Here is a 72,089-nt window from a genome sequence, read left to right on the forward strand (position 1 = left end):
CTCGTAAGATTAAAAACCATTTTGATCAGATCAAATTTTGGAACTTTTATTATGTGAAACAAAACTCTAAGTATATTAAACATCATTACTGTTTCTTGAGAGTCAGAGCAGTTCTTAAGTATGGCTAGGATAAGTGCCTTGGAAGGAGACTCTAGCTCTGTAAACCTGACATCTGGTATTCTGATTTACAATTTCTCTTCACTTTTCCTTAGTATGTTTCTCTAAACAAATGGAATTTTTGGCTAGCCTAGGCCAGAAGGGAAAATCTCACTGTGAAACATTTCTTATCCATCAAATACTCAACTGTACTGATTTTTCCATCTACAATGATTCCCTAATTAGGGTGTATTGAGCGCTATCTGCAAAAGAAGTAAATAATTGAATCGTACTAATTTTACAGGTCACATCAGTTCTAGTGAGCTCCATTGCTTTACACATTCCTCGCCTCCTGATGGCCTTTCGAAGCACGTAGGACATGGGAGGGAGTGTTCACTCTTGTTCTGAGTCTCCTACCTGACTGACAGTACTTTGGTAGATAGTCCTTAAAAGTACATTAGGTGATCTGAGACCAAGATGAGCACATATTTCTAAGTCTCTATAATTTACAAAGTAAGTTATAAAAGTACATTTGTCTTTCTAATTATTACTATCTTCAGAAGTAGATGTTGTTATTAGTGTCCTCACTTATCTATAAACATGATATATTTAAAAGAAAATCTAGTTCCAGTTTGTTTAGTCCTTTAAGTTCTGGCCAATAGGTTGTAGCTTAATGGATTCTGTTTATCAGGATGATCCGTTTACCTAATCTACCCCTACTTTGCATATCCACATACATTTCTCCACTAATCTCTAGCTTGCACATGATCTGTGGTTTAAACTCTGTCACCTGAGAAATTCTTAATTTAATCCCATTAGATTCAATGAGATAGCTAAAGGAAGAACCAGGTGGAAGTAGAAAACCCAAACCAGTGTGCTCCTAGATTCAATGGAAAAACTGTATTATTTATCATACCCATTTAAAGGCATCAGGCCGTAGTTCTCATGCTTAAACCATGTGTTCATCTTCTTGACATATAACCAGTCAGAGACAAAAGACGGAAGGATATTCCGGAGGAAGGATGCGAATCGGGTAACATATACCATATCCCAAGGATACCCATCATTCCAAACCCGACTCATGACCCAGGAACCGCTTCTGGTGCTGATGATGACCTGGTGGAGAGAGGCAATACAGACCTCAGCATTCTTCTGTGACAAGCAAGGGAACACGACACAGTTCTTTAGAGGCATATCTATATGTTCCCTTCAGTATCCATTTAGGAACACTTTCTAAGAAATGAGTCTAGATGAACATGCCACATTTGCATCTAAGGGGAGGCAAGAGTCCTCTCTCAGGACTCCAAAAGACTGGTGTAGAACTGTTCAAAGACTTATAAGCACAACACTTGGCTTAAGAAGCCTCTATAGCCAACTGTGGTTATTTTAATTTTTATGTGCTCATAGAGTAAGTTGGCCAGTTAGGTAGAGACTAGTCAACTCAGTTAGCTCTAGCAGCACTGGATGGTGGAAGAGGTTGGGCTGAATTGGGGAAATGGTGGCAAATAGGTAGCTGGTATTAAATTGAAGGGATGTCACAGATTTAATGCTGGTCTCTGTCCCTCCTCCCCTTTTCTAGTCTTCCCTGCACATGTGCACAGGACATCTGTTCATTCCAAGCCACGGGAGCCATCTCAACCTGCCAGGTCAATTGTTGGTATGTTATTATCTTTCTGATAACATAGATCTAGTCATATCTATATATCTATATCTATCTATACACACATGTACACACACACATACACACACATACATATATATCCCAACAACCAAAGCTTTCTTTATGTTTACTTAGGAGTTAGCTCACTTAGTATCTGCTTGCTTAAAAACATGCTGAGCTTCTTCAGGATCTACTAGTCGCAGCAACTACTAGTCCTGTGGAAATTTTCCTTGACTTTGCTCAGGTTAAGTCAGAACTCAGTGCCTGGAGGTGTTGCTGCAACACCTAATTCCTCGGGGAGACTCAGCAGTTCCTTGGTAGATGGCTTCTGCACCTGATGCCTCACCCCCACCCACTGATTATTCATTAAGGTCACGATCTAGTCTAACCCATATCTGTAATTTTAGCTTAATAGAGATCTGACACACAATAGTGCCAGGCATTTGCTGAGTCAGTGCTTTCGAATGAGCGAGTGAATGGATGATGGCAAAAGCCAGAGCATGTGGTGCTCCAGAGCTGTAATGGTAAGTAAATCTCTTTTCCTAGGATGTAGGTAGGGTCTTTCACATGTAGGTGGGAAGAAATGTTGTTAAATAAATGAAGATGGTGGCTGACTGAGGACTGAAATGATTAGAATATACAGTTAGGATAAAAATTAAATGTTTATGCACTCACTTCTACACTCACTCAGACATTTGCCTTCATTTTATCAGAGCAAACTCCTTCATAGCAAGGGAGATGCTGTTTTCTCTCTTTGGGCAAATGGCTCACTCAACTTCTCATCATTGAAAGGTCTCATAAAACAGGCAGTAGCCTGGAGACCCAAGCCTCCAGTGCTGACCCAATGGCACATTTCTAGCCTAGTTCTACCTCTTATACCCCGTATGTCACATACCTGTGTAGCCAGACGACTGAGCTCAACAGCAATGTCGGATGCTGAGTTTCCCAGGCCAATCACAAGGACTTTCTTCCCCTGGAAGGCTCCTGGGCCCTTGTAGTCCCGGCTGTGTAGGCACTTGCCTTGAAAGTGCTCTAGACCTAAGTCAAATTTCAAAAATTTGAAGACTCAGTTTTTCACACATTAAAAAAATATTCCCATAATTGAAATGCACTTATCCACTTAGGGAGTGTTGCCAATAAAACCCCCAAATAATTATTTCTGAGGATCTTAAAAATTTTAAAATGTTATGATTTCCATTTTAATAATACACAATAACAACAACAATAAGAGTAATAATTTATTAAATACTACCTAGTGGCTGTTGCATTGGTTAAGTGCTTAGTCTGTTTAACAATTTACTCACAATGACAAATTGCTATGTGTGTTCGCCATGTAAGAAAAGTGCTAACCTTGCAAGCATGGGGACCTATGTTGATCCCAAGAATCCATGTTTTAAAAAAAGAAGAAAAAAGAAATTTGGACAAAGAACGTAAGGGCAATAAGGAGTTTGGTCTGGCCATACACAGCCATAAAACATGCTGCCTATTAGCATTTTAACCTAGTCTTCATGAACTACTATCGCTTTGGCAAAAAAGGAAGGAAGGAAGAAAGGAGACAGGGAGGAATGGAAGAATAATGGAGCAAAGAAAGGAAAAAAATGGGATAGAGGGCAGTAAGATTTGTGTGTATTTATTTTCTTTGATCTTTGTCATTCTTGGATGGCAACTGTTATGGTTAGGTTAGGTTTGTTTCTCTCCTCCTCCTCCTCCTCTTCCTCCTCCTCTTCCTCCTCCTCTTCCTCCTCCTCCTCCTCCTCCTCCTCCTCCTCCTTCTTTTGTGAACTTAATTCCAGCTAGGATCATATGGGAAGAGTGAGTTTCAGTTGAAAAAAAAATGCCTCCACCAGATTGGACTGTAGGCAAGCTCGTGGAACATCTTCTTGATTAATGATTGATGTGCAAGGGCCCAGCCCACAATTGGCAGGGAAACCTCAAGGCAAGTGGTTCACAGTTGTATAGAAAAAGCAAGCTGAGTGAGCTATGGGGAACAAGCCAATAAACAGTATTCCTCCATGTTTTAGTCCCCGCCTCCAGGTTCCTGCCTTGAGTTTCTGCCTTCATCTCACGCCACAGAGGAGTATAAACTGTATACTGAAGTAAACCATTTACTTCTTGAGATGGTTTTGGTCAATGGTTTATCATAGCAATAGAAAATTGAACTAAGTCAGCAACTGAATGTGCTGCTGCTGCTGCTGCTACAACCACAACCACAAACACTACAACAATTACTACTCACACACACACACACACACACATGCACACAATACACATTCATGTACATACATTATTTCATGTACTCACAACACTGAGATTCTTAAAATTCACTTGTAAATTGTAAATGAAGATGGAATAAGAATTGTACTTTATTTGTCTGGCAGAATCCCACATTTTTGGATATGAGTGTTCAGAGACCCTATGTGTGTTAGGACTTATGTTTGCATGACCCAGTGACATAAGAACTGTGTAAAGTCTTTGAACTTCAGGGATTAGGGAATAAGTTATTGTATTTTTTATATCATCATACATAAACATATTTACTTTTGGCTTTTCTGGTAATTCAAACATAATTATTGTGCAAAGATATGCTTCAACACTAGGTATTTGCCCATACATCCCCCTATTATTATATATTTTAAGCTTACCGGGAAAAGAGTCAGTTGGCATGTTGGGGTACACATGATGTCCTGAACAGATCATCACAGCATCAAAGAGCACAGATTCTTGCTTGCCTTCCTTTTCAGTAACAACTACCCACTGGCCAGTGGTCAAGAAGCTAGAACATTTCTTTATACTGGAAACCAGGGTCTGGAAAAAATGAGAAAAATAAAAGAATTCCTTCTATTTGTGGAATTCTTCCTTTCTGTCTTGCAGTATTTTCCTATGGAGGAAATAATGATATAAGATGACACAGTCATGAAAAATATATAAAAAGGCACCAATATGAGGGTCAGAGTACATCCTCAGGGAATCTTCAAGTCTTGCACAGAAAACTACTCCTGAGAGTTGACTTAGTGTTGAACATCTGGTAAGTTGATGTGGAATAAATAATGCTTGGGCATTTTTATGAGTATAGCAAATTTATGTCATTTGTTTATGTCTGCTCTAAAGTGACCCTGCTTTCTCCTCCTCTGACCTTATCTTCTACCCACTCAGTAAATACTGGAATTAAGGGTGGTTTTAAGCTGATTGATACAGCGGTGGAAATAGAAGTGAGGTCTTCTATAAGAGTACTGGGCCATCCCTTCAGCCCCTACCTACTTCCCTCTCTCCTTCCCTCCATCCCTCCCTCCTTTTCTCCCCTTCCTTTCTTCCTTCCTTCCTTCCTTCCTTCCTTCCTTCCTTCCTTCCTTCCTTCCTTCCTTCCTTCCTTCCTCCCTCCCTCTCCCTCCCTCCTTCCCCATTCTTTCCATGTAACAATAGCATGATATAAGCATGTATCAGGAGCTTGATTAATGTTGGTAGGTATTACTGCCATAAATCAAGCCAATCTATGGCATTTGTAGTTCCACAAATGAATGAATGGAATGAGTAGATAAATGTAATAAAAGAACATCTGAGGCAACTCCATTGTGAGTCCTCTCCAGCTTCAGGAAGCTGTTTCTGTGCTTCCCAATAAATCTTGCTCATTTTCCCATTAAAAAGTTTCAAAAATGTTAGCTGGAAAATGCAATTTTAACTATATATTTGAAACTACTTGAAGGAAATTACAGTCTCAAGTCATAATTTTATTGAATGTTTCCTTCATTATGTGCATGCGTGAACCTTTTATTTAATACTAATTAAGACAAGGTTATCAAATATAGAACATTACTGCCAGTTACAGAAGTAATGACTGTACTTCATAAAACTTCTAAGACTCCTTAAGAAGCAAAGTAATGGCTTAAGTGGGTGAAGGACAGGGGTCATGTAAGATGCTTTTCATAATGTCTTAATTTCTAACTGTAGTGAGAATTTTAGTTTCTTAAAAAACCCAGTTATGTTATGTGCATATGTTTTTGTTTTATTCCCAGGTGTGGGATGGGGACGTGGGGCTGCTTCTGATGGTCTACAGCTGCTATCTATGATTGGCTTGTGTTCTAGGACGGGGTGTGATTTTTTGCCAGCTGGAGATAGTTTACGAGGACAGACAGTGTATAAATGTGAGATCCCCGAGAGGGCCTGGGGAGGCTGCTATTTCCCTGGCTGCTTCCCTCGCTGACCCTGGCTGTTGTTGTTGCAGTTTGTCAAGAGGTCATAAGCAAAGAGAGGGGAGAGTAAATTGGATATCCTGACCAAGAAGACTGGGCTTGCCCCAAGGAACTCAGTGCTCCTAATCATCAGGAAGTAGACGAAGGAGATCTACCTCCCCTTCCCCTCCAAGCTTCTGTCCCACCTACCTAGTGTTGTAGGGCAGGAGGGATTGGGGTGGATAAGGGAGGTCAAGCTATAAGGACCCAATACAGTAGACCACAAAGTATGCCAAGATCTAACAAATGCTACCTTTACTTGGACAATGTATAACTCATAGATATTGAACTCACAGGAGTCTAAATATAGACTAGAGAACTTCGGATTATTTTCCAAGCTTGAGACAAGGAGGGTGGGAATTTGGCTGTGATAGGTTATCTGTCTCCAGCATCTTCTAAAACAGTGGTTCTCAACCCCCTCCGGGGGAATCACATATCAGACATCCTGCAAGTCAGATATTTACATTATAATTCATACCAGTAGCAAAATTACAGCCATGAAGTAGCAGCAAACATACTTTCATGACTGGGGATCACCACAACATGAGGAACTATATTAAAGGGTTACAGCATTGGGAAGGTTGAGAACCAATGGACCTAAGAACCTTAGCATCTAATGTATTTAAAAGATTTCAGAGAATTGCAGGGGGTGGTGCTGTGAGTGATAAATGCTTTATAGTCTAACAGAACTACTGACTGGTGAGGCTCAAAACTCTTGGTACACCCTGCTCGGCGTTCTGTCCTTCCATCTTCTCTGACACTCATATAGAATACTAGTGGTTCTGGGTGCAGTTCTTACCTCAAACTGTATGTATCTCAGAAGGCCCTTCTTCTGAGCGAACGATGTGATGTATTCCTGGAGTTTGCTGTGGTGCATGTAGTTCGGGAAATCATCGGGATAGGGGAAGTCTGGAAAGCACATCATTTCTTTGGAAGAGTTGGTGAAGACCGACTGGTAAATGCTCGCCCTTCCTTCCTCTGCGTGGCTCTAGGAAGAATAACAAAACTGTAAAAACAAGCCAAGAGTGGTGCTCTTTTCTGAGAATATTCAAATCTTGGTTGATCAAAACTCTTTTAATACTTTTAATATTCAAAATTAAGGGTTCTTATTTACTACTTTTCTTCAATGGCATCTCATTGGGTATACTAAGCATAATATTCCTCATGACAACTAGTAGATAGCCAACACAAAAAACTCAATGTTTTTTTTTTTTTTTTTTTTGTAGACGAATCAATCCGTCTGTCTGTCTGTCTCCCTACCTTCCTTTCTGGTCTTTTGCCTGTATTATGGTTTCTAATTTTGTGTTTTTATGCATTTTGTTTGTGTTTATGTGTTTGCTTCTTTTTTTAACCTGATATTTTTTGCCAGTTTTTTTTTTAAGGAGAAAGAAAGAACAAAAGAACAAAAGAAAGAAAGCAAGGAAGGAAGAAAGAAAGATAGAAAGAGGTTGCAAAGGATTTGAGAGGAGTTAGGGGGAAGGAAATCATAATCAGAATGTACTTTCTGATTTTTTTCAATAAAAATGTATGAAAAGCATAGTTCTTTTTTTCAGATATGGAATAGGGAGCCCTTTACATAGGACTGCATAGAACTGATCCATTTTTACAGTAACCATCCTCACCCAGTTAATCTATTGTTAGCTCTTCTGTAGTCTCTCAGCATTCTCCTTTTTTTCTTGTGTTGTCACTGGTTCGGATATCATGCTCACCTTAAAAAGCCAAAAAGGATTTGAAAGTCCAAGTGTGGCTTTTCTCTCACATGGCTCCTACATGGATGTCAGCACCCTTTCCACTGGGGACAAAGCTCATGCTTTTATCCAAAGTGGTTTACCCACTTTGATACAATCTGGATCACCAGAAATCCCCACCCCCCAGCTGGAGAATTCAGTTCATTTCCAAAATCGTGGATTCCTGCCTTGGTGCATGGTCTGAGAATTTGCATTTCTAAGAATTTGCAGAGGGATCTAGTGTGGCTGATTTCAGTTTGGGAAACTCTGCTCTGCTGTAAATGAACTATGTGCTTGAGGGGTCTTTAACTCATCAACTGTGGGGGATTCACTCTACACCCACACTACACAAACACACATCACACATACAAGCTCTGTACACATCCACAAACATACCACACACATATCACACACACATCCACACATCCACACACACATCCATACATACATATCATACACACACCATACACACTTCCACACACATACCACACACACACACTAATACATATACCCCCACACACACACTCACACACAAACATACCACACATCACTCACTCACCGACCCCCAAACCCCCACCCAGGAAAACCACAGGACTTAGAACATGTGTCACTTCTTGGCATTCAATTTTAAAGCCACTGTGTAACTGAAAAGTGGCTTTCTTGGTGAGAAGCAGTCGGAAGCTAAATTGAAAATAAACATTTCCTCTCTTGTGTGGACAGGATAAAAGTGTGCACAGGATGCTGCCTTGAAAATAGATTTCAAAGCTGGCAGCCTGTATGTTCCCGAGGCTTGAAGGAAGGAACTCTTATGTAACAAGGAGAGGGACACAGTGTCATGTTGCTGGATTTAAGATACCCACCTCTCTCTCTCTCTCTCCCTGGCTAGCCTCTGGAAGACAAAGATGGAAAGATCTAGAAAGAATCTTGAGGTCTGTATCTCTGGGAGGGAAGTTCAGCCTGAGGCCTCAGTGTCTCCTTTCAAGTTGAGAACGTTCCTTTTCTTTACCCATGGTTGCCACAGTTCTCATAAATTTAGAGGTTCAACATTTTTAAAATTTTTTCAAAAGACTTGCTTGTAAATATTTGTGGAGGTCAGAGAAAGGGTGAAGGTTCCTGTCTGACAGGCTCTGGGGTCCAAGCCCCTGCTGTTCACTCAGAGTGCTTCCAGCTGTGAGGTGAGGGGGGAAGGAGATTTCTCAGTTGCCCATTGAGTGGAGGGAGGGCTTAGTGGTGGACCAGGGCCTGCTTAAAAATTTAAGACTCTGCTCTGGAAAGAGGTGATATGGCCTGGGATTATTTTCAGATTGAATAAATCCATGTGTTCTCCCACGCCCACCTCTTGATTCTAGCTAACTCAAACATGAAAACTTGGAATTGTCTTCAGGCTGTTCTTCAGATAAAGGGAAATATGTAACAACAGACAGCTGCTTCCAAAAGCATGCCGTTTCATTATTTCAATATGGGAGGTGGTTTGAACCTGTCAGGAGGGAATTAGGCTCCAATGCTGCCTCAGCGTGAGGGATCATGTCCTAGAACTAGGGACCAAGGGCCGTGGGTGCATTATCAACACATTGCTGTTCTATCTAGAGCTTCAACTTCTCTCCTCTTTTGTTTTAGATCCTAAGTGTCTTAAGGACAAGGCCAGAGGCACATTCCAGAATGTAATTTGTGTTTCTATTAGTCTGCCTTTATTGCCTCTCGTATTTCATCTTTGCTTATCTTGAATGTCTGTTGGTGTAAATCAATTCTTCAACTCCAGTTCCAAAATTGCTCCCTAAACTTGCTTTCTCTTTCTTCCTATCACCAACTGTCTGTCACCCTTGAATCCACAACTTCTGTTGTCCTTATTGCCCTCAGTATATAGTTGCTTACATCATAGTTATTTTAATTTCTATGGCCACTGGTAGAGAATGTCCTCACACTATTGTATGTGTTCTAACAGGGCCCCAGTCCTTAGTAGGTCCCAAGACCTCAGCGAAACTGACTCCATGATGGAAGAACCATTCAGATTGTAAAACTTAGCAAGTAGACAGCACCATCTCTCAAAACTAAAACAAAGACCAAATCCACTGAAATTCATATAGATCTGGAAACATCTCAAAATGTCCTAACCTTGTATTTTAGCTTCTGTAGTTCTGCTTCTATCTAACTGTTTTTTTTTTTTTTTTTTTTTTTTTTTTGTTATCTGAGGTGTGTCAACCCAAAACATGGTTTTGTGCTTAAAAGCTCGTCCTGAGAAAGGCTTAGGGCTACACTGGCATCTCAAACTCCCAGTGTAGCCAAAGGCTGGCTGGCTGACATTCTATTGCCTTAAACCCATGTCCGAGCAGTCTTCTCTGGTGAATACCCTACCAACAGTATGGGCAGTGCTAATGGCTTAGTAGGTTACTTTTCTAAAAAGGCATGAACTGGGAACGGGATATAGGGGTGCTGGAGGAGGGAAATGGGAAGTAGATATGACCATATTTTGTTATATACAAGTATGGACGTCTTAAAAATAAAGAAAAAATTAAAACACTGGTTTCCTAGTGTACTTATTAGTTGGCATTACGTCTAACGCAGTACTCTGTACATGCAGGAAGTGTCTGTTGAATAGATGAGTGCATGAGTGAGTGAAAAAATGAGATCAGATTATTCTGACCTTATTATTATTATTTCTTTTTTCAGCCAAAATGATGCTAATCTACTGCTTGCTTGTTGAGAAAAATTGCATTGCTGTGTATGACCATGTTACCAAACTTGGGGCTATAATTTGTACCCTCAAAAGTCAAGTTCAGCCACCTGATCTCAAGAAGCCAATTGAAACAGTCAAATTCACAGTAAAAGGCAGAAAGAGAAGATTTAGTCAATGTGGCCATTGGGAAGAAGGACAATGAGAGCCAGCGACTTCCTCCAGTCCATCTTACAAGTCCTGAAGGGAGATTAAAGTTTAAATAGAGGACCAGGGATATGCAAATCTAAACAGTCCAGGAGAAAGTGGGGTCCTGCCCACCAATGACCCATCATTGTCTGGGCCTCAGTTTCATCATGTAAGGGGCCTAGCAAGTGTTAGAAGCAGTCGGTACTATTAATTCTCTTTTTAGAGAGACAAAATCTTCCAGTATTTTCCTTCTTGAAGCATGAGATTTCTGGGAGAAACTTCCATTTTGGATGTCTATTGTCTATAGTCCTATAGACTGAGGATACAAATTTCTCTATAGAACATCTTCATCTTCACCAGGCCAGATGTAGCTGTACCACCCTGATTGCACCAAAGTTCAAGGGTCAATCCTGGTTAGTACTTAGATGGGAGAAATTTCTTATCATCAAATTAACCAAATCTTTTGAGGACGTGATGTCCTGTCTGAGTGTGTGAAACTCAAAGCTCACTCACATTTAGTCTGCTAGTCTTTAAATCCCGTTTGGTTTCCATTTCTTAGAAAATGCACACAGTGAAAAGTTCAGAGTGATCAGGTTTCTGTCTTCCGCCACACCTTCCACCCAGCAGGGACACACAAGATGAAATCTTATATAACACAATTTTCCAAAATTCCTGTCTGAGCACACATCATGCAAAAGCAACTTTTCTTAGAAAAGATAGAAGGATTGGGGATGAGTGGAAGAAGCTAAAGTTTCAAGTATTTGAATGTGTTACCCCCCTCCCCTTGGGGTGTTCTGGATAGAATTTTGCTTATATACATAACCTGAGGGAAAAGAGACATTCTATCTGGTGGATAACCAGAGTCTATCACATTTTGCTTCCTTACATAAACTTCCTGAGGAGGTGATGATGGCTAATGGCGCAGATTCTTTCTTGGATGCAGAAGACCCAGTACCTCCTGTGGACCTTTTGTGGATTGCTGATTATTTTTATGATGCTGGTATTGGCTCACTGCCAGGACATCTACATGATACTGGGCACCATTCACAGTCCATGAAGCGAACAGTACTCTGGAACTGCATTATATAAAGATCTACTTCCTTTGAGGACATCTTGCAGGATTTTCTCCTGACTTATGAAGATTTCAGTAGCTTTTATCCACTGAGTTGACAAGAATCAAAGGCTATCTTATTAACAGCTTTTAGTTTGAGATACTTAGGGCTGCATCCTTTATAAATATCTACAGTATTGAGTTATTACCCATAGTCTCCTAGTGAGTTCTGGGGTAGCTACTTATAATCAAACATGATAAAAATTTCTTCAGGATAGAATAAAAGTGGGAGTTAGCCATAGGACAAGTTGGCTTATGTTTTTGATTTCACCGTTACTTGACTGTCACAGTTTGTGTCCCAAAAAGCCAGGTTTTGTTTATTCATCCTCAGTAAGTCACTTAGGACAGTCAAATTAATAGCAAAAATCATAAAAGGAGAATTTATTTAATGTAACCATTGGGAAAATGAACTAAGAGATCCAGTTTCCCCTCCACTCCAGTTCATCTCCAGGGTCCTAAAATGAGAGTGATGTTTAAATAGAGGCCTGAGGACACACACATTTAAGGAGTCCAGGTCAAGGCATGGTCCCACCCACCACTGACATCATTTCTGTAAGGCTGTAAATCTCTTTCTTCTAGAGAAGAGCTTTCTCCCTGAATGGCCAAGGCATTTCTCCTCTTAATCCTGCAGAAATCTCAGTTCGTTGAGGTTCACTGTTTTAATAGTTTGATAAATAAAGTGCCTTTTAGAATATACCCAGTTTCTCCAGACTGGTTTTATCATGGTCAGACTACTCTCATCATTATCTCATGAAAGGTTTTGCTACCAAATGAGTTCTTGCTCATTTGATATCAAGGGATTGTAGACTTAAGTTATGACACCCTTCATCAGTAGACTAGAAGCCACTAGTATGCAATGATTATGTCATCCTACTTGCTAGCAAAAACCAGACACATTCAATGTTCATGTAGCATTCAACTCTTATTGATGAGGTTGTAGACAGTTATATTATGATTTAATTTAAGCTGGTAATACTTGTCTGGGGAAATATAAAGAAAATGGAATTCTTTAAAAACTCATTTCTAGAGTTGAAGATAAAATCCATGACTATATATTTCATTTAATGGGACCAAAAAACTACAGAAAAATCTCGTGAGATGAATACAGAGCCATCCTAAATTAGTACTAAATTCCCTATCAGGATTTTTTTTTCAGGTGGGCAAAAACTGAGATCAAGATAGAAGATGATGGTTATTAGACGAGTGTCACAGATATATTATCTTTGATCCAAAAAATAAATACTACTTACATGGAATCACATTGGAAAATTCAAGACAGGAAAGCTGGAAGTGCTCCCAAAACTGGCTTTGGAAACTTAAATATTATATTTATAACAAACATTGCATGACTATAGTGTTTCTTAAAACTTGATAGCAAAGATTATAATTTTTCTGTTCAGATTTAGAATTGACAATCTAATAACCACACATTGTTATTAGATGATTTATAATAACTTATAACTGCCCAGAGAGACAAAGTTAGTCATTAAATTATATCCTTTTTCATTGCAAGGCACGTGAGAGGCAACCTAATTTCCAATCTCTCTATTTGACAGATGAGTTCTTGAGCTCGAGTGTGGTAGTCAGCTGCCTGAGCTCTATCTGCCTAGAAAACCTGAGTTGGAAACTGAGCTCAGAATTCAATTCTAGTTCAGGCATTTTAAAATGGTTTTGTTGGTATTTAAGGGGAATAAATGACCGAGTCTCTGCAAGCATCCTTGCAAGAAGGTGGCTACGTATTATTTTTAGCTGATTACTGACATTAGCTCTCCATCAGCTTGGAGAATAGGACTCCACCAGACAGGTCATGGATGGGCTAGAGACTAGGACCACATCACAAACTTATTGGCTTTCTTTGAGGACATCCTTTAAGGTTCACTACGTTCAGCTCTGTTGGTATGAAGTAGCTTTGAGTTAACCAATATTGTGTGTTAGTAATATTAATAAAATGATAGTGTGAAAGGAGAAATAAGACTTACCTTTCCGTACCTGGGGCTTTTGCAATATGGCTTTCAGGTGCGAAAGAGAATCGATCTGGTGTGATTTGCAATAGAAACCGTCTTTCTACCTCTCCTGTCCTAGAGATGTACCACTTACCGAGAATTTCCATAGGCCTCCAACATCGTTGCTCCTTTCAAAGCAGATGGGGTCCAGCCCTTCCTCCAGACAACACCGTATTGCAGCTAAGCCACTTACTCCAGCTCCCACGATGGCCACTTTCTTGCCCATGATAGATGGTATGAAAAAAGTCTTCCAAAGAATGTCCTTTGATGCTTAGGGTTTTTCAGTTGAAATTATTAACTGAGTTTTATGTGTCAGGATCCTCACCTAAACACAAGACACAAGTACACATTAACAGTTTGTGTTTATTATGTACAACTCTGGCATAATAAGACACTAAACTTGACCTTCTCTGATTACTCCATTTTCTAAGAAATTGTCGGGGACCACCATGGCAGGCAGCACCCTGAAGATCACCGGATGAATGCTCAAAATTTCAAAAGCTCCTCCTACGTGGACCCCCTGGCATCAGATCTCTTCTGTGAACACCGAATACCTGATGCTCAGGGACTTTACCTCGTGACTACCCACCTTTGTTCCCCTTTCCAGAGAACCAGCAGTTCTCCAAATGTAGAAGAGAATGGCTTTTAATGTCTTTTGATGTAAAAATGGAGAAAGGGGGTGGGGCTATTTTTCTTAAAGCAAAAATTTCCCTTTCCTTTGTACTTTTCATGGTGTCGAGCTCCGCTAAAACCTGGAAGAGAAGGATTGCATGTGGTGGGAATAAGAGAAGGACAAGAGGGCATGAAGGAACAAGTAAGAAAGGGGTGGAGGAAGGACCTGAATGGGGGCCCTGGCCTTTGGCTCTGAAAAAATTCAATGGTGACTGATACGGTCACTGGGTAAAGTGAAACTCTGGGAGATTAAATGACCAATAATTCTTTCCTTTGTTCTTGCTTTGAAATTACAGAAAATGTAAACAAAACCTAACCACCTGGACTATAAGAAAAGAGTTTGTTGGGCCAACAGTGGATAAGAAAAAAAAGATAAGCTCAAATTTCTCAAGACTTTAGACAGCTAGATTTGGGTTGCTGATCTAATTTCTGTAGTTTGTGAAACTGACCCATGTAAAGAGCAGACTGTGGATCCAGGAGTCTGTGCTCTGACCCTCCCCTACTCCCCTGCCTCCCCCACCTCCAACCCCTGCTCCCGCTCCCATCTTCAGGAAGAGTCCAGAGTGGAAGCTATTAGCTTGCCTGCCCTTTGCTTACCCAAGTGCTAACTGTACTAATGTGTTCCACAGTGTTCTCCATCCCTGTTTAACTTGCCTCATCTCGACACCCAGAGCGAATGCTTCTTCATCTCAGAGACCCCTTCACATTCAATCTCTAATTGCTTCTGCCTGAAGCTAGCTAAGCAAATGGCAGGGATTCAAGTACATTTTAATTTAAGTAGCTGTTTAGGAATTTAGGGATTTTTTTTTAACAGTACTTTGAAATTATTGAGCTCCAGCTTTTATTAGGATGTTAGAGAACTGTAAAATCTCCAAGCCTCCTCTGGGGAGGCGATTAGGAGTTCAAGTTCGCATGGGAAGTGAGACCGCAGAAACTACCTGGTGGGTCTCGGAGTTTTTAAATAGATTTTCCCTCTCCACTTTTCAAGTTCCAGAGGTGGCTTGCAGTGTGACGGTCACACAGAGGAGGGCTGGGTGAACATTCTGTTCTCTGGCCTGCAGATTAGGACTTTTTAGGGAGACCATGGAATTAAAGTATGGAAAGAGCTGGTGTTTGCCAGACGAGCTGACTACTGCAGAATTTGTGAGAGTTTAGGGAGATTCTCCGAATGGTTTTACATTATGTAATTCTTTCTTATTTTTGTATTTTGATGGACCGAAGGGAACCATAGCTAGAGGCCTTGATTTATTGTGACTTCATGTCTCTGGGCTTTACTCCCTGTCTCTTGGACTGCTCACATTGCATAAGCCCTCCTCCCTAGATGGGCTGTGCCTGGCTGCCTCTGTTTTAGCTCAGGCATAGAGGAGAGGCAGGGAAGACAATTTAGCCTTATCTTTCCGGGAAGTTCCCTTCAGTTAGCAGACATCTAATATGTTACCTTTTAGTGACACCTTCACTTAGGGGAGAGGAGATCCTGGACCAAACTGCCCCATCAGGAAGTGAAGGGCAGAACAGTAGAGTCCTCTTTCCTTTCTTCCACCCTGTGGTCTTGGTACCGCCCTACCCCAGCAGATGAACTTTGGCTCAACTCTTTGATTTCTATGGAGCTGCTTTGTCTTTGGCAGTAAATTTCCATCTTTCTGTCCTCAGGATCTATGTATCATTTGGAAGCGCCAATGGCTTCAGGAAATTAATTCTCTTAAATGATAAATTTTATGGTGTTCCTCCCTAGAGATTAGGGCACACACACAATCTTCCCTGCTTCCTCATCTCCCCACTTCTTGGCATGTACCCCTCTACCATGATATTCAGTACTACCTGTCATCAACCACATTCTTTCTCATCTCCCCACAAGAGATCAGGCTCCCCCTTGACACAGGCCTCTAAAGTGGCTCTTGGGGGACTCTCTCATGTTCATTTAAGATGTACAAAGTTCACTCTTCAGTAGAAAGTTTCTTTCTTTTTTCTTTCTTTCTTTCTTTCTTTCTTTCTTTCTTTCTTTCTTTCTTTCTTTCTTTCTTTTTTAAAGAGGATGTACATGTTTTAATTCAGGAAAATGTTCATAACTTACTTGATTATCTTCTCTATCCATTGCATCTATTTGCTTTTCTTTAAAACTTGAACTGCATGCGTTTCTTATCTCTCCCATATAACTGCCACCACTTTTTTTTTTCAGTAGAAAGTTTTTTTCTCATTGACTTGTTTCATTCCTAAATTTCCATAGACCAAAGGCTATGTCTCACACTACCTAATGGCTGTATGTTTTCAGAAAGTTTTGTTAATTGGCTCATAGGTGTAGATCATGATCCTGGTGGGCAGATTTCCCATTGCTGGTCAGACACCTATGTGTTAGCTCTTTTATAAAACCTTCCTCAGCGCCAAGTTGAGAGCCGAATATTCAGTAGAGGCTCAGTAGATACATGCTGATTTAACTTAGTGCTTTTCAAACGTTTTGTTGAGATTTTTGTTAAGAAGATTTTTTTTTTGTTATTAAATAGATGGGTGCAAGAATTAAGGCTTTTGTTTTTTGAGGCATTATATTATCAATTATAGTATATATATATCATATATATATTACATCAATTATATACATAAATTAAATATATCAAATAGTGTACATATATCAGTCAATTATATTATCCATTTCTTACTGAGATATAAGTGATAAATAAAATGTGTATTTTAAGATATATAACATAATCTTTTGCTACAAAATGTAACACAAAATGGAAACAGGAAGGCTAATCAATACATTTATCACTTCACATGACAATCCTTGTTTTTCTATAGTTGGGAACATTTAACATCTCTCGCCTTAGAAAATTTAAGTGTGCAATAGTTAAGTATAGTTAGCACGCTGTATATTACATCTTCAAGCCCGTTTCTGCTCCTCAATGAGACTTTCCCTGTGATCAACATCACCTCTGCTTTCCCTCTTCCCAGGTCCTGGCAACCATCGTCCTGCTGTTTGCTGCTGCTGGGATTCAGATTCCACATAATCTGAGGGCCAGGAGTGTTTGCTCATCTGCTCTTGACTGATTTTACAGACAATAATGTGCTTCTGATTCATCTGTGCAATGCAGTGGACAATATCCTGTTGCAGACACACCCCACATTTTCTTGATGTGTCCATTGATGGATATTTTGGCTGATTGTGTATCCTGTCTGTTGTGAACGAAGCAGTAATGACTATAACAATGCAGCTATCTCTGCAGTGTTTTATTTCAGTTCATTTGGGTATATACCCATAAGTGGGATCAGTGTGTGAGATTCTTAATTTCTTTGAGGAATATTCACTCATCCCATAATGGTTTTGCATTTCACTGGACAATGTATCAGGGTTTCTCTTTTTCCTTCCACAACATTTCCAAGTCTTTTGATTTATTTTGTCATTTGGAAACATCAGTGGTAACTGAGATGAGGTAACATCACATTTGGTTTTGATTTGTAGTTTCCTGATGACTAGGATGATTATTAAACTTAATTTTCCTTTATTTTTGAGAAGTCATACATGTATACAATGATGTCTAACCCCCAATTCTCCATGCAACACTCCCCACTCTCTCCCATCATGCTCCCTCCCAACTTCATCTCTTTTTTTGATAACGCACTAAGTCCAGTCAGTGACACCCAGATGTGCATGAGTGTGGGGCCACCTGCTGGAGCGCAGAAAATCTGTCAACTGTCATACACTTAAAAAAGAAAGATGCTCTTGAATTTTTGGTTGTGAGCCTAGCCTAACAGCTGAGCCATCTCTCCATCCCATGGGGAAGAAGCAATCCCTGGCCCTATTAATGATACTCTGCTGTGCTTGCAGACAGGCGCCTAGCATAACTGTCCTCTGAGAGGCTCCACCAGGCAGTCAACCAAAACAGATGCAGAGACCTACAGCCAAACATTAGATGGAACTTATGGAGTCTTGTGGAAGAGTTGGAAGAAGGATTGAGGGACCTGGATGGGATAGGGACGCCACAAGAAGACCAACAGAGTCAGTTAACCTGGACCCTTTGTGGGGCTCCCAGAGACTGAACCACCAACCAAAGACCATACATGTGCTAGACCTAGGCCCCTTCCATATATGTAACAGATGTACAACTTGGTCTTCATGCGGGTCTCCCAACATCTGGAGTGGGTGCCAGGGCTATCCCTAACTCTGTTGCTTGCCCATGGATCCTGTTCCCCTAACGGGGCTGCCTTGTCTGGCCTTAATGGGAGAGGATGTACCTAGTCCTGCAGTGACTTGATGTGCCAGGGTGGGTTGGTAACCAGGGGACTCTTCCTCCTTCTCAGAAGAGAAGGGAAGAGGGGATGGGTTGTGTGACGTGGAGACTGGAAGGAAAGGGGGGCTGTAATCAGAATATAAAATGAATAAATACATTAATTCATGGATAAAAGAATTATTGTCCCTCCTTAGCAACTATTCAGTAATGTCACAATAAATTGGATGGGGCCTAGAGATCATCTTCCCATCTATGATGTAATTTTCCTGGCTTGCTCTTATGTGGGTCTTATATAGGTAACCACCGTTGCTAAGAGATTATAATTTTGATAACTATGTAATGTCCAGAAGACAGCATTTCACAGTACTCACCCCTCCATATGATATGTCTCTTACTCTGTCTCCTCTTCTGTGATGCTCTTTGAGCCTTGGTGATGGTGGTGGTCGTGGTAGCAGTAGTGGGGGGGTCAATATAGATATCCTGTTTTGAGCTGGTCATTCAGTCTCTTATTTTCAGTTCTTTGTATCACCAGTTATGCATCTCTTCATTGACTGTTGTCCGTCACAAACAACCAAACCAGAACAACCAACCAACCAAACAAACAAACAAACATTTTCTGAGCAAAGATGAGGGCAGCCCAGGTCTATAGGTATAAAGATAAATATTTAGAAGGCAATTTAACAGAGTGATATTGATGATTGTATTTTTTTCTGATAGGGTACTGATAGCACCTGTCAGTACAGTGAAAAGTAGCTCCTTAGAGAGAAAGCTTCTGGTTGAATACCAGCTGGGTTTCTCCATGTTTTATGATCCAGGTGTGCATGCCTGCTTTGTTTGTTTCTTTGTTTCTTTGTTTTTTTCTTTCTTTCTTTGCTTCTTTCCTTCCTTCCTTCCTTCCTTCCTTCCTTCCTTCCTTCCTTCCTTCCTTCCTTCCTTCTTTCTGTCTGTCTGTCTGTCTTTCAACATTTTTGTTACAGATCCTTTGCCCAATTTTGAATTGCATGACACTTTGCTATCAAGTTTTTCAGCCTCTCTGTATAATATAACTTGTTATTGTCCCACCCTTGCAATTCTGTTACCTCTATAGACATCTAGTTTAGCTTAATATGGTGGCTATTGTGAATAGAGCAGTTTTTGAGCACCTTCCTGAGGACTTTTGTGTCTGTGTATATCAGCAGCTCTTGTCACCTAGCCTCATGATCCAAGTTGGGTTTCTGGTATCCACATGGCGGAAGGAGAGAACCAACTCCCAAAAATTACTCCCCGCCTTCCACAATTATGCGGCGGCATGTGAATCCCTTGCCCACCACACAAAAATAAACATATTAATGTAAAATAGCCTTTGTGGAGGGGGTAGAATTTGAGAGGGGTTTAAAGAGTGCTTGCAGGTTTAGTATTGTCTCAAGGTGTCTGTTATTTTATGTCCTGCTTTAAGAAGCCGGGCAGTGATGCTTATTTTTATTTGCCAGCTGGATCCTTGTCTGGGGGAGTCTCAAAGGCTGGAAGAGAAGGAAGCTACGCCTTCCAGTTTCTATTAGCATTTCCATGGGACTAAACCACCAAACAAAGAAAACACACGGGAGGGACCTATGGCTCTAGCTGCATATATAACAGAGGATGGCATAGTTGGTCATCAATGGGAGGAGAGGCCCTTGGTCCTGTGAAGTAGTTCTATGCCCAGTATAGGGGAATGCTAGGGTCAGGAATCCGGAATGGGTGGGTTGGGGAGCAGGGGGAGGGGGGAGAGGATAGGGGGTTTTTGGAGGAGAAACTAGGAAAGGGGATAGCATTTGAAATGTAAATAAAGAAAATATCTAATAAAAAAACCATTTTCTGCCATAAATATCATCATCTTTACTGTCTTGCTGATGCTTTAGCTATAGTTCAGTTATAGTTCAGTCATAGTCACAGTTGTACCCAACCCATAGAACCTGTCTCTTCATGTTGCCTCAGAGACACTAGCCAAAACCACCTGGCACTCTCCTTAGAATCTGGGCACCAGCTCTGCAAGTTCCCTCTAAGCCCTTTAGTTTTCAGTCTTTTCCATCTGATTCCTTGTTGAGTGAGTCTCTTTCCCCTCCCCCCCACTTCAGGTGCTCTCCCTGACAGATCTCTTAACTTTAGAATTCTGTAAGTCATCCAAGGCTGGCTGGATAACAAATCTCAGGGGTTTGAGGGGTCTGCTTGCTCTTGCTTTTCTAGAGCTGGGATTACAAGCATGTGCTACCACTCCTGGCTCTTTTGTGTAGTTTCTGGGAGTTAAGCTTTACCAACTCAATTATCTGCTCAACCCAGAACCTGCTCCCTTTGTCATCTTTGTCCTGGGGGTGGTAGTGTGGTTCGCAGCTCTGTGATACTCTGGATGTGTTTTCTCTGATTCTCTGATACCCTGTCAATACTTCCCATAGGATATTGTTATAAGGAAATTCTCTTTTCTGAAAGATCATAATTCTAAAGTTGGTGTTAGGAATTGTCCAAGCAAGTAGATTTAGTATGTGACATTTGGGGAGCTGCTTGGTCATATCCTTTGTCTTGTATTCAGTACTGAGTTCCTCAAGCATTGTGAACTCAGGAACAGACACTCATTTAGGGTCACCATCTGTTCTTGATTGTGAAGTACTCACTCAAGCACAGCTGACCACTTGGCTCACTTGACCACTAGGCATTTAGAGTACAGGACTCACATTTCAGACCTAGGGAATTTATTTCCTGTAGCTTCATGACCAAGTCTGCTCAAAGTCAGAATACTTTTCAACTTTGTCAGTCTTCAGAATTACAAGACAATGAAAATACCCAGCTCCCTCAAGTGTTTTGGTAGCCCTGACTCTTGAGCCTTTGGGTCAGTCAATTTGAACTTCTTTTGCTAGTGAGTGTCTGACAACTCTGTCCCTTTGGTTACAAAGGGACAGTGATTCTCTTTGAAGTTTACTTCAGTCACTTCAATGGAAGGGAGACTCAACCAGAGAAAGAGAGCTCAACCTGCTCCCAAGGAACAAGCTCAAAGTCTGATCTAGGAGGAAATGTAGCTATAAAGCAGGTTTCAATGAGGCCTGAATTCCAGGCAAGCAAGTAATCATAAACATCAACATGGAGATGAGTTTATTCATGGGCCACTCTCTAGACCATATTGTTGATCCAGAACATGGTTACAAGAGAGACTGGAAAAGCAGGTTAAGCTATGTTGGGTGGCACCTCACATTTGATTTAAATGCAGAAAGAAGTAGCAGAGAATGATATTCTGAGCAGGAGTGATGCATCTAAAGGTTCAACTCGGATAGGCAAATGTGTGAGAGTCCCTGCAAGCGTCACAGGCAGGGAAGTGAATCTCCAGAGGCCAGAAGGAAAACTTAGCCAGATTTAGTCAGTTCTGGCTTAAACTTCTAGAGTCTGACACCAAATGGTTTATTGTAAGCATATTTAAACACAGTTTTGGAGAAAAAAAAAAACCTCCCTAGTGTGATACAATCCCTGGTGCAAAAGGAGGTGTAATTACATCAAAACTCAACTCAGAGTACATGTGACCATGAAGATGGGTTCTATAGCTTAAGGGTTTAGGATCTGGTGTGATGCCTGACGGGGAAGGCATAGTAGTCAGCAGGCTATAAAGAACATGTAACATCTTCCCTAAGGATGGGTTCTATTGACTGAGAACTAATGATAAATGTCTAGGGAGGGAGAGTCTAGGATAAAGACTCTGGGGGATTTGGCTGAGGTCTTGCTCTACAGATAGCTGAGGTCACCAAGTCATTAACAATATCCATTCCCAGCTTTCTGGGTGGAAAATGGGCATTTATTTCCTCCATTGAGGAGATGCTCCTGTGTGATTAACATTTCTGATTTCTTCAATGTATATCTGTGAGCGTTAGGAACATGGGCCCTCTCCATACAAGTTAGACTGTGGCTTGGGATCTGAAGTCTAGCTGGCCAGTTAGAGGATCATTTAATAAATAGTGATAGCTAGATCTAACATATATTCTGTATCTTCCTTTTAAAATCCTGTGACATAGACATGATATTTTCTTCTCTATTAAATTTATATTTGCCTAATAATGTTTTCCTCCAACAGAATATATAAATGTAGAGTTGGAATAATTTCTACCTCATTCACTCCATGTTCCCTAGTCCTAGAATAGGTCCTGGTCCACAATAGGAACTCAAAGACTGTTAGTGAAAATCATGACTTCTATAACATTATTTTTACAAGAGTTTTTTTTTTTTTTTTTTGAGACAGGGTTTCTCTGTGTAGCCCTGGCTGTGGCTGTCCTGGAACTCACTCTGTAGACCAGGCTGGCCTCGAACTTAGAAATCCACCTGCCTCTGCCTCCCAACTGCTGGGATTAAAGGCGAGTGCCGCCACTGCCTGAGTTACAAGAGTTTTTAGACTTGGAAATATGATAATTTTGGAGTTAGGAGCTGGTATCACAGAGTGACGTGTAGCTGCAGAATGGAGTCTGGGAAATAGGCAGATTAAGTCACCAAGTTGTCTATATAATGTTGAAGAGGATAAAGGCTGATGAAGAAAAGGTTGCGGGGACCTGGGCCTGCTTCTTCTAGTTCAGAGACTCTCCATAGTTTTCTCAAGCTTAAGAGTATGTGACTAGCATCACCAGTCATTCCTTCATTCTGAGTCATTTCATTTCTTTTTACCTTTACTACTCTTAAGTACTAATCAAGTATACTTCAAAAGTGGAAGGTGTTTACTCAGCAGAGGCCGGGTCCAGAAGGCCGCCTCCTTTGGTAATTTGGTATTTGATGCAAACCTTACGTCTGTACCCTTATTAAGGCTCTGGTAGAATGGATTGGCCCCTTCTGGTGACCTTGAGAATGTATAGCTATTTGCTAAAAGTAAATATAACCAGCCAAGGACCCAAGGTTCCTGACGCTTCTGAACTGAAGCCATATTTGTCCTGGGTGCGGCTGGACAATGACTGGGTTTGTTAGGGGTTGTAAGCCAATCTATTCCTTGTACCCCAGGACTTCTCCAGTTTGGATTGAGGGTTCTCTCTACGGCGTTGTCAAATCTTTCTTAGATTGCTTGGCAGTCTAGGATCTTTCTTGCCACTTGGTCTTTCATTGGTTATCAGACTGGCTTCTTCTGCCTGACGGTCAGCTCTCGCTGGCTTCCCCAGCTCACGTTTATTGACAGATTTCTTCCGAGTAAAGCGGTAGTATAGTGCATCTCAGCATGTTTCCTGGAGGATTCTGTCCTTAGAATAAGCTTATTCTCTCTGACTTGACTTGTGCTTCCTTGCCCTTTAATATCAGAGCTTGAGCCCCATCTTGATGCTTAAGCCACTCTCCTGGGACTCCAGTTCTCTGGGACCATGTCTGGTCCTTAGCAGTGTTTCTGTCTCTGCACTCAGGTGCTAGACCTTTTCCTCGGGCTGTTTATGGCTAGAATTCTGTGACCTAGACACTTACAGCCTTATCCTCCACCAGCACGTCTTCCTTTTTGATAATGGCTATGAGTTCAACTGGCCATCTGTATGGAGTATCAGCCTTGGAACCAGCGAAAATGTTATACGTCCTCAAAAGTTAGAGCACTAATCACCTTCATGAGATGTTGAAAGTACTTCTTTTTAGGGAAAGAAGCACTTTCACTCTCATAAGTAATTATTAGTGGCAACAAATCATACAACCTTTGTTGAGATTAGTGTGAAAGCGGAGAGGATATAAATGTAAGTGGATATTCACTGACAGCAAACTATTCTGAAGATTTCACCAGCCAGAAGGGCAAGTAGTAACTTGCAAGTGTCAGGGAGAACTTTGGACTCTCTACATACCTGTGCCATCGGTCCAATACAGAACAGAAACCTTTCTCTACCAAATACCCACGCGATTACATAACAAACAGGAGGCTATTCATTTCCACGGAGGAAATAGTATTACAGCTTAGTTCTTTCCAATGTCACAGATGATTAAGTACCTGATCAACTTACCTTTCCACACATGTCCTCATTCATAGGAAAACCTGGTAACTCAGTCTGTTAAAGGGAGCTGTAAACACGGTTGCTACAGCAGTCTCCAACACATAGTTTGACGGCTGAAGGGAGAGCTCAGAATTAGAATGGGTGGTCAGCATTTCTTCTATTACTGTTGGGGTAACCTAAGGGGACTATCAGCAGGGAGCTGAATGTTCAGACCACTGGCCATCTGTCCTGTATTGCTGAGAACAACAGTGCACAGACTTAAAAGTGTCACATCTCATTAAGATTTCAGGGTATAGCACTGTAATTAAATGAGCTCACAGCCTTGCATAATGACCAGGATCAGAGGCTCCAACAGAAGAGATCTGTGAGGAGGGAATAAAATAATCACTAAAAATAAATATATATCACCCGGAGCTGTGGGCTATGTAAAAAGGTGATTGGAGTGGCAGACTCCTGAATGCCTGCCTCATCTTCCTGGTGAACAGCTGGAGAAGTGCAGAAAGTGTTCTTCATCTAGTACAAGGCTCAGTTCAGAAAACGCTTCACAAATATGTGCCTCATACATGTGTTAAAAGTACTCTCATTACATTAAAGTGTATAGTGTAACCCCAGGGGCTTCCTTCTGGCCTAGGAAGCAACCGCTGTGAAGCCAAAATCACGCAGAGAACAGAGAATGGTACTCTGCAGCTGATGTGGGGTGTGGGGCGCAGAGTAGGATACGGAGGATATTTTTAATTTCTTGTTTTAGATTTCTGGGCTATTCCCAACATTTCATTGCTAAAGATACTTTACAGTAGAGAAAGTTGGTGAGAAATAAATGATACATTTGAAAATATTTAGAAGGATTACACACATACACACACACACACACACACACCACACAGTATTCACAGAGATGATAGTTACTTTTATGAATAAAGCATGGACTCGGTGCAAGCATTGCACGTGTGTGAAAGGGCAGAACACATAATTGTATTTAAGGTCAGGTTAATTTGAACTAAGAATCTGGCATGGCATGTCCCCTCCTCCTGGGGTCTGTACACGCAGCTGCGGTTGCTGCCTGGCAGCCTCCACCCAAGGCTGGGTCCCAAGGAGCTCTGCTGCCTCGTTTTGATTCTCGCCTTTAGGCTTCTCTTTCCTCTTGCACAGTCTGACTCCAGCTTCTCCACCCCACACCCCAATCCGTAGGTGGCATGTCTGGTTGTTGCATTAATCACATCTTTTTATTTCCCTCCTTGCTTGCTCCCCCTCTCCCTTCCTACCTATCAATCATAATTGTCTGTCTCCATTTGTAGGTCCAAGTGGCAATGGCTGGCTACACATATGTAATGTAACATTATCAAGCTTATTGACGCATCACTGCATTTATGCACATTTTGTTGTGAGCCATTTCAAATTTAATCTCTTATTTTACCCACCAGTGGATAACTGTTCCCATTTCACTACATCTTCTCCAAAACATTATTGTACCTTTTTTTTTTTTGAAACAGGTGTGAGGTGACACAATATTTACACGTTTTCCTTTATGATTAGTGATGCTGGGATTCTTATTACCTTCCACCTATGTGTCACCGTCATTGGGCATTTAAATGTCTTATCTTGAGAAACGTCTGTGTAAGGCTTTCTCCATCTTTAAATGGGTCATTTGCTTTCTTGCTGTTGCGTTGTGTTCTTTATGTAGTTTGGATACTATTTCTTTATTGGATGGGTGGACTGCAGGTTTTATTCCTTCCTGTTCTTCAGGTTGATTCATAACTGTAATAGTTTCTTTTGCTTTGCAAAAGTTTCTCAGTTTGACACCCCAAAGCACTTAATTTCTTTTATGAACACTTTGTTAGAAATAGAGAGATAATACTGATTTTCACGTGTTCTTTTTGTATCTTGCAGTTTTTCCGAATTTATTACTTCTCATTTTTTTTTGGGGGGGGGGTAGAGCTTTCAGGGTTTTATATGTATACGAACACGTGGTGCAAAAATAGAGACAATTGCATGTCTTCCTACCCTGTTAGCATACTTGTTCACTTCCTTGCCTAGTGGCTGCAGCTATGACACACTAGCATGTTGAAAAGCACTGAGTGCAGACATCCTTGCCCCTGACATGTGAGGAAGGCTTATGCCCCATCACTGTGTGTGGTAGTTGTGGGCTTGTCACCTGTGGCTTTCATTGTACTGTGGTACATTCCCCCTTCATAATATATTGAGGCTTTTATTGAGAAAGGACGTTGAATGTTGTCAAATGTATTTTTCTATCTGACATTGTTGCATGGTTTTATATGACAACCTGCCACTGTGATGTATCAGATTTGTTGATTTGCATATTCTGAACATTCCCTGAATTACAGGGATAAAACTTATGCTTTTACTTTAAATTTATTATTTTTGCATGTATTTGTTTTGTGTGCATGTATGTGCACATGCATAGTGCTACGGAGTGCATGTGAAGGCCAGAGAATGGCTTCTTTCCTTCCATCATATGGATTCCGGGGATTGAACTTAAGCCATCAGACTTCGCACCCTTATTCAAAGAAATATCTCACCATCCCATAAACTCCATTCTTCTTTCTAAAATATTTATTTTTTGTTTGTTTATATTTTGTGTGTATGACTGTTTTGCCTGTATGTTTGTATGTGCACCACATATGTGCAGAGGCAAGAAGATACCCTGTTAGATACCCTGGCATTCTGTTGTATGTTCTAGGAACTGAACTTAGGCCCTCTTCAGAGCAGGAAGTGCTTTTAATCGCTGAGTCATCTCTTTATCCCCCGTAATTCTATTTGTCAAACAACAATAGCAATAGGAGCAGAAACAGCAACAGCAACAACCAGCAACAGCAACAGCAACAGCAAAACCAGGGTCTGGCTATGTGGTCCAGGCTAGCCTCCTCCAACTCTCAGTACTCTTGTTTCAGCATTCAAAGAACTGGGATTAAAGACTTTTACCACTCTCCTTAGTTACTTCATGTGTTGTTGAATTCAGAGTTTGCTAATATTTTGTTGAGAAATTTTGCACCTGTGTTTGCCAGTGACATTGTTTGTGGTTGTTATTGTTGTTTTAGTTTTCTTTCTTTCTTTCTTTCTTTCTTTCTTTCTTTCTTTCTTTCTTTCTTTCTTTCTTTCTTTTCTTGTAATGTCTTGTCCAACATTGTTGCCAGTACACTCCTATCCCAGTAAAACCAGTTTGGAAACATTCCTTTTACTTTGATGTTTCTAGAAAAGCCTGAGAAAAATTGGTATTAATTCCTCAAATATTTGGGAGAATTCAGCAATGAGCTCCCTTTGGTTCAGGACTTTCTTTCATTACTGGTTTAATTTCTTTATTTGTTATTTGCTGTGCTTTTTATTTTCTTTCTATTTATTCATGGGAGAAAAAATGTTTCTGTAGAATTTATCCATTTCTTTTAGATTCTCCCATCTGTTGATCTGTAATTATTCACAGTTGTCTCTTAGAGTTCTTAAAAACATGCTATTACCTTTAATATTGTCTCTCGGTTCTGATCTTATTTAAACGTATTGTTTCCTTACTCTCCCTTTCATCCCAGTTTGTCTAGCCGAATGGCCAGACACAGCTTGAGTTATCCCTTTAAAACACCAAGTCTTGGTTTGTTGACTTTTCTGCTCCAATTATCATGTGTTTTCTCTGACCTTTAGTTTTTCCTGGACAGCCTTAAGCTTAGTCTTTTCCCTACTTCCTTTAGGTCTGAAATAGATTTTTGTTGTTTCCGAGTCAGGGTCAAATTTGAAAACCTTTAGCCTCAACTCCCGCCATTCCCCCCCCACCCTCATGCTAGGATTATAGACATGAGTTACCGTTCTGAGCTTCCATTCTCTTGATCATCCTTTCTTGTTCCACCATGGATATTTAGCATGATAAATTTCTATCCAGAGACTGCTTGTGTTACATTGCATACGCTGTGCTTTGTTTGTGTCAAGATAGACTTTTCTTTCTTTTCTTTTTCTGATATATCAGTGATTTATATTTTGGAGCACACTCTTGAATATCTCATCTTTCTGAGTTTCTAAGACTTTACCAAGGGGATCTACGCGTACAACGAGCTGGCCTTCGAATGGCAGTCATTTCCTCTGGCCTTTGAATGACAGTCATTTCCTGATCTGTTGGCCTTGTGATTCCTGAAAAATAACTGTCTTAGATTTTTGTTGCTGTGATGAAATGCTTGAGGCACTTCACAGTTGGAGAGTGTGAGTCACTGGCTCTGGCTGAGTTCCTTGTGTCCCCTTTGGGTAGTAGACAGAGCAGTGGGAGCACAGAGGTGAACTAGCAGATGTCACTGCATACCAAGCCAAGACCAGAGAGAAGAAACCAAGGGCTTTGCTCCATCGAATGATCCGTGGATTTCCAGCTGGACCCCACCTCTGGAAGGTATCATCACCTCCAATAGTATACCCTGGGGCTCCCTAGAGAGCAGTTATCAGATTCAAGTCCCAGCACTAAGAAATTCCACTTTCTAAAATGCCTCCTGTAGCAACTCAAAGGCACAGATGTTACTCATCACTGTGATTATTTACTTGCTCTGTGTCGGAGAGTTTCTTCTCTTGTTTTAATGATTTTCTTATCAGTGAAGTGAGCCAATTTGTGCTAACTTTCGGTGTGAGTCAGATTTCTATACTGTGTTGCTAGGGAGCAAGGGACAATGGCTGGAGCATTATAAATAAAATAAAAATAGAATGCGATAGTCAAACTTTCTGATCAACCTCACAACGAGTTTAGAGAAGCAGTCCAAGAAGGTCATATTCTAAATGCTCTATTTTATTCACTCTCTGGATCTGAAGTACATCTTTCAAGCATTGTTTAAAAGAGAAAAGGAATCATGGCCAACCGTTTCCAGAGATGATACAAGTTGTCCATAAAAATACCAATCTCGTTACAAATTGTTGGGGGAACTTAAAGAGAAATGGACTTATGCCCACTGCAGATCAGCATGATTCTGAAAAAGCCAGAGCAAAACGTTGTCTTGCTTACTAATTAACGTCTAGAGTTCTGGCAAATGATCTTGACCAGGAAAGGGAGAGGAAATCTTAATTTTTAAATAGCGAAGTTCTTGTCTGGCTGTTGTCGGTGACTCTCAGAAATTCTAGAGGGACTCACAGTCAGATCAACACAAGGAAAAAAGCAATGAGCAGAACGGGAAGAGCCAGGAGCCTGAGCAAATGGGAATATAAGCAAGGCTTCTGAACTCCACCGACGACACGCGTCTTCATAGGCTTCAGTGACCGGTCCCACTGCGTTAGGATGGCGTTCCGGGCTCCCGACCACTTCCCCGGCCCTACCAGCCGGAACTGGTAGGGGCTGCAAGGGCCAAAGAACACTTCTACGGCCAACCTGGGATCCTTGAGAAACAGCCGTAGGAGACTGGGCTTTGCGCCAATGAAGGAGGCCAGTTCATCCATATAAACAATGTAATCTGTCTGGATGGTAGTGCTATTGCCAAACCTAGAGATGGGAGAGGAGAGACAGTCTGTGACAACCAGGCTTCGCAGGAACAGGAACAGGGATAGCAACCCAGGTCTTCCCGTCAGGGCCAGCCGATATTCTCTTGTGTTACTGAGAAATATTTCATATCTCATTTTGGAATTCCCCAATACTACAGAGCAGTGAAGAACACTTTTGCCCCTATTAGCAAATGGAAAATTGCCTATTGCTCAAGTGAAGTTATTCATTCACAGTTCTTGAGATGTTTAGTGACGGAACCAGGGATGGAGCCCAGGGTTCTAGTTTCATTCTCCTGCTGCCGAGTAGTCTTTTTCGTTTAAAGCATCTACTAGAAGCATTCTCTACGTCGTGAAAGATTTCTGGGCTAGAGAACAGAATTCTGCTTTGCTACATTTCCCTAATTACTTTGAGTTCATCCCGTTTGCAGTCCTTTCTGAGAAGTACTGCAGAAGACAGGGATAAGGGCGAGGGTGTAATAAGTGCATTTTGCACTTAGTAGGACCCAATGCAGTGGCAGGTGAGGAAGCCTCAGGTAATGGTTCTTGGATGTCAGAATGTGGCTCACAGCTTTGGTTCTGTTCATATCGTTAAGGATCATCCAAGACCAAATCAGTTTTGAATATCGACAGATTCTGATTTCTTGATGTGGATCCTAGGTCTACGCTACCCTGAGTAATCTTACCATTTGAGCTTTTTCCCCATTTTCTCATCAATATCATCCATCATGTCGTTCATAGAAGGCAAAGTGCAAGTTCCTGAAAAAAGAAGGGAGGGACCTGGTATTTTTTCTTCTCAGTGGATTACGGAATCACAATACATTTTCATCCTAAAAAGTATTTATTATCTGTGTACGTGTGTGTGTGTGTGTGTGTGTGTGTGTGTGTGTGTGATGTATGCAAGCCATGGCATAGGTGGGGGCTGGTGTCATAGGACAACTTTCAGGAATCACTTCTCTCTTTCTACTGAGTCTTGGGAACGACACTCAGGGCAGGCCCTCAGGCTTTTGTGGCAGGTGTCCTTAGCCACTGAGACATCTTCCTGAGGCTGTTTTCATTTTGGCCGTTTACTGCTCAGCAAAACAATCTTAAGCAAATGAGTCGGTGACTATTTTTAGATTGATGTGGAAGTCCTACTCCTCTCAGAAGCCGCCCTTGTCAGCATAATGAAAGCCTATTATGTAATCATCTTTGCACCTTGGTTCTTAAAAATACCAGATGTTTAATGACAATTAAAGAGTTATACTCTAAACTTTCAATCATATTCTAGAGAATATTTTCTATAAATTGTTGTCTACTGCAAGTGAATTGCAATTATTTTCAGGATTCTTTGTGTGTGTGTGAAGTATGTGTAAGTACCTGTTTGCATGTGTGTGTGTGTGTGTGTGTGTTGTATAAGAGAGAAGACATAGATGATAGATAGATACATAGATAGATAGAGATAAATAGATGGATAGATAGATACAGAGACAGACAGAGATAGACAAGAGACAAGAAACATAGAGATAGAGAAAGGAGGAGCCAGAGAATGAGGAGACGTCAGAGGTCAACCTCAAGTGTCCTCTATAGTTCTCTGACTCAGTTTTTGAGATAGTGTCTGTCTTTGAACAGGGAACTCACCAACTGGCTAGACAATCAGGTGGGCAAGTGCTAGGAGCCCTCCTGTGTCTGCCCACTGTCCCTAGAACTACGGTTAAAGGCATGATCTGACATACCTGGGAGTTTTACATGGCTGCTAGGGCTCTGAACTCTGGCTCTCCTGCCTTTGTGACAAGTGCTTACTGAATGAGCCATCTCTCTGGTCTGATTGTTTTTCAAGATTCAAGAGAAAAATTTTCTCTAAGAATTTAATGAATCCCCAAATCTCTTGGTGGAGAAACAAGAGTTGTTGAATGCGACTGAGATTATGGACTATCCAAATCCACCAAGGGTAAGTGAGATGCCAGGTGATGAGATGCAATTTGAATTACTTTTGAATGAGATTAAAATTTATCTATAAAAGGGGGGTAATTGGTTCCTTTGTCCTGGGGTTCTGATTTTTTCCTAGGTTCTGGGAGTCAAATCCAGTGCACTGGGCTCATCAGGTAGGTGCTCACCACTGCACTAAATCCCCAGCTCTTATCCATTGCTTAGATTCTCCCCAAGTAATTTGCTTTCTCAATAGCCTATCTCTTGTAAGACCATCAGTTTCCTGTTGAATGTCCACTTTGCGTGTTCTCCTTCAAGGTTACTGTTACAAATTTATTTATTTATTATTTGCTTTCTATCTATTTATGCATGCATGTATCATAGTGTGTGTGTGTGTGTGTGTGTGTGTGTGTGTGTGTGTGTGTGTGCCAGAGGACAGTTTGTGAGAATCAGTGTTTTTCTTCTACCTCATGTATATCAGTCTTGGCATCAAACATCCGTGTCAACTGAGCCATTTTACCACCTTCAACTTCTGCTTTTTTTCCTTATTTTCTTTTCTCAGAGCTCAAGTTACAACTACTGTGCTTACAGAGGATTAGTGACCTTCCTTTAGCTCCAGCCTCTCGGAGATGGAAATCTGATGTCTGAGTGGCTGCTCCTGTTTTGCTGGAGCAACTTTCACGCCTGAGACCACCTCAAATCTCTGTCTGAGCAGGCAGAGGAGATTCAGAGGGGTCACTACTGAGTAGGAACATACTGATATGGGGAGGCAGCCTGATAGCCCAGCTGGGTGTACAGTGGCATATTCTAGGCTTTGACACCACAGGGAGTGTCTAAATCCTGCAAGTCACAGTAGTTCTAGAAACCTTAGCTATGGCTTCAAAAGGAATTCCCTTTGCAAAAACTCCCTCATCAAGAAGTTTCATAATTTAAGGTTCAATTAAACTTTGCTCAATATATTCTGACATCTCTGTCTTTTGTTTATCATGGCTCTCCTCAGCCTTACGATCTGTGGTTGCCCACAGCTATGTCCTTCAGACTTTGCCGTGGCTCTGATCCCAGCTCTGTTATGAGAGGAGGCTGCCTGCCTTCCTGGTCCGACCTCAAACAAGTATGTTGTTTGGTTTTCTTTTTGAAAGTGTGAATAATGTGTTTCCTCATATCTTAGGGATTGTACATTTCTCACACCCAGTACTTCCTGCCTGTAATCAACCCCTGCTTGCCCTTAACTAACAGAACACACTGCAGAGAAGAAAAGAGTACAGGAAAACCACCGCCTTCCCAGAAAGTGTGCTTCCACTGCTGTAGATATCTGAGGTTGGCTGGGTACTGGCCTGGAACTGTCTTTCCCCATCCCCATTTCAAGCCATGTAATTCTATTCAGTCTGAAATCACAATTTAACTAAAGTTGTTGTGCAGTTAGGACCTAGAACTCTTGGAGTTCTTATCTAATCAAGGGACTCAGGTAACAGTCAGTTCCCAGGAATTGCAAGTAGCAAAAATTCTTAATAATCTCTTACTATTGCATATAATAACCCAGTGACATATTTTAAATTGTTTATAGAATAGAGCACCAATGGACATAGAGTTACAGATTCTCAAAGCTTGATAGGTCCCGGTAATTGGGATTATTGTTTAGACTCTGAAAAATACTCTCATTAGACTCCACTAGTGAATATTTTTGGGCCACTTACCTTTTATTATTTGTGCTGCCCAGCGTGCCTGGAGGTCAGTTGTGGGGATGGCGGCACCCAGGGACTGGACCAGGCCAATCACTGCCATGGTTGGTTTCTCTAGTTGAGGAGGGAAGATGCCTTTGTACAAGGTGACCTCATTATTTCTGCTTTTGATGATGGAGTCATCCAGGAAGGGGTAGGCATAGCCATAGCCTGTGGCGAAGATGACACAGTCAATGGCCTCAAACACGGTCCCATCCTCAAACACAGCGGATGTCTCTGTGAACTCCTTCACATTAGGCTTGATGGACACCATGCCACACAGGATGCGGGCTGGGAGCTCATCATTGAACACAGGCTCTTTCCTGAGTGTTCTGTATGGACAGCAGAGATGAGGACATTGTAACAGTAATGTTTGCATGCTGCCTTAGTCTCTATACAAGTTGTTTTTTTTTTTTTTAAAAGGAACAAAACAAAGAGTTTTCCCCAAGGTATAGAATATCATTAATGCATTAGAGGAATAAAATGGACATGAGGCATGTAGGAAGTAAGAGAAGTTGCTTTTGGCCTATTCCTTCTCATCCATATGGCTTGTTCCAAATCTCAAAATGGACAACCATCTCCAGCAACTAGCAAAGCATTTATCAAGAAAAGTTCGAACGTAAAGTACCTAGTTTCTAAAGTCTTCTCATTACTTCTTATTACCTATGACATTGTGAGGATTAAGTCCTCTTAAATTCCCTGTGCCTCATTTTTTTTTTCTCTTCTGGAATGTCAATATCAGGTATCTTGGGTCACAGGGATATCTAAATAACATGAAGAATGTTGTTGTCTGTAGCACAGATAAAGTGCCAACAGCATTAACCTTTATTCTTATGTTTTCAAACTGGCCATGGCTAGATAAACTTGGGTGAGTGAAAGAAAAAAAACATAAGAAAGCTATAGCAGGGTTTCTGTAGGCTGGTGAAATGGGAGCCACATGAAGTAATTGCACACCTTGAGCCAAGTCAGGCACCCCTGGGAACTCAGATAAGGCTAGAAGGAGGGGGAACAGTTTGAAGCACTGGGGATCCGAAAAGAGTTCCTTATTTTTCAACAGTAAAATCCTCATGCATGCAGATCATTCTGAACTTGAATGACATGCAGGGAAATGGCTTTGCTATGGTATAGCTAAGACAGTTACGAGAAGAAACTTTAGGAGGACCTCTCTGGAGAAGAAACGGAGACAGGAAGATCAATTGGAACTCTGGGTGGAAAGGCCTCAACTGTACGCTTCCTTCCTGCCACTTGTATTAAACTCATTAAACACCAGTCTTTAAGCATCCCAGCCTCACTGAGACGGACTTTGCCAAGGCCATCAGAATAGAGCTGGTAAGTCCAGTGGTCCATTTCACTTATCTTGCTGAACTTATTAGTAACTATTGGCTTAATTGATCTTATCTTCCCTCCTGAAATACAATGTATTTCAAAAGATCGTCAAAGATCATCGTTTTTTTCTTAGTTCCTTTCTTAATGTGACTACTCGGTGTCTCTGCTTCCGTGTCTGTCTGTCTGTCTGTCTGTCTGTCTGTCTGTCTCTGTTGCTGATGTTCCCTTTCTCACCAGATTACTGAGCAAATAGTTTACACCCCAGAACTCCAACTTCAGTCTTTTTGCCCCCTACACCTACATTCATCCTTCAAGAGAGGGTGTAAGAATTTGAACCTCTCTTCTGTGTATTCCACAGCCATTCGACATATTTTTCCTGCATCATGGCATCTTAGTTTTGCTGTGGCTAAAGCTAAAGCTCTGTTCTTTCCAGAGGCTTCTATATCTCAGTAAACACCAGCTGTATTCTCTCTCAGATCAAAAGTTTTAAAGATATTATTTTTTCAAGCTCTTCTCGCTATCACATCCTTTATCATGTGTAACAGAAAATGGCCGTCTTGCCGAAAGCAATCTACAGATTAAATGTAATCCCCATCAAAATTCCAAATCTGTTCTTCACAGAGTTAGAAAGAGCAATTTTCAAATTCATTTGAAACAACAAAATACCCAGGATAGCAAAAACTACTCTCAACAATAAAAGAACTTCTGGGGGAATCATCATCCCTGAGCTCAAGCTGTACTGCTGAGCAATAGTGATAAAAACTGCATGGTAATAGTACAGAGACAGGCAGGAAGATCAACGGAATAGAACTGAAGACCCAGAAATGAACCCACACACATATGGTCACTTGATATTTGACAAAGGAGCTAAAAACCATCCAGTGGAAAAAAAGACAGTATTTTTAACAAATGCTGCTGGTTCAACTGGGGTCAGCTTGACAAAATGTGCAAATTAACCCATTCTTATCTCCTTATACAAAGTTCAAGTCCAAGTGAATCAAGGACCTCCACATAAAATCAGATAGACTAAAACTTATAGAGGAGAAAGTGGGGGAGAAGCCTCAAACACATGGGCCCAGGGAAAAATTTCCTGAATAGAACACCAATGGCTTATGCTCTAAGATCAAGAATCGACAAATGGGACCTCATAAAATTGCAAAGCTTTTGTAAGGCAAAGGACACTATCAATAGGACAAAACGGCAACCAACAGATTGGGAAAAGATCTTTACCAGTCCTACATCCAATAGAGAACTAATATTCAATATATACAAAGAACTCAAGAAGTTAGACTCCAGAGAAACAAATAACCCTATTAAAAAATGGGTTACAGAACTAAACAAAGAATTCTCAACTGAGGAATATCGAATGATCGAGAAGTACCTAAAGAAATGTTCAACATCCTTCATTTTCAGAGAAATGCAAATCAAAACAACCCCGAGATTCCACCTNACACAAGTCAGAATGGCTAAAATCAAAAACTCAGGTGACAGCAGATGCTGGCGAAGATGTGGAGAAAGAGGAACACTCCTCTATTGCTGGTGGAATTGCAAGCTGGTACAACTACTCTGGAAATCAGTCTGTCGGCTCCTCAGAAAACTGGACATAGTACTACCTGAAGACCCAGCAATACCACTCCTGGGTATAAACCCAGAAGATGCTACAACATGTAGTAAGGACACATGCTCCACTATGTTTATAGCAGTCTTATTTATTGTAGCCAGAAGCTGGAAAGAACCCAGATGTCCCTCAGCAGAGGAATGGATACAGAAAATGTGGTAAATTTACACAATGGAGTACTACTCAGCTATTAATAATGATGAATTCATGAAATTCTTAGGCAAATGGATGGAACTAGAAAATATCACCCTGAGTGAGGTAACCCAATCACAAAAGAACACACATGGTATGCACTCACTGATAAGTGGATACTAGCCCCAAAGCTCCAAATACCCAGGATACAATTCACAGACCACATGAAGCTCAAGAAGAAGGAAGACCAAAGTGTGGGTGCTTTGGTTCTTCTTAGAAGGAAAACAAAATACGCACAGGAGCAAATATCGAGATAAAATGTAGAGCAGAGACTGAAGTGAAGGCCATCCAGAGACTGCCCCACCTGGGGATTCATCCCATATACAGTCACCAAACCCAGACACTATTGTGGATGCCAAGAAGTGCATGCTGACAGGAGCCTGATATAGCTGTCTTCTGAGAAGCCCTGCCAGAGCCTAACAAATACAGAGGCAGATGCTCTCAGCCAACCATTGGACTGAGCACAGGGTCCCCAATGGAGGAGTTAGAGAAAGGACTGAAGGAGCTGAAGGGGTTTGCAACCCCATAGGAAGAACAACAATATCAACCAATCAGAACCCCCAGAGCTCTCAGGGAGTAAGCCAGAAACCAAGGAGTACCCATGGCTCCAGCTGCATATGTAGCAGAGCATGGCCTTGTCATGCATCAATGGGAGGAGTGGTCCTTGGTCCTGTGAAGTCTGGATAGATGCTGCAGTGTTGGGAAATCGAGGGTGGGGAGGTGGGAGTGGTTGGGTGGGTGGAGGAACACATTCATAGAGGCAGGGGGAGAAGGGATGGGATAGGCAGTTTCTGGGAAAGGGGATACCATTTGAAATGTAAATAAAGAAAATATCCATTAAAAAAAAAAAGAAAAAAAAAAAGAAAAGAAAATCCCAGGTATGTTTCCTTTCAATGAACACTTTCAATGTCCTACTCCTGGACACCAATCTCTATCATATTGTTTTTTAACAGCTACTTTAGGAACACATTGTTTTGGTAGTTAGGATTGAATTGATGGCCTCCCACACGCTGGGTATACACTCTACCCCAGTTCTGACAAAAGCGTGTGAACTGGTCACACTGAACATCTGTCCATGCTCTGCCTCTCACTGAATGACAGTGACTAGTGTAGCTAAAGTATCCCCAGCATTAACTTAGATATTATCACTAATATTTTTGGATGTTCAGCTTCCTGTTGCCTTTAGAGTAAAAGCCAGGCTCTCACAAGGTCTGTAAGATGCAATGCCAGTTGGATGTTTCCATATCTCTGGTTTCTTTTCCATGCCTACCTCTTCTCTCCAGTAACAGGAGCTCACACTGCTTGTTGATTATGCCAGCCCTACCCTGAAGAGAGGCCCCGACTGTATCCTCTATAACACTCTTTCCTAGATAGCCTTGCAGTTCTTTCACACATTTCCTTTAGGGTTTTGCTTTTAAAAGTCCCCTTTCCTCTGAGACCTAATTCAAGGACCCCATTGAAGACTATGCTAATAGAACTTTCCATCACCCTTGCTTCTATCAACATACAACCTTCTGCTAAGCATATTGTCTGTTTACAGCTAAGAAGAGTGTATTCCAGTAGGGTGGGATTCCGTTTGTTCTAGATACTGTTGTATCCACAAAGACTTAATTTAGGGTCTGACATAGTAAGTATTTCTTTTGTATTAGCTTAGTCGATTTCTTTGTAGGGACCTTGAGATTTGTATCCAATGTTGAAGCCATTTCTTATGTAGCAGGCTTCACAGAGTTTTTGTTAGCAGCAGCTTTGACATTCAGCATGAGATCACAGAGTAAATGGATAAAGAACAACGCAGATCTGGGTTTGTACTGAAGGTTGTTCTTACTCCCTCGATGTGGGACCTTGGTAGGATTATTAACTCTGTTGTACTTCAGTTTTCTTTTCTGAAAAGCAGGAGAACAAACAGAGCCCTCTTCATACTTGTCAGGGTACATGTCATAATATATGCTAAAGCTTAAAGGGCGACTAGGTATGACTCTGGTAATATATGAAGTTATAAAACATATTTATTTTTATTACTATTACTGTGGGAACTGATTGCTTCAGTATTACCTAACTTCCTAGATGTACAAATCTGGTAAGGAACATGTGTGAAAATCGGTCCCAATATTTGCAGTTCTTTATCTTTTGATAACATGAGATGTGATTACTTTGTGAATATTTTTGATTTGTTTTGTGCTTACAACACACGTCAAGGGCTGTTGACATAGAAATCAAATTTGGCAGGCCCATCACGTTTTAGTCCATGTTACCTGTTTAAAGGCATCAAGCCATAGTTTTCATGCTTGAATCTGGCATTCATCTGCCTTGTGTACCACCAGTCAGAGATGGCTGTGGGTAAGTTGTTCTTGAGGAAAGTTTGAAACCGTGTAAGCACCATCATGTCCCAAGGATAGCCATCATCCCAGACACGGCTCATCACCCAAGAACCACTTCTGGAGCTGATGATGACCTGGATAAACAAATGAACAAACAAATCCAGAAATGCTAAATGTAATGAGTGTAGTGCTCATTGTAGGATGCCTTCCGCGTCTCTAGGGATGAACTTGTTACTCTTGTTCTTGAGAGTTGGGTTGCTGTTGGGTTTTTGTTGTTGTTGTTGTTGTTGTTGTTTTGTTTTTGCTAGGAGGAAGTAGAAATCCCTTGGCTCCCAATCCTTCAAAATTGTTGCATAGGCAAAAGGAAGCTAGCTTTCCTTCCCGGGAGACACTGACTCTAAGAGCATTTCATACAAGCCTCCTCAGCTCCAATCTGCTTCTGCTGACTGGAACCAACTTCCTTCAATCCTCAGCACAACTGACCACCAATATGAATTCACTTTATATTTATCTCAGTGCTCTCCCAATTACTGATGTCTATAAAGAAGCAATTATTATCTCAAAGTAGGCATTGGTGTAAAATAAGGCAAGCAAGTTATGACCAGGACATTACAGCCAAAAAATCTTGGCCCTCTGATCGCTAAATGATAGGACATGGGGAAGATTGCTTTAACAATATAATCTTGTTTCTCTTCTCCTAAAACAGAAGGAAATGGCATCTACAAATTCAGATTTGCATGAGGGTCAGTTGAGAATGCTAACCTGGTTAGGTCTTCTCCCACTCAGAGCTTACACTCCCCTGAGTCATCTAAGAACTTGTTGATGTTTCTGTTTTCAGCTATCTTCTTTTTTTTTTTCCCTCCAGTGGGAAAAACAGGATTCAAGGACCTTGTACCAACAGTTAAAGGCACTCACTGATGGGGAGTACTAAAGCACCCCGATGCAGTATATCTATTGTTACTATTAAGAACTTTCATTTCATCAAGATGAGTCAGAAACCCTCTAACACACAGTGCTGGGTCCTGTTTTCTTTCTTTGCTGTCTTTTCCCCTTCTAAGAACAGCTATTGACACCACTTCAGTGGTATGGTTTTCAAGAATGGGTTCCGGTCCACCTCCTTGGTATGGCCTCAGACTCTACAATCTTTTAGGCATTTGGTGACAGAATTATCTTTTTATCCTTCATTCCAGTGGTAGCTCTTATACTGTTATCCTGCATTCTGCTTAGTTCTTGCTTGAGCTTGTTTGTGTGTGTCAGTGTCTGTGAGAGAGTGTGTGTGTGAGTGTGTGTGTGTGTGTGAACGTGTGTGTTGGCTAAATTTTACTACCTCCTGAGAAGGAAGGCCATGTGGTAAATTTCTTTGTATGCCTCCTGGTTATCAAGTGTAGCATGAATAGAAGCCTAGGAATAGATTTTTATACCATTTGTCTTGACATGGTATCTGTACATCTAAACTGCAATATCCTGGAGATATCTAGACATCTGCTGGGGATGCCCAGAAACTTTATTCGGGATCTATACTGGGCTTATATTACACTAGGAGACATAACATCTGGGAACTGGATTCCTGCCTTTGTTCTTATTAACCCTTAATGAATCTTTTAGAGTGAGGGGTTGACATTTGTCTAAAGTCACACCCTGAAAAGACCTTCCTCACCCCCTCTCCATCTTCTTTTCAGCTTCCCTTCACATCCTTCTTACCCAGACCCACTGACATGCAGCCCTGAGGCCTGGTGTCCATTTTTGAGAGACCACAGCATCTTACTTTGAGACCTCCTACCTGGACACCTCTTCCCATACCCTCCTGCCTTTCTCAGCACTGGTCTGCATGTGTGCTGTCATCTCCAGGGGTCTTTTCCTCCACACGTGGATAGATCACCCCCGTCAATCACACGGATTGTGTGCTGTGTTTTCTTTCCTAGCCCTTTTCACAGTGATAATTTATACCTGAGAGCATTGACCTAAGAGCTTGGAGTTCAAGAGTGAGGTTATGTTTGCTTTGCTCAACATTCTTTCTCCAAACCAGCATGCCAGTCCCTGGAACAACAAGTAACCTCAAATGCACACGTGCAGTGAACACGGGACTCTCTATTTTTATCGACTGAATGCTGTTTTAACTCCATAACAATCTCATTTCTAAATTGGTTCTGTTTTTATCTGTTTTATTGACGAGGAGACCAGAAACCCACAAGTCCAGAACCACTTGTCTAAGTTTCAGTCATAACTGTAACCTCAAGTCCACGTTAGCTTTAGATCACACACACACACACACACACACACACACACACACACACACACACACACACACGAGGTATACAAACGTCTCAAGAAGCTAGCTGGGAGGGAAGAATTGCCAGTGATACCTATAAAGCCATTTCAAACCACACGTGTCACCTACAATGCTGCGGCATATGAAATATCACCTGGAGTTCACATGCCACCCATTCCATAGCACGGCTTTCACATAATGGCTTCTGTTCCTTTAAGATTGTCTGTGGAGCATGTGGGATACGGTACCTGCTGAGCTACGTGGCTGAGTTCTGCGGCAATGTCACAGCCTGAGTTGCCCAGGCCAATCACCAGGACTCGTTTTCCCTTCCATATTCCTGGTTCCTTATAGTCCCTGCTGTGGAAGCATTTGCCTTTAAAACGGTTCAGTCCTGAGTGAGAAGTGGGAAGCATGTGAATCAGTTTGATTTCCATGAAAATAAAGCAATTTTAGTGGTCACAAAATAAGACAACTTAGTATTCCGTGTGTGTGTGTGTGTGTGTGTGTGTGTGTGTGATATCTATCTATCTATCTATCTATCTATCTATCTATCTATCTATCACACTACAGACACACGTTTTAATTTGACTGCTTGTTGCTTGTAGTCTAATTAAAAAGACATTACCACAGTTTGGGAATGGCTTAAGTTTATTGCCCAGAGGTACAGGTGCTGCCAGCTTGGTCCCCAGCATAGTGGTAGTGAGGTGTGGATATAAGCCTTTAAGAGGTGGAGACAAATGGGAAGTGATTTGGTCATTTAGGACATCAGCCTTGGAAAGGGTGAGTTTAGTTACACGAGAGAGCAGTAAGTTCTTTTGTTCTAAAAAAAAAAAACCGCAAGCCTTGCTGTTGAATCTTTTGCTGCCCGTCTCAAGTAGTAATCCTCACTGGTTGGAGTTAACCTATTCTTTTTCCATTTCTTCACCATGCTGTGATGCAACTGGTGAGTGTGTGTGTGTGTGTGTGTGTGTGTGTGTGTGTGTGTTGTGATGGAAGACAGTCCTGGCTACCATGCTGCTTAGACTTTCTAGTGGCTGTAAATATTTGGAAAATAAGCCTAGTTCTTCTACAATGTCTTGATTGCCAGATACTCTGTTACTAGCATCAGAGAACACTCTGAAATAGATACCACTAGCCTGTTTATTCTTGAGAGATGTGTAGGTGGCTTCCTAAATTTCAGCCTTACCTGGAAAGGAGTCTTTTGGTACATGGGGAGATACATGATGCCCAGAACAAATCATCGTAGCATCAAAGACAGCTGTTTCTTTTTTACCGTCCTTTTCGGTGGTGACTTCCCATTTGCCAGTAGTTGAGAAATCAGGACATTTTTTTATACTGGTTACAAGTGTCTAAGGAATGCAGAGAGAAAGTCTTCTTTAATATTCTAATAGTAGATTGCTCTTGATAAAATTACTTAATTAGAAAGGTACCTCTTAATGAAAGTCAAAAGTCCCTTGGAAGAAATGAGAACATTAAGTATGTATGTATGTATGTATGTATGTATGTATGTATGTTTATATGTATACATTAATATAGTGTGTATATTTTTTCATCTTGTTTTAAAATATTTTTTTATTGTTTACTGCAAATGGTTAAGTTTATGATCTCACAAAAGCACGGCTTTCTCCACCTTGCACAAGAAGTCTCACAATATCCAGTGCTAGATGGCTTGCATTTTTGCATTAAATTTCTTTTGGACACATGATTATTTAGAAGTTGGAGTTAATAAATTTATAAACCCATGGATATCTTGTATCTATTCCTTCGTTCCTGAGTTGGTGCTGTTTTGAAATAAGAACAGCACGTGATCATGTTTTGTCTATTTCTGACAGATTCCTGAGAAATAGATAGTGTTCTGAAATCGACAGAGAAAGTTAAAGGGGCTGGGCGTGGTGGCACAAACCTTTAGTCCCAGCACTCAAGAGGCAGACACAGATGGATCACTGTGAGTTTAAGGCCAGCATGGTCTATGAAGTGAGTTCCAGGATAAATAAATAAATAAATAAATAGAGCAGCAGACTCAGACGTCCTCATCACCATATCTGAAGCTACTTTTCTGATAACACCTTACCTCAAACTGTATGTATTTCAGGAGGTTCTTTTCCCTGGCAAAAGAAGTGATGTATTCTTGGAGCTTGCTGTTATGCATGAAGTTGGGGAAGTCGTCGGGATAGGGGAAGTCTGGAAAACACATCATCTCTTTGGAAGAGTTGGTGAAGACCGATCGGTAAATGCTGGCCCTGCCCTCTTCTGTATGGTCCTGTGAACGACAGGTTCAGATGGGTAAAAATACTCAGTTCCAAGTCACTGTAGTAAGATGAGCTGACCTTTGTCCACAGATTGCCTCTGATAAGCTGATAAATAAATATTCATGTACCCTAAACAATTGATGCTGACCACAGAACTTTATCAAGGTCATTAAGGGTATGGAAGCATATACTCAATATGGCTTGTTTTCTAAGGGAAACCTCTTCTTTGTTTCTTTTTAGACATATGCTATCAGCACTCCTATTTCTATCACCTATGGTGATAGAGATTTTCATAGTTCAACTCTACAGGATTTCATTGTGTCACCAACTCACCTGCATCAGCAACTACTAGTTGATTTGAATTGTAAAGACAGTGATAGGTGATTGACAGTATTTACAAGATTTGTAAATGTGAGCATTTTAAAACTAATCTTTTAAAATTAATTGTAAAATTTCTACTACCTTTTTTTGAAAAAAGCATATTGAATTTGCCTGCCCACATTTATGCAGGTAATGGAGTTTTAACTTTTAGAAATATAGAAACGTTTACACTGGTAAATAAAGAGAGAAGTTACAGCATCATGCTTAGAACTGTAGAGGAGGATTACAGCATCATGCTTAGAACTGTAGAGGAGGAATTAGATGATGGTGAGAGAAGACAGGGACATGGAAGGAAAAGGCTCAGCAGAGATCAATCAGGACACAGGGTTCTCATCTGTAGCCATAGTCACGCCCCCCTCTCTCTCACACACACCACCACCACCACAACTACCACAACCAACAACAACATCAACAAAACATCCCTAAACTAACCAACCAACCAGCCATGCAAACAACAACAACAAAACAAACAAACTTTCTAACTGCAATCCAGAGTTAGATGCTACTCCTATAGACTTTGTTTTAGTTGGCCTGGATTTCAAATGTCTCTCAAGTAACAATATAGAATGGTGTGTGTGCGTGTGCGTGTGCGTGTGCATGTGTGTGTGTGTGTGCGTGTGCGTGTGTGTGTGTGTGTGTGTGTGTGTGTGTGTGTGTGTAGAGGCCAACTTCAAGTGTGTGCTCCTTAAGTGACATCTACTCACTGATAAGGCTAAGCTGACTAGCAAGAGAGCTCCAGGAATCCTTCACTTCTGTTTCTCAGTGCTAGGACTACAAACCACTTTACTGACTGAATCATCTTCTCAGCCCAAGACACTAATATAAGAGAAAAAAAACATTGTAAAGACCATGTAAAGAAAGTCGAAACTTTCCTTGGGCCTCTGAAACCATCAATGCATGCTTTGAGAGCTCTATAGGTCTACATAAAATATCCGCCTTTTTCAGCAGCCCAGAAAACAATAAATCTGTAGGCCATCTAGGTTTGACCTTAAGTTTTATGATGAAAGGTTAAATTATAGATCTTTATGGATGGTTGCGAGTGTGTAGAGAAACATGTAGACCATTAGAAAGTTCTCATTACATTTCATGTAACTCAAAGCTGATGGGTACCTGGATTATGACCTTTTAGTAAACACTGGAACATTACATCATGTTGATCAGTGTCACTAGCCAGGCTGAAATTTGCTTATTGTCAGGTTACAGCTTAGGTGTTGTGTTTGCTTCAATAAAGAATGTGACCTTGAAAGGCGACCCAAGCTTTCTGTTGCTCATGTGACTCATGCACCTGGCTAGTCCACATGAAACTTTGAGCAGGGGAAGGGATTTGTAGCCTCTAACCAGTTTAGGAATCTTGATATAAATGATATCAAAAGGAAAGAGGAAGGGATTAAGGAAAAGTTAATTCACATAGAGTCTCCCAACTTGAAAACCCCAAATCTGAAATGTTTTGAACACCAACATGGAAATGCAAGTAGAAAAATTCAGCTGTATGTGGGACAAGGCCCAGGGAACATTGTAAAAGAAAAGGGCAGAAAGGATGTAAAGGCAGAGTATGGAGAAGGTGCTGTGGAAAGATGTCCTCTGGACATGACTGCCGCACACACTGACTCCGAGTAGGTGTGGCTACCTTCTCAGAGCTCAAGACCAACCAGTTAAAAAGTCAGACATGGATTAGGGAGGGGGCTCCTGTGGTCTCACACCAAGCTGAGAAAATATGTCAGTTAATGACTGCTGGGGGCGGGGAAGAATTATCTTTCTTTCTTTCCTTCTTTCTTTCTTTCTTTCTTTCTTTCTTTCTTTCTTTCTTTCTTTCTTTCTTTCTTTCTTTCTTTCTTTCTTTCTTTCTTTCTTTCTTTCTCAATACTCCCCAACCTCAGTTTCCCTTCCCTCCATTCTGCCAAATACCCGTCCACCTCTGTACTGCCCTTCTTCCCCAGATCCACTCATCCTCCACTTCCCTTCAGAAAAGACAAGTCCTCCCTAGGGATATCAACTGAACACCACATAAGAAGACATAATAAGACTAGATGCAAACCCCTCTCATCAAGCTTTGGAAAAGCAACTCAGTAAGAGGAAAAGGGTCGCAGGAGCAGGTGAAAGAGTCAGAGATACACCCACTCCCACTCTTAGGAGCCCCACAAAATACCAAGCTACTAACCAGAACACACATGCAGAGGACTTAGCACAGACCCATGCAGGCTTAGAATTACTTTTGCTATGGGATGTGTCTACTGGTATATTGCCTAAGCCCCAGTGGATGATCCACACCCATAAGCATATAGGCAGCACTAATTGGAACTTCATATACACATACATATACATCATATACATATACATCAAATACATATACATATACATGGCATGAAGTTGAGAAGGCAAAGTGTCTGGGAGGGGGGAGAGGAGAATTGGAGTGAGAAATTGGTGGTGGATATGGGACATACATGTATAAATTTTTTCAAATCATAAAAATTAATAAAATTAGTGTGCAGAAGACATTAAATTTCTCATAAATCAATGCAACTTACAGATTAATTGTTTTGTGGAGCACTACTGGGAAACAGAAGTTTTAGCTATACCTGTGGCCTAGTTAGTAGCTTATTTACTCTGTGGGTAAGCAGTAGGGGGCAGTACTTCTCTTTAGCCTTGGATGGGGATGGAGTAAGAACCCATTTGGTACAGAGTGTGTTGTATGAAACAGTTACACAGCAGCAGGCTTTCTGAACCTACTGTTTCTTACACTTGAGTAATGCTTAGATTCCTATGAAAGGTGAACAGGTGTTACAAATGCAAAATTCTGACTTTAAAAAGCCAAAAACAACAAAAGTGCAAAATTAATATTCTTTTGTTATTAGCTCCTCAAGTGAGTGTTTGTCTGTGGCTGCTAACTCCTAGTGGCTTGAGTGACACCTATTCCTGGCCTCATTTGAAATCTTTTTTGTTTTTTTCCCAAAACTGGTTACTAGTGGTGGTAAGATGCCAAGTCATATTTCTTTTCTTTTGTTTTTTTTCTTTCTTCTTTTTTTCTGGCCTTATATTTTCTTTATTCCTTTTTTCTTTTTTTTCTTTATTGGATATTTTCTTTATTTACATTTCAAATGTTATCCCCTTACCTGGTTTCTACCCCTGAGAAACCCCCTATTCCATCCCCTCTCCTGCTGCTTCTAAGAGGGTGTTCCCCCACCCACCTACCCACTTCTACCTTCCTGCTCTGGCATTCCCCTACACTGGGGCATTGAGCCTTCACAGGACCAAGGGTCTCTCCTCCCATTGATGCCCGGCAAGGCCATCCTCTGCTACATATGCGGCTGGAGCCATGGATCCCTCTATGTGTATTCTTTGGTTGGTGGTTTAGTCCCTGGGAGCTCTGGGGGGTCTGGTTGGTTGCCATCTTAACCCATCTCATGTTGGTAAAAGAGCTGGAAATGTTGAAGAGCCAATTATGTTTTTCTTGTGGCTCCTGTAACAGATTGCCACAAATGTGATCAACTAAAGAAATATGACCTTGTTCTCTTCCAGTGCTGTAGGCCTGCAATGGTAGCCCCAACAAGCTGTTAGCAGCGTATGCTCACCCCCAGAGGCTGTGGAGAGAACCCACTCCCTCCCTTTTTGAGTGAATGCCAGCTTTTTAGTGTCAAACGTATCTGACTTCATTGACTGGGGGATTCCACATCCATTTTCAATATTGTAAACAAAATGTAGCACCTTTTCTCTTCTGTCTCTTGTATGTCTCCCTTTACTTCATAGGAGGGGACTCAACATGACATTTCCAGACAGCCCACATAATCCAGGAAAATCTCTAGATTTCAAGATTTTTAAATAGCCTTAGCCCCAAACGTTTTCCCTTAGATAGTAAGTTCTATAGATCCCAGGAATTAGGAAATGATGTAATGAGCACATGCACATCTGCTGATTGGCTCCTTAGGATAAGAAGACAGTGACAAATGGCATCAAGGGACTTTACAGTGTGTTCGCCACTGCCCTTTGCAGCTGTCTCATTAGTTTGGGGTATTGCAAGAAATAATTCCATATCCAAATCTTAAATTGATTTTAAAAAATTCCCTTCCTTCCCCATTCCTTCTTTGTCATCATCTCTCCTCTTCCCTCTTCTCTCCTCCTCTTGACCTCATGTATCCCAGGCTGGCCTGAGACTGCATAACTGAGAACTGTCTTGAACTTCCACATCCTCTTCCTTCAAGCCCCTGAGTGTTGAGATTAGATGTGTGAGCCACTATGACCGGTTTAATGGTGCTAGGAATTGAATCTAAGGCTTCTGAATATACTTCGAATTTTATCGATTTGTAAACTCTACCAACTGACCCACATTCCCAGATTCTCATTTTTGACATTGTTATTATTGTTAGTATTATTACTATTATTTAGTTCACATTTTTTGTCGTTAGTAAATGGTGAACTTGTATAAATACCAAAGAAGTATTTTAAAATAAAATTTTTTAAAGATCAATTACATTATACTGACAGAGTAGGTTTTATATATATATATATATATATATATATATATATATATATATATACTAATGGATAAAAGAAAGAGACAAGGAGGAGAATATGGGAGGGGGAAAGGGAGGGAAAAGGATGTAATTATATTGTAATCTCAAAAATAAAATAAATTAAAATAAGCACACAAACAAAACCAATAGCTACCAAGACTTGTGAATGTATACACAATATAGAAATTTTAAATATTGTATTAGTAATGCAAAATGTGTTGGAGGAACAAGGATGGAGAGATTTTATGTGTGATTTAAGTTGTTATCAATTTAAAATAGATATAACTACTCTCTGCATATGTTAATATATCAAATGTGTTTTGTGTTTTAAAAGTAAGGATATTTCATTGTATGTAGTTTTTGTAAGTGGATGGTGTTGTGTCGCATGAAGGCACTTTCTCAGGAGTGCATATCTCTGTTGAGCACAGTGCCCTCCCACACTCCCAACATTGCTACTTTAATTGTATTGACTTGTAGGCTATTACATAGAAATTAAATACATGTATGTACTGTACAATGCTTAAACCAGAGCACTTAGAAATGATATGTTAACTCGGAATAATTGTGCATATTTTGAGGCACTCTTGTGATGCTTTAGTGCATAGGTACAAGACATATTGATGAGATTAAGAAACTGGGTTTTCATATCCTTGTTATCACATTGTGTTTACAGTGATTGGGTGAGTCTCTTGTAGTTATTTAAAAATATGTAATTGGTTACAATAAACTGTAGTGTGGATCATATTACTTCAATCCATGTCTACTTGGGTGCCTGCTATCTAAGCTTCCAGTGTCTTCCCCATCTCTCATCTTTCCTAGCCTTTAGTAATCACTACTATACATTTAATTACTTAAGAACATTTTTTTTGTTTAACACAATGACTTTCATTTCCATCTATTTCACTAAAAATAATGGGATATTGGTTTTTGAAGGTGAAGTACCACACATACAGATGTTCACCTACCATCTTCTGTATTGCTGGGGTCATATCTATCTTCTTCTTCACCTGTATTAATGTCTACAAGCGCCTTCTCTATTTTCTTCTAGTTTTGTAGTTCTAGATTATTAAAGTTAGGTCTTTCATCCATTTTTGTTTCCTCTTTCTCTCTCTCTATCTGAGAGAGAGATCAAGTTTTAATCTTCTATTTGTAAATATCCATTTTTTCAGTGCCATTTACTAAAGAGGTTGTTTTTTTCCCCCTCTATAACTAATGAAATTAAAGAGAAAGATATCAGAAAAGGAACCTGATTCAGTTAGTACAAAACTACAAAGGAGCTTGGCCTATTGTATGCTTCTAATCCCAGCACTTGGGAGGCAGAGACAGGCAGATCTCTATGAGTTTGAGTTCAGCCTGGTCTACATAGTAAGTTTCAGGTCAGCCAGGACCAGGGCTATGTAGAGAGTCCTAGTTTCAAACAAACAAACAAACAAACAAACCAACAAACCAACAAACAAAACACAACAAAAAAAGCCCAACCCCAAAGAACTAGAAAGGAATAAATTTAACTAGAGAAGTAAAAGACTTCTCAATGAAAATTGTAAGTTCTGCTGAAAGGTAATAAATACGACTTCAACAAAGGGAGAAGCCTCTGATGTTTACAGATAGGGAGAATTAATGTTACTTTGGCCATACTACCATCATTATTTACATATTTAATGCACATTATTCAATTGATCAACATGCCCCATCATATTCTTCAAAAATGAGTGGGAAAGTCCTGAAACTCTTCCGGAAGTACAGAAGACTACAAATATACACGACGGGCTTGAACCAAACCAGACCAAAGTAACCCTAAAGAAGTAAAGAAACAACAACAACAAAACCCAAAGCTGGAAGGGATCACATCACCTGACTCTAAAATATAGTACAAAGCTATAGAAATCAAAACAGCACAGCACTGGCACAAAAACAGACTCCCAGACCAGTGGAATAAAATTCAGAACCCAGAAATCACTCGACCCATTTGTAGGCAATTGGTTGTGGCCAAAGCTATTTTCCATGATCACCTGAGAGATTGAAATTTGTGGTCTAAATCGCTAACATTGGCCTTTGCAACCTCACATTTAAAACCCTGATTATTTTTCTGTGACAAACGTACACATGTTCATGGACATGTTGAGGCCAGAGGTTGGTACTTGATGTCTTTCTCACTCCCCACCTTATTTTGTGAGGTTGGATCCCCATGGAACGTGAGCTCAGTGGCTGTTTGACCAGAGAGCAGTCAAAATTATTGGTTTGGCTTGTCCCACCACATAGTATCCTAGGTGTGCACCCGATTTTTATGTGTTTTTATTGGGGGGGGGGGCATCCAAACTCAAATCCTCATGCTTATGAGACCAAGCACTTCACTCACTGAGCCACCTCTCAGCCCTACCTGACAGCTTTTAAATATGGAAGGCATGCATCTGTATTATATAAACTTACCTAGTATTTGACTATGAATTTTTTTTTTATCGCCAAGTGACTCCTATTCACGATTTATCAGATTTTTCTGCTAACTCCAAGGACATTATTTTTTGACTTGCTTCCACGGTGGCATTTTGTGGGATCCAATCCCGCTAGGAATCACAACTGGTGCCTAGGCAAGTCTGAGCATCCCACCCCTGCCCTGCCCCACCCTGCCCTTTCCTGCCTGTGGCACAGATGTCCTGCCCATTCTCTGACTATTGCCCAGATGCCTCACTCACTGAAAATTTCCACAGGCCCCCAACATCATCACTCCTCTCAAAGCACGTGGGCTCCAGCCCCTCCTCCAGACAGCTCCTGATGGCAGCCAGGCCACTGACACCAGCTCCAACGATGGCCACTCGCCTCTTCATGGGTGCCTGCAGAGAGGTGCAGAGATCAATTCCAGCATCCTTTGTAAGAACTTATTTTGATATTTGCTTTTAATTTACTAAGAAGTTTTACTTCGGCATGCACGAAAACATTTACAGAGTAGTTTGGAATACCTGTTAGCCACGAAAGCACAGTTTGCACTTTTCTGAATCTTGGCAAAAGAGCAGTTGAACAAATTCACCCGGAACTTTGAGATTTGTGATCTGAATTACAAACACTACCTTTCGCAAACTCATGTTTAAAAAGTTTGGTTTTTTGGTGTGTGTCTCTGTTTGGGGGGGGGAGGCATGTCCATACATGTGCAGGGGCAGGTGAAAGCACAATGTGTTAAGTATTCTATTTTCAGTCAGCTCCCCAAATTAAAAGATTCATAACTAAGGTATGCAAATACTTATCCATGACACACATTCACAGCTAAGATACACACACGCACCTCCACACAATTGTTTATATGTGAATAAAGCAACCCCAGCTACATGTATAGATGTGTGATGGTCTCTCTGTGTGAGAGGGTAGGTTTCATGATCATCTGCAGACATTCAAATCCCCTTCTATAAACGGTCTAGTATTTTTGTCTAATGCATGAAATTTTCCTGCATCTTTCAATTCATCTCTGCATTATTTATAACTCATTACTTATAATTCATAATGTTATCAATTCTGTAGAAATACTTTGTTAGCTGTATCACTTAAAGAATATTATCAAGAGGGGGGAAGAAGCCTGTGTGTAGTCAATATAGATGCAGCCCTCATAGGCCTAACTACAGCATTGATTCTTAGGTACTTGAATCTTCATAGGTAACACACACACATGTACACACATGTATATACATGCGCATACATATATGTACACACACATATATAGAATATGTGTATACCTATATTTATTTTACTTAACACAAGACTGATAACATGTATACCTCAGTATTTTAGAAGGCTAGTCTTTTTCCTTCCTTAACAAAAGTCAAACCATTGTTTTCAAACAACTCCTTTCCACTCTTACTCATTCTCAACCTCACTCTCCTCAGAGAGAATTATGTTCCTAATCTTTCCCTATCCTTATGTTTTACCATTACCTTTCTACACTTCTTTTTAGGTAAAATTCCTTAGCTCTGCAAAGAAAAGACTTAGATCATGCGATTCATGTTGTATAATTCCCAGGAAAAAGAAGAAGCTGACAACTTGCTGAATGACATGCTATGTTCATTCCAGCCGCACTAAACGTAGATCCACCCAAGTCCATTCACCCACCTGACCCTCCTCCGTGCTCCTTTCCCCCATTGCCCACAAGACTTTCCCTCCCTCAGCCCTTTGCAATAGATTTTTAATTTTACCTTTCCTTTGTCTTCCTTTCTTCTCTGTGTTTAAACCCCTAGTCTTCTGGGGAGTCTGAAAGAGAAAATGTTGTGCACCTTATATGTTTGTGTGTGCAGGAGAGTCGTTGGAACAGGGAGGAGCTTATCTTAAAGGGATAATCCTTCATCCTGTAGCAAGTGAGCACATGCCTGTGATGTGCTGGTCTTTTGGCCACCTCTCTGGCCACTCAGACCTGCTTTCCTCTTAGCAGTAGTTAGTAACCTCCAGTTTCACTCTTCCTCCCTTGTTTTAGTGGTGGCAGTCTCTCTCCAGGTTGCTAAGGTTCTAGTTTCTATCTCTTTATGTGCAATCCTAAAGTTTACTTTTTGTAGGTCTTTTGTGGTAGCCCATGGTGTCCTTCCACATCCTACTGAAAATGAATCACAATTTGAGATAGGCCAGTAGCAAAGTTGGCATTTCTGTTCTATGAAAAAGAAACCCCAAACCAATCAACAAACCAACCCAAACAAACAAACAAACTAACTCCCAGGATTATTAGTCACAGATATAACAAGTAGGTTAGATCTGCTCTCCAATTTAGAGAAACCGTACTATTCAGATGCATCACACTGAGGGTGTTGTGGGTCTTCCGTGAGACCTCATTCAGCAGCTTTAAAGTTATAGCCTGCAACTGCATTTTAAAGGGATTCCAACGGGAAGAGTTTGTTGCCTCTTGCCAACACCATTCGCCCTCCTAATAGCCCTCCAGGGCAAGAGGTGTCCACTGTACTCCCTCTTCTCAGAAGGGAAGAGACTGCCAGTTAGGCAAGAGACCTGGCAGGAGACTGTCCCCAGTGTTCAGGGCTGTCACTGAGCTTTTATTTCCACTGGTCAACCTCTCTGTCCACAGACAGACATAGGTCTCAGCATCCAAAACTGCCTGCCACATGGATAAAGCAGGATAGCGAGCGACATGTGGTTATAGCCACAGGGGAGTGTTCTACATAAGGAATCAAGAAGCCAGCAGAGCTAAGCTCAGCTCTTCAGAAAGCAGTGGAGAACAAACAAGCACTTGAAAGTGTTTAACCAAAGCCTTTTTAAAAAAAGGTAACTTTACAAGCTTTGTTTTCTGTTAGTAATCTAAGGCACATCTCACTGTCTGTTTTACTCAAATATTTTGATCTCTGAAAAATTGAGACTTAGTGTGTTGAATATGTACTTTCCAAAAGAGCTACCCCAGTGTGAGCACAGCCATAGACTGCTTCACAGTCCAGGACAGGAGGAAGCACCTGGACTTCGAGCAGAGAATTTATGCAAAGGTTGACATGGATAGAAAAAAATGGACATGTGAGCAGTGTTGGGTCATGTTAAAAAAAATTGGCTGAATGCAGAATCATGACCATTTCTGAACGTGCTAGACTTTTAGAGAAAGCACTTGCTTCCAAAGGGAGATTAATTGCTTGGGAAGGTAGAGATGCACACATCTCATTTCAGTTGAAGTAGTTTGTTAAAATGTGTTTGAAAATGTGCACCGTGCCTATGACTGGAAGTCTAGCTGTACATCATTCTTCTTCTTCCTGCCAAGCAATGGCAAATGCTGTGCTGCTGCGTGGTTCATGGTGACACAGTGCATTGCTCAAGGACAAATTGGTTTATGTTCACGCAACAAAATGTGAAGCTGGACACTGGAAAAAAATACAGATGAGATGCTTGGCTCATCTCTTGGCTTCTCCTGAAGGCCGTCAGTGATACTGAGACCAGTGTCCCCACTATTGGACTAGAAACATCGTCAAGTTGGCCTCTGTTGACAGGTCAAGATGGTGCCGTATCCAGTCCTGTAAATCTCTTTATACCTCCTAAGAGAGAAGCACACGCTTCAAACTATTGAGACCTAACGAGTTAATGTTGCACATCTTTAAAGTTTATTTGTGCATGCGTGTGTGTGTGTGTGTGTGTGTGTCTGTCTGTCTGTCTGTCTGTCTGTCTGTCTGTGTGCACCTGTGTGTACCAAGGGGACAACCTTGGGTTCTGTCCTTAGAAATGTTATCCAACTCTTTTTGAGGAATAATCTTTCAGAGGCCTGGAGCTCACTGAATAAGCTAGGCTGTAGCCAGTGAGTCCGAGCAGCTTCCTGACTCCATTACCCCAGTGCTGGAATTAGAAAGGTGTGGCACCATGCTTGGATGGTTTTCACATAGATTCTAGGGATTCGCAGCTTCTTGGACTCCCCAGCAAGCACTTTACCAACTGAGCTGTCTCGAAAGCCATGTTTTAAATTTTATACTAGAATTAGAAGACACCTGTCTACTGTTCCATTATTAGGGTGCCCTGTTTTTCAGCTTACTCATATTTAACAGTAAGTTTTATAATTCTGTACTGTTTCTGAGCTTTTAACTTCAACTGGAGGTTGAAACTGTGAACAAATTGCTATTACAATTTAACTCGAAAAATAAATAATGATTAAAAATTCGTTTAAATGTGTACTCAAGCACATATAGGTTCATTCATTCAGTGTTTGATAAACTTTTGTGAAGGAGTACAATTTGGATGCATGTATTCACCAAGTTGTCAATATGCTTTGTCCTGTTGAGTAGGGGACCTGTATGTGAAAATGAATGAAAGAGCCAAGCAGGAATGACAATTAAATAAACAGAGCATAAAACAGGAACAAAACTATTCTCACTGGAAAAAATAAAACAGAATGTTCTAGAAATTAAATGATAAGACTAATGGAATGGAAGCATTTCATTCCAGAGCTAACATGCCAGTGAAAATTTGAACACGAGTCTTAGAAAAGGTCTGGCTGTGAGTCACTGAATTTTGACCAGAGTACACTGTTGAGCAATACTGCATTGTGACTGGGATCCCGCCACGGGGACTGTGAGCTTCCTTCACTCAGCATCTTCTGCCAAGGGGAATGGCCACTGGTTCTCACACTGCAAATGTTACACCTCAAACAAGAACCAAATGGGAATCTAGAACTCTTGAGTTCTCACCTAAAGCTTCCACGACTGCTCCTGAGCTGACACCAGAACGACGGCCACCACCAGAGCAGTTCTGAGCAAGAACCGACATTGAGAAGGCTTACATTGTGATGAAGGAGATTTCTTGTCTTCATTGGAGGTTGGCAGTAGGGGCCAAGATAAACTCCTGGGTTCCATTCCATTTCCCAGATCATCTGAACTGGAACTGGTATGAGGATCAGGCACATCATTCAGAGTTCATCCCAAAGCACTTGGCTGCTCTGTTCCTAAATTCTACACAGGGGACCCAATAGTGAAGCCAGGGACATTCCTTAAGGCTTCAGGAAGCAAAGCTGGACCCTTTTACCTAATGTTAGCTTGAGAGTCAAACTGACAATTAAAAAGTTACTTTTCATCCTGATACACATAATTGTAGAATTAAAAGTTAATATTAAATTTCTAACTAATACTACTAGACAGATTTTGCTGGAACGTTGTTTGTCTTACTGGCCTGTTCTTGGAATTTCTGGATATTTATCCATCCTGGAATATAGTTGTTGATTAATGCCAATTTTGCTTGCCTGGCATTAAGAAAAATAACAAATAATCCACTCATGCCTACTGATTTCCAAGTATTTTAGTGAAGAAGTCTTGCTGTCTCTGAGAACTCTTTATAGATTAACTATATTTTTATGTTTAGACAAAAAATGGACCTTAATTGATTTATTCAATTTGTGGCCTATTAGTTCAATAGATATTTCATGAACATGTGTTATGTGTCAAGCACTGAAGGAGGTGCTGAGGACAAAAAGATTTATAAGATGTAGCACAGAGTCTGGCCAATAAGGCAGACTTGAAAAGTTAATGTCGCCGTAAGACACATGTGCATGCACACACCCATGTATTTCTATATATTAGTTTAGTGAATAATTGTCTACTCTCCAAATTGTTTTCCAATTTTACTCCTAATTGTCTGACAATGGTATCTCATGTTTCAAACATAAAGCTGAGTTGTTAGTCCATTTCACTATTTCTTCCAACCCCAGGCTGCCATCAAAGGGAAGAGATATATCATTTATTGACCCAGAAGTAGTTTCAAAACCATGTAGACAGGCTATCACCTAAAAGATGAAGTAGTTCAAAACTACCTTAAAAAGTTGAGAATTTGTGAAAATGCTGTGTGTTGGAATAAAAATGTTACGCTAGCTGTTATTGCGTGCTTCACTATTGATTAATCAAGTTGATTTGGAACAGAGTGCAATGGTTTATGTAAGTCCTGTTACATTGTACGTTTGTAAACTTGATTTTCTGGCTTTGCTTCTGAAGGTACTGGAAGATACTCAACCGTTCTTTGATCTTTTCATTTGAGAACAAAAAGCACCATGTTTAAGCACGTAACTCAGCTTCTGATGATAGAAGCTGTGATATTATCTCCAGTTTGCAATAAAATGAGTTTTTCATGCCTGAGAATTAGGCTTATGAGTAAACCTAACTTTTGACATCTGAGTTTTCAGTCTACCCATTATCAACACTTTAGTTATTGTTAAGCCTTCATAAACAACCCTAAAAATAGGCAATAGGTTTTTGTAGAGTGGGGACTCACGTCTTATATCTTCACTTAGATTTTCAACACCTGGCATGCCGTCCTGTTTATCAGTAAGTTCTTGCTGAGTGACTTGTTTTATGGTCAGTAGTCAGGAACCCTGTGCTGAACACAGTTTTAGCTCTTTGTCCTCAGTCAAGCCCAAGTTTAAGAAACTTCATTAAATACCATTGTCCTGTTTCCCATTCTCTTTCATTCTTTTGTTGAGATAAATGATCACAGTATCTTAACTCAGGAGATAGCCAAGCTTGGGAAGTGACTCTAACGGAGCCCAGAACATTTTGTCTCTAATCAGAACCTTTATATCCATGCTTGCTAATAAGTGACAGGCATGGACTAAAAGAATGAGAAGAATAGGCAGATGTATATGAAATTTATGCAGGAAACTGGAAGTTACCAGAAAACCATCTTGTTGGTTTTTATCTCCAGACACAACAGTGATGGATTTTCCATCAACTCAATCTATACACAGAACTTTCAGTAACCTGCTTAGTCCTAAAATTGACAGCTTCCTCATGACAGAGGATCATGACCTACTTGCATTTGGATTAAGGGATTCTTCCTGCTGGGCTCAGGACCTTCCCTGCTTTCTTGCAGTTACCCTCATAGAAGGAAGCCCATCCCTTGTGCTCCTCTGCACATTTGTTTAAAAGTCCAAATCTACATTGAATTTATTATAATAATAAATAAACACCCTAGTAAAATTATACCATTGAAAGTCTCTAATTACATTAAATTACAATCTGTTATCGTATTAATGGCATGTTTTTTTAAACTTAAGTAGCCAGTCCCTCCCTCTCACTTTACCTTCTCCCTCATCCACCCCTCCTCCATTCTCCTCAGAAGAGGACAGACCTCCAATGGACATCAATCAGCCTTAGCATATTAAGTTGCAATAAGACGCTAGGAGCATCTTCTCCTTTTGAGGCTAGACAAGGCAGCCCACTTAGGGGTAAGGGATCCAAAGGTAGGCAGTAGAGTCGGAAGACAGCCTCTGCTCCCACTTTAGGAGTCCCACATGATGTCCCAGCTGCACAACTGTTACATATTTGCAGAGGGCTTAGTTCTGTCCCATGCATATTCTTTGGTTGGCAGGTCAGCCTCTATGAGCCCCTATGGCCCAAGTTAGTTGATTCTGTATGTTTTCTTGTGGTGTCCTTGACCAGACTTGAGGGTGAGTGGAAATACCTTCTCTGGGAGGAGCTAGAAACCTAGGATAGTGGAAACTCTCAGAAATCTATGAGAGTGGCCCTAGCTAAGACTCCTAGCAATGGGGGATATGGAGCCTGAACCGGCCATCTCCTGTAACCAGACAAGACTTCCAATGGAAGGCTCTGGACACCAACTCACCCACAAAACTTTACTCACAATTTGTCCTCCTTACAAGATGTGAAGGGTTAACAGATGGGGCAGAATTTGAGGGAAGGGCCAACCAATGACTGGCCCAATTTCAGACCCATGTGTGAGGGAGCCCAACCCTGATGTTATTAATGCTATTCTGCTATACCTGCAGACAAGAGCCTAGCATAACTGTCATCAGAGAGTCTTCACTCAGAAATTGATGGACACAAATGCAGAGACTCAGAACAAACCATTAAGTGGAGGTTGGGAAACGCACCGGGGTACAGGAAACGCTTAGATGTGGCTGTTTCTACCTTGGCCCCAGACGCTTGTTTTTTAAACCTTTTTTTCCTGGCTATATTATGTATTTAGAGGGTAGACTTGTAGATGCTTAATATTTACGTTCATTCCTTGGTGATACTGTTCCAGAGTATCAAAGCAAAAACTCTCATGGTTTCTGACTTTCTGCCTTACAGAAATCATAGACCCAATATTGATCATCCATTAGAAATCTAGAATATAGTAATATTCTGTTGCTCTTTATCATCCAGCAATCAGACTGGTGAAGATAGGAGGCTAGACAAAATCAACAATTGCTAAATGTTAAATGGGAGATGCAATGGCTTACTGGATTGCAGTCAAAGATTTAACTCTGTTAGCTAGCTACAAATCTCATGCAAGCCACTTCAGTTGGATAGGTGTCAGGCTCATAACTGCTAGCAAGGTAGAACACATTGTGTCACGTCGACTTTTAAAAACGGTGCTCTAAACCTGTTTGTTAAGTATATAGGAAGTAAATACAAAAGAATAAATACCAAGTAACAGATAGAGAGCAACCATCATCAATCAGGTGTTTGCAGCTGCCTGAAGAGATGGCCCTCATTCAGTCAGCAGCTTAAGACTGTCAGCAGAGAGGAACCGGGTGTGGCGGGATTTATGGGCAGAGACTAAGGAAGTCAGCTGTTTTCTTTTTTCTTATTAATTTTTTTACACTCCATATTTTATTCCCTTCCCCTTCCAACTGTTCCATATCCCACACCTCCTCCCCACCCTGTGTCTCCATGTGGATATCCTCACCCCCACCCCACCTGACCTCTAAACTCCCTGGGGCCTCCAGTCTCTTGAGGGTTAGGTGCATCATCTCTGAATGAACACAGACCTGGTAGTCCTCCACTGTATGTGTGTTGGGGGGCCTCATATCAGCTGTGTGTGCTGCCTGTTCGGTGGTCCAGTGTTTGAGAGAGCTGGGGGTGGGGTGGGGTGGGTGCAGATTAATTGAGACTGCTGGTCCTCCTACAGGGTCGCCCTTCTCCTCAGCTTCTTTCAGCCTTCCCTAATTCAGCAACAGAGGTCAGCTGCTTCTGTCCATTGGTTGGGTGCAAATATCTGCATCTGACTCTTTCAGCTGCTTGTTGGGTCCCTGGGAGGACAGTCATGGTAGACCCCTTTTTTGTGAGCACTCCATAGTCTCAGTAATAGTGTCAGGCCTTGGGACCTCCCCTTGAGCTGGGTCCCACTTTGGGCCTGTCACTGGACCTTCTTTTCTTCAGACACCTTTCCATTTTCATCCCTGTAATTCTTTCAGACAGGAACAATTATGGTCAGAGTTGTGACTGAGGGATAGCAACTCTGTCCCTCACTGATGTCCTGTCTTCCTGCTGGAGGTGGACTCTATAAGTTCCCTCTCCTTACTGTCAGGCATTTCATCTAAGGTCTCTCCCTTTGAGTCCTGAGAATCTCTCACCTCCCAGGTCTCTGGTNCATTCTGGAGGGTCTCCCCAACCTCCTATCTCCCAAGGTTGCCTGTTTCCATTCTTTCTGCTAGCCCTCAGGGCTTCAGTCCTTTTCCATCACCCAATACCTGATCAGGTTCCCCTCTCCTTCTCACCCCCCTGGTACCCCCACCCACTTTCCCTTATACATCTCTCCCTCCCTTGCCACTGTCAGCTGTTTTTAATTGAGCTTTCTCTCTGTGGTGGTTTGAATATGCCTAGCCCATGGGAAGTGGCACTATTTGTAGGTATGGCCTTGCTGGAGCAAGTTCATCACTGTGGGGGTGGGCTTTAAAGTTGATGCCCAAGCTCCACCCAGTGTGGAAGAGAGCCTTTTCCAGGCTGCCTGGTCAAGACTGAGTCCTCTTTGTTGCCCATGGATCAAGATGTAGAACTCTGGGCTCCTCCAGCACCATGGTCTGTCTGCACACTGCCAAGCTTCCCTCCATGATGATAATGGACTGAACCTCTTAAACTGTAAGCCAGCTCCAATTAAACATTGTCCTTTATAAGAGTTGGCTTGGTCATGGTGTCTCTTCATAGCAATGAAACCTTAACTAAGATACCCTCCATGGACGGAGCTGGCCTTGGCTGAACTTCTGGCTTTTTGTTCCTACCATAGGGATTTTAATAGTGTGACCCCATGATATAGCAGTAGTAACCTCTGGTGGTAATCGTATACTCTGTAGCTGTTCTAAAGTACACAAGGTTTCACTCTAGAGCTGTTCTGTTCTCTTCCTGCTCCATCACAGCATTAGAGCAGCCAGCCTGTCCCTGGACAAAGGCTCTTGAAAGACACCTGACATAATAAACATTTTTTGAGACTGAAGTCAGAGGGCCACTTCCTTGTTAGAGCCAGCTTCTCAGGGAGTTTAAACAGCACATGACAGTTTATCAAAATAATGTGTATTATACCAAGCAACCTTTCTGTTTCCTTAAATGGATTTTGTGACTGTGGTCTTTATTGTAGGGGTGGCTGAGGTGAAAGATAAAAGATCTGGAAAGAAGAAATGAACATATAAGGAGAGGGGAGCGCGTCCCAGTCCTGTGGAAGATGAGGTGTGATGGAAATGAAATACTTATAAGCTGAATCCTCTCCCACCTCAATCCTTACCAACCCCCAGGAACACAAACTGTAAGTATATTGACAGGTAGGCGCTTTCAAGAGTCAATTAAGGGGAAATGATGTTATTTGGATGCAGCCAATCCTGTTCAGGTCCATACAAGAAGAGAGATTAAGACACAGACCCTTTCAGAGAATGGGAACCACCTAGAACCCAAGGACAGAAACCCTAGGGAGAAACTAGATATTAACAGATGTATCTTAGACTCTTAGTTTCCAGAACTGTGAGAAAGCCAATGTCTGATGTTCACCTAGGATTGTGTGAAAATTTGGATAAGTTTTGTTGTTGACTATGCCTGCAGTGTGGTGTGAGACTGAGGTTCAAGTGCTAAGGAAGGGGATGAACGTCATGAACAGGGACAGCAAAGCCCACAGTATAAAGCTAAGGAACTTGCAACATTCCTGTAGCATTCTAAAAGAACTGAAGTTTAACAGTGCCAGTAGCAATTAAAGATCAGTTTACAGCTTACTGAGTTGGAGAACTTAGTAACCAAACCGGTCACATGAGATAGTAAATGAGAAATTTAAAACCATAAAACTAACTTCCTGATCTTGGGGTGCATGAATATAGGCCTATTAAGAACTAAGTGGACCGTGAAGCATGACAGGATTATTTGCTCACAAAATGCTATCTTCTCATGACTCTCCCTTGGTTTGATGTAGCCATAAAATGGCATGGGTAGGGAGTTCCCGAGGACAGTACAGAGCCCGACACATGGCATTTGCTACACAGGAAAGCAACTCTGGACAGGGTGACTATTCAAATCTTCCTTATAGGAGGATGGTTGGCATATTAACTGGATCCCCTAAGTCAGAGGTTCCCAATCTGTCTGAGGGTCATGACCCTCTTTGGAGGTAGCATATCAGTTATCCTGCGTATCAGATATTTACATTAAGATTCTGAACAGTAGCAAAATTATAGTTATGAAGTAGCAACAAAATGATTTTATGCTTGGGGTCACAGAAATGTGAGGAACTATATTAAAGGGTGGCAGCCTTAGGCAGATTTGAGATCCACTGCCTGAAGCAAGGAATCTGAGCAATCTCCACACCCATTCAGGAAAACCTACAAGCTTTCTGTTGTTCCTGGACACCACTGCTTTTCTTAAGGCAGATGGTAAAGATCTTTAGCCAAGCAACATTTTCTGGTAGAAGCCAGAGACCCATGTTCCAAAAATACAAGTTATTTTTTTCATCATGGCCTCCTGGGGGAAGTGAAGGGTTTCCTGGACTGAGAAAAAAACCAGGCTTCCTTCTGTGCATCCAACACTGAGTTGGTCCTTTCTGCTCTTACAGCTTAGATACACATTGGGAAGGGATTGCATTGACATAATTCAATCCTGTTTGTACATCCTTTCCTCTTTTCTTGTTTTGTTCTCTATGGTTCCTGCTTACCATTAGTCACCATGACCACCTGCTTACTTAATTCTTTTTTCTGTTATTTCTCTATCTTCTGCCAGGATCAAATGGGCAACCAGTGTTGAAGAATTGTATTCACTTCAGTGTCTTCAGTTGATAATGCTTGCCAGTTGATAGACACTCGATAGTATTGTGAGTTGAAACCCTTCATAAAATGTGCCTCTTTGCTCCTGAATCTGAGATCCAGTTTGGAGTCATCCATGAAAAGTTGGGTTTGGAACTGGGGTTTGGGTCTACCAAGGATCCGAAGGAGGGTTTTACCAGGTGAGGATTCTTTGGAGGTTTAATTGGACGGGCAGACACTAGCTTGTACTGAGTGGGAATCTAGGGAACTTCTCTGGAGTCTTTTTTATTTATGTAGCAAGTATTCGGTTGGTTGAGGAAATCATAGACCATAGACAGCAAAAACATAAAGAACTGGTCTGTGATCTCGTGGATCTGCAATAGTGGGTGGGACAGTTCACTCAGAATCTAAGATTTTTTTTTTAATTCAAAAATGACATTGATTCTCATACCACATCATTGCAGATATCATTCCTACAAGACTGATATCTTTTCTGGTTTACTAAAGCCAACTGTAGCTCATAGGAGGCTGATTTCGTAGCAACTCAATATTGATAACACATTCAGCACAGATAATTTACACTAACTGAACTGCCATTCATTAGCGAATTAGATAGTACTTAATGCTAATAACTGACACTGGATCACAAGCTTTACCAAGTATTCATTAGTGAATGTATAGATTCTACTATCACCTGTACAATCTACTTTTTCTAAGAAGAGTGTTCCTTTATCCTCCCCACTAAAACATATCTACATTGGATTTTTTTCCAGTAAAATAAAAATTAAAAAATATTTTTTTTTGCAATTTACAGAATTTTATTATTTTTTAGCATAAACCCCTGTTCAAGTGTAACCCTGTATCTCTGCCCCTCCCATGCATAGCCCATGATCAAGCTAGTGTCTGCAATTACACACTATGAACCCTGGGAAGCTATCAGGGCCATTTGTTCATTTTTCAGTTTGCTTATGTATCTGCCTTCCCCTAGGAGATGGTGAGGACCATGAATCCAGAACTGTACCCCAATATCCAGTGAAGGACCTCATGTAAGTAGACACTGAGGACAAGAGACACTTAGTAAAACTTGAAGGTATGAGGGGCTATATTTTATCAACTCGCTGTAAATATATGTTCTATATTTGACTCTGCTGATTAAGAATAGACATGTGAATATCATTGCATGGGTTAAAACTCATTTTCCTTTGGGATGGACAAAGTGGTTGGCTTGCTTACTCCTTATAGACCAACTTCCAGGTTTAGCAACTGAACCCAGCAATACCCTAGGAGAAGTGCATAGCTCCATCGTAGCCATAGCAGTTAACACTCACATTGCATTTACTATGTGTGTTCTGGATAGTTCACATTTTTTCATCTTAGTGAGCACAAAAGAGACACTGGGAAGAAGGAATTGTACTGTCAGCCTGATGATGCTGATGGGGAAACTGAGGCACAGAACATATAACCACTCTCCCCAGGTTATAGGTTTGAAGTGATAAAACTTGCATTTGAACCCAACTTAGCTGTCTTTATAACCTCAGTGTTTGATCACAACTTCATAAGACTTCTTTGTTTTAACAAACCCAGCAGGTTAAGGTAGCCTATAAGGGCAACTATATACTGGGACAAAAATTTGATACATTATGTGATTTTTTTTTTTTTGTATTTAGTGTTTCCTGTAACATCAGTATTTCTTATCAAATTGCTAGGAAGGAACACCAGGATAAGCATAGAAAACTGGTTAAAATTTGGGCTGTAGGCACAAACAATAGGTACAAGAGAGTAGCCTTGTATTTTGTAACTCACGGCAATCAGGCTTATCACCCATAAAGGAGAGAGAAACAAGATTTGGGTTCAGGCTGCTGCACTGCAGTGTTTGCTTGAAGGGCAGCTGTGCCCGAAGGCTCCGCAGATTTTGCTGCAGAGAGAGCTTAGTCCTGCTGCCATTTTTCTTCCTCTGATCATTTTAAATTTACATTCCAGTTGTTGCAGCCCCCTGCCCCGCCCCACCCCAATTCAGTCCCCTCTGCCACAATTCCTTGTTCCATTCCTCCTCTTACTTGCCTCCAAGAGTGTGGTCCTCCCCAACAGACCTCCCTCTCCCCTGGGGCCTCAAGTCTCTCCAGGATTAAGCTCATCTTCTCCCACTAAGGCCTGACCGGACAGATCTCAGCTATATTTGTGCCAGGAGCCTCGTACTGGCCCATGTATGTTCCTGGTTGGTGGCTCAGTCTCTGGGTGCTCCCTGGGGTCTGGGTAAGTTGAGATTGCTGGTCTTTCTATGGGGTCGCTCTCCCCTTCAGCATCTCCGATCCTTCTCCTAATTCAACATAGGAATTCCTGACTTCAGTTCAGTGGTTGAGTGTAAGTATCTGTGTGTCTCAGTGAGCTTCTGGTAGGGTCTCTCAGAGGACAGTCATGCCAGGTTCTCATCTGTAAGCACATCATAGTATCATTAATAGTGCCAGGCCTTGGTGCCTTCTCATGAGATGGATCCCAAGTTGAGTCCATCATTAGACCACCTTTCCTTCAGTCTCTTTATTTTTGTCCCTGCAGTTCTTTCAGACAGGAACAGTTCTGAATCAGAAATTTTGACTGTGGTTTAGTAACTCTGTTCTTCATTTGAGGCCCTGTTTATCTACTGGAGGTTGACTGTTCAAGTTCCCTTTCCCCAGGGTTGGGCATTTTGGCTAAGGTTACCCCCATTGAGTCCTTAGAGTCTCTCACCTCCCAGGTCTCTGGTACTTTCTAAAGGGTCTCTCTAGCCCCCACCCCTCAAGGCTGCTTATTTCTATACCCCGTTTTAAAAATCTTGATTATTTGGGTTTTTAGAGGTTAACTTCTTGAATTCTTTATATATTTTGAATACTAGCCCTCTATCAGAATTGGGGTTAATGATTTTTTTTTTTTTTACAATCTGTAGGTTGCTGATGTATCCTATTGATGGTGCCTTTTGCCTTACAGAAGCTTTTCAGTTTCATGAGGTCCCATTTATTGATTGTTGAGCTTAGAGCCTAAGCTATTGGTGTTCTGTTCAGGAAATTTCCCCCCATGTCAATGAGTTTGTGGCTCTTTGCCATTTTCCCTTCTATTAGATTCAGTGTGTCTTGGACTTGAGCTTTGTGCAGGGTGATAACTATGGATCTATTTTCATTCTCCCACATACAGACTGTCAGTTAGACCATCATCATTTATTGAAGATGCTTTCTTTTTTTCCACTGTATGTTTTTGGCTTCCTTGTCAAAGATCAAGTGTTTATAGGTATGTGGGATTACTTCTGGATCTTTGATTCTATTCCATTAATTGACATGCCTATTTCTCTACCAATACCATTCGTTTTTTATCACTATTGCCTTGTAGTACAGCTTGAAGTCGGGGACAGTGATTTCTCCAGAAGTTCTTTTATTGTTGAGAATTGTTTTGATTATCCTGAGTTTTTTTGTTTGTTTGTTTGTTTTTTTATGAAATTGGGAATTGCTCTTTCTACATCTGTGAAGAATTGTGTTGGAATCTTGATGAGGATTGAATTGAATCTATAGATTGCTTTTAGTATGATGACCATTTTCACTATATTAATCCTACCAATCATGAACATGGTAGATATTTCCATCTTCTGAGATCTTCGATTTATTTTTTTCAGGAATTTGAAGTTCTTGTTATATAGATATTTCACTTGTTTGGTAAGAATTACACCAAGATATTTTATACTGTTTTTGGCTATTGTGAAGGGTGTTGTTTCCCCTTTTATTCTAATCCTGTTTATCATTTGTGTAAAGCTACTGATTTGAGTTCATTTTATATCCAACCACTTTGCTGAAGTTGTTTATCAGCTGTAGGAGTTCTTCGTCGGAGTTTTAGGGGTTATGTTTACTACCATAACATCTTCAAATAGTGACCCTTTGATTTCTTCCTTTCTAATTTATATCTCCTTGATCTCCTTTTGTTGTCTAATTGCTCTGGCTAGAACTTCAAGTACTATATTGAATAGATAAGGAGAGAGTGGGAAACCTTGTCTCAGATTTCAATAAGATTGATGTTTGCTGTTGGTTTGCTATATATTGATTTTATTATGTTCAGGTGTGTGCCATGAATTCCTGATCTCTTCAAGACTTTTAACATGAAGGAGTGTTATATTTTATAAAAGGATTTTTTCAGCATCTATTGAGATGATGTGGCTTTGTTCTTTGAGTTTGTTTCTATAGTGTATTATGTTGATGAGTTTTCACATACTGAACCATCCCTGCATCCCTGGGATGAAACCTACTTGATCATGGTGAATGATGCTTTCGGTATGTTTTTGGATTCAGTTTGAGAGAATTTTATTGAGTATTTTTTACATCAATATTCATAAGTGAGATTGGTCTGAAGTTCTCTTTCTGTGTTGTGTTTTTGTGTGGTTTAGGTATCAGAGTAACTGTGGCTTCATAGAATGAATTATGTAGTGTTCCTCCTGTTTATATTTCATAGGATTGTTTGAGGAGTATTGGTATTAGCTCTTCTTTGAAGGCTTAGTAGAGGTTTTTTTGTCTAGAACAGGAAAGCACATAGAGGCTTGTAAGCTGCTGGAAGATTCCTCAGTAGCATCATGGAATTAAAAAAAATAACAATATGGAGGATACAGCACCATAGATAAATAATACTACTTAGTTTCCCAAGTTTCATGCTTAGCAGAAAAAAAAAGGTTTATCATGGGTCAGAGAAGTTTGGTTGGCTGAGAGCTGAGTGTGATCAGATCTTGAGATGGATGTAAATGGGGTGACATGGGGTAAATGGAGTCCCCTGTGACTTGGGGGTAAATAGGGTCTCCTGCATCATGGACTAAAAACGGTCTACTAATATATGGGGTAAATGGGGTCCCCTGTGTGCTGGAGGTAAAGGTCTACTGATATATGGGGTAAGTGTGCTGGAGGTAAGTAGGGTCTCCTGTAACATGCAGTAAGTGGGGTCCCATGTGGTAAATAGAGTCCCCCGTGACTTGGAGTAAATGGGTTTCCTGTGACATGAAGTAAGTGTGGTCTCCTGTGACATGGGATAAGTGAGTCCCTTGTGGACTTATGGGTTGATGATGACAGGCTTGAGTTGGGCTAAATAAATGCCACCGTGGATCTTTGATGATGACTGAGGATCAACTCTATTAGACTTATACCTCTCTTCCTCTCATTTGGAAGACTGGCATCACTTGAGCCTCTTGGGATACTGTTTATAGGATGGAGCTAGAGCAACCTGAAATGACTGAGAAACTCCTGCTACCAGGCAGAAAATGAACTATGACGGAAAGTTATAAAAAGGATATGGCAAACAAAGTGAAATATCTTTCATGTTACCTATGAAAAAACTCCAGCCTGGCAGGTAACATTTATTACTTAATAGACTCTAAAGACTATGCTAATTTATTTAATCTTAGGCATTTAGACAGGGCTTCTAGTCCCTACCCTTGAGTTAAATGAATAATTTATATAACAGCTGGGTTACATAAGGATTAATTTCCTTCTCACTCAGGCCAAAATTCCTGCTCCTAAACATTTCACCAGTCTGTCAGGTTTTATCTCTTGGCAGTGTTATAAAATACTAAAATTGGAACCAGACTCAGTTTTTTTTTATCCAATATTCAATGTTTAAGTCATAGGAAATCTGTGTCCAAAATACAAGACGTTAGCTTTTCATTTTTGGCTGGCTTCAGCACAGTTTAAGTTATTATAGAAGGGCATTAAGAGAAGTTATAGACCATGTGGAGCTGGGCAAGCACCTGGCAGAGATTCTGATTTCTCAATCTGAAGTAAAGGAAAGGAATGTGTACAAGGTAGGACTGGGTTACCACAGGATAGTTAAGCCAAAACAAAGAGAGCATGGTATTAGACGGACTTTTAAATGTGGAAGGAATTGTTAGCTTTTCCTGGCAAACATAAGCATCTGTGTGTTGACTGACACATCAGTTGTTCATGGGTTTGTGGAGCAGATGAACCATCTACCATTAGGTCTCACTGAGCTTAGTTTGGGCTGTCCATTATGGTTGGTGTGGTTTGTCTGTCTTCTTTACCACGTCTTGGCTTTTGGTCCTGTATACAGCCTGTCTAGTGTCCCTGTTTACATGCTTTCTTACTTCTGGCCCTTTCTGACCAATAAAATCAAATCAATATTTCTTCAAATCTCAATTTGGATGTTATTTACCCACCCAATATTCCTCAGTGCCTTCCCAGGGGATATGGAATAACCCCTCATTCTCAGAACATCCTATGCCACTATCCACAATTCAAAAGTCATCCTACATTTCTGCCCCCTATACTCTATGCCTATCCACCCTGGCTCTCTTTGTGTCATGAACATGCCAGTTATTGTACCTCATCCTCCCTCACATATGATCTTTCTCAGCTCTTCATGATTTTCTTCAACTCTTCTGATGATAAATCTCTAGGTAATGCTTCCTTTTGTGCTAGTGAACACATTCAAATCCCCATTTTGCATTAGTTTTCTTTAGGGCAATATGAGCACACTGTCTTTGCTTTCATTGCATAGGTGATAACAGAATTATATACTTGTATGCTTATTAGTTTGATATTGCATCTCTGGTAGATAGTGAAGTCTATGTATAAAGAGACTTGTGACCATCTTACGTGATACTGTATTCCTGGCATGGTTAGCTAGGAAGTGCTTGATAAATCCTGACTCAAAGACAAATGAGTCTTTCACAGAATATACATGGAGGCTGGTTTAGATAGAGAACCTGCATGTCTTCAGATGCCCAGGAACAGTACTTCCTCACATATTTAAGTCTAGCTTAGTTTGCGATCAATTTTTGAAAAATAAAATAAAAAATCTAAAAATTTCTCTTTCATTTAAAGTTGAGAAATAAGCTGCATATGTAGCAGAAGATGGCCTGGTCGGCCATCGTTGGGAAGAGAGGCTCCTTGGTCTTGTAAACTTTATATGACCCAGCACAGGGGAATGCCAGGGCCAAGTAGTGGGAGTGGGTGGGTAGGGGAGTAGGGGCGGGGTTGGGATTTAGGGAACTTTCGGGATAGCATTTGAAATGTAAATAAAGAAAATAATAATAATAAAAAATGTTAAAAAAAAGAATATAGGGAATTCTTGGAGATGGAAAATAAAATAAAGTTGAGAAATATGAGGCCAAGGAAATGACTTGATGGGTAAGGGTGCCTGCTGTGCAACAATGGAAACTTGAACTTGAATCCCCAGCATCTATACAAACAAAAAAACAAACAAACACCTGAGCATGACTATGCATGCCTTTAATCCCTGTGCTAGGGGAGAGAGACATGAAAATCCTTGGCAACAACTGGCTGGCCAACTATTCTATCCAAGAAACCGAGCTTCAAGTTTAGTTAGAAGCCCTGTCTCAAGGGAATAGAGTAGATCATGATAGAGCAGGCTATGTAATGTCCCCCCATAAGCGCATATGTGGATGTGTGCAACTGCATACACATATGCACACAGGAGCATGTATTACACACGTGCACACTATCACATACATGCACAGACACAATAAAATTGTACTATATGTTTTCTATAAGACAATTATCATGAGGATATCTGATGCAAAGGGTTTGAGGACTTGGACCTTTCTTTAGGTGAATGTAAGGTACTGGAGCAACAAATAGAATGACCTCACACTATTAGCCTGGGAAGATGTGGAAGTGGAAGGCATTAACAATCGAGATTGAGGAGGAGTGAGAGAGTGTGGGTTTGAATCCTTGATCTTCAACTTATTCCACTAAGTTGAATGCCCTGGAAAATTACTCTCTCTATGTTTTATTTATCTAAATGAGAGGGATTAAAAATGTTTGCCTTCAGAATATTTTTATGAGGATTAAATAATAGCTCTTAGGTAGAGCTTAATAAAAGTTAAAGTGTACACTCAGCCACTCAGCTCTGACATTTACTTGGGATGAGTCGGAAACTTGTAGCAGCTGTGGAATCAGGCAGGCTAGGCCAGTACTTTGCTGTTACAGCTTTACTAGATTAAAAACTGTGAGGAGCTATCAGAAGTTAATATTAATTATTTGTCAGAATAGTTGTGAGTCTATTTAAATTCTTTATTTCATCTTGATTTAGCTTTGGTAGTATATATATATATATATATATATATATATATATATATATATATATGTGTGTGTGTGTGTGTGTGTGTGTGTGTGTGTGTGTGTGTGTGTGTCCATTTATTTTAAATTTTCCAGTTTATCAGAATACAGACTTTTAAAGTATGTACTCTTTGATTTTCTAATTTCCTTGGTGTCTGTTGTAATGTTTTCCTTTTTAATTATCTTTTATTAACTTGTATATTTTCTTTTTCTGTTATATTGGCTAAAGGATTGTCAATCTTGTTATTTTTTCAAAGAACCAACTCTTCATTTGATGGATTGTATTTTTGTTTGTTTCTGTATTAATTTCAGATCGGATTCTGATATTCTAATGATCTCTCTCTGTCTCCTCTTTATTCATTTATTTTTTGAGGATGTTGTTCTTATTTTTCCAAGGTCTTTAGGTGTAGCATTAAGCTGGTGAGGGGTCAGAGATATCTTTTGAAAAAGAATTTCATTTAATAAGGGCATAACCAATGCTTGAAATTCCATCAGTTTTTCTGAGTGCATGGGTTCATTTATTTTTTAAACTTTTCTAAGTAGATAATGTTTCCTTGCCAGAATAAATTTATAGGTTTTTATCAGTCAGCGTATCTGTGGAATGATGGATGTGCTATGAATGGAAACTGAGTTAAAGATCTATGAATTCTAAAATGTTATTGAGTTACTGGTATGATTAATGTTGTGTGTATACATTGTAATATTGTATATAGATCTTGGTTTATGTTCTCTGATTCTCTGTAGTGTGCTCTTTAAAATTAATTCAATTGATTCTAGTTCCTGCAGTGGACATCATGCTCCATTTAGCTCCTGTCAGCCCAGACTACATGGACTCCATTACATAGTCTCCAGCCTCCTCTTTTCAAGAGTGATTTTTCAGTGCTCCCTCTGTGTTGGGTAGTGCCTGATGTGAAGGCACTATTTATTCTGAGGCATTTTTTACACATGTAGGTGTAAGAAGAAAGAACAAATGTGAAGGGAGAAATCACATTGCAAAAAAAAAGGCAGATGAAAATATTAGGAATGGGATTTGCAGAATATCTGAGGTCTTGTGGCCGCATGGATATCTAAGAGGCACCCTAACTCCAGCCATGCATTTCCATTATAGAATTACACTTTTCTCACACTTCTCATACC

The 72,089-nt window shown here is 40.7% G+C and overlaps 2 protein-coding genes across 2 annotated transcripts in view; both read right to left on the reverse strand.

Annotated features, from left to right (window-relative positions):
• The window catches only part of LOC110322212 (putative dimethylaniline monooxygenase [N-oxide-forming] 6), a 19,045-nt gene extending 5,037 nt beyond the window's left edge, over window positions 1–14,008 (reverse strand). The window contains exons 1-5 of the mRNA XM_021198788.1: window positions 13,778–14,008; window positions 6,782–6,970; window positions 4,399–4,561; window positions 2,652–2,794; window positions 1,013–1,212 (exon numbers count right to left, since the gene is read on the reverse strand). Of these exons, the coding sequence (XP_021054447.1) occupies window positions 1,013–1,212; window positions 2,652–2,794; window positions 4,399–4,561; window positions 6,782–6,970; window positions 13,778–13,909 (827 nt within the window). The 5' untranslated portion in view covers window positions 13,910–14,008. The remainder of the gene's footprint in view (window positions 1–1,012; window positions 1,213–2,651; window positions 2,795–4,398; window positions 4,562–6,781; window positions 6,971–13,777) is intronic.
• A 15,241-nt stretch (window positions 14,009–29,249) lies between these two features.
• LOC110322265 (dimethylaniline monooxygenase [N-oxide-forming] 3) lies at window positions 29,250–53,351 on the reverse strand. Its single transcript, XM_021198874.2, has 10 exons — window positions 53,187–53,351; window positions 52,613–52,667; window positions 51,128–51,265; window positions 43,371–43,559; window positions 42,486–42,648; window positions 41,548–41,690; window positions 38,965–39,164; window positions 33,553–33,908; window positions 30,637–30,709; window positions 29,250–29,954 (listed from the first exon to the last, which is right to left on the reverse strand). The coding sequence occupies exons 3-10, from the start codon at window positions 51,257–51,259 to the stop codon at window positions 29,612–29,614; spliced, it is 1,599 nt and encodes a 532-aa protein (XP_021054533.1). The 5' UTR covers window positions 51,260–51,265; window positions 52,613–52,667; window positions 53,187–53,351; the 3' UTR covers window positions 29,250–29,611.
• Between the last annotated feature and the right edge of the window lie 18,738 nt (window positions 53,352–72,089).

This window comes from Mus pahari, chromosome 5 (genome assembly GCF_900095145.1).
Source record: "Mus pahari chromosome 5, PAHARI_EIJ_v1.1, whole genome shotgun sequence".
Lineage (NCBI taxonomy): Eukaryota > Metazoa > Chordata > Mammalia > Rodentia > Muridae > Mus > Mus pahari.

Excerpts from the sequence above, each read along its gene's own strand:
- LOC110322265 (XM_021198874.2), bottom strand. The coding sequence starts at position 51,259 with ATGAAGAGGCGAGTGGCCATCGTTGGAGCTGGTGTCAGTGGCCTGGCT. Across the intron at positions 33,909-38,964 it reads GGCTTGATGCCTTTAAACAG|AACACTCAGGAAAGAGCCTG; the intron begins GTAACATGGACT and ends CTGTCCATACAG. Across the intron at positions 29,955-30,636 it reads ATGGGGAAAAAGCTCAAATG|GTTTGGCAATAGCACTACCA; the intron begins GTAAGATTACTC and ends TCCCATCTCTAG.